The sequence below is a fragment of the Athene cunicularia genome (assembly GCF_003259725.1).
Source record: "Athene cunicularia isolate RWA chromosome 17 unlocalized genomic scaffold, athCun1 chr17_part1, whole genome shotgun sequence".
Classification (NCBI taxonomy): Eukaryota; Metazoa; Chordata; class Aves; order Strigiformes; family Strigidae; genus Athene; species Athene cunicularia.
In genome coordinates, this window is record NW_020799122.1 from 2979977 (window position 1) to 3031189 (window position 51213).

The following is a 51213-nucleotide window of genomic DNA, read 5'->3' on the forward strand; positions in this document are numbered from 1 at the left end:
GTGTATAAGAGACAGTCCCCAGGGCGTTGCCAAACGCTGGTGACAGGGACACACCACAAATAAACCCCTTGCCGCTGCGTTTTGAGCTGCGTTTCACTCAGGGGGACTGTCTAAGAAAAAAAAAAAAAAGTAAAATTAATGAGGTTAAAGCTTGGCCGCTGATTTTACAGAAGTTTCAACTTCATGAAGTTTCTCACTGAGAAGAGATTATAAAGGCCCAGCCTTTGGGTCGAGAACTGTTTGATCCCAAAGTATATCACTCGGCAGGAAAGAGTCGTTTCTCCTCAAAACCGAAGACGCGATAAGAGGCTGCGTGTCGGACGCTGTGAGCTCCGAGGTGGATGTCAGAAACTCTGCCCTTTTAGTAAATGCAGACTGGCGGTGCACTGGTAATGGATTGTAGCATCTTTTACAGCTGTAGCCACAGTACGAAAGTCTCATTTGTAAACACAGGCTCAAGAGTTTTCATTACATTAAGCGACGGAAAACCAACAATGTCCCCAGAGGGCGACTTCACAAGAGTTTAAAACTCAGATAATGAAAGGCAGGTCCCTGAAAAGATAATTCTTGTTTCTGTTACTCACAAATGCTGCTTTTAATCCTTCAAGAACAAGTAGGAAACTAATGTGTCCAAATTCTTACTTCAGGCACTTAGAATCTAGTCTATCATTGTTTCTGGCTGGTAATCCCCCATCAGTGCAAAGGCAGGGATCCTATTTACAGTAAAAATCCTCTTGAGAACTGAGTAACAGATTTATGCCACCTTTGCCTTTTCTTTTCCTGATCCTCTCTTCTCTTGACCATTAATACCTGAAGGAGTTCAGTCACGTATCTTTCACATCCATATCCACGACTATAAATTACGCAGTTGTATCACATCCCAGCTCAGGGGTTTTCTGTCTCTATTCTCTCTGGGTACTGTAAGTAACAGAATTAGGTGGTTACAGTAGTGGAGTCCAACTGCTTCAAAGAATTGAAAAAAATCTTGTGGCAGCTGCTAATTAGGATTTTAAAAAACTTCAGTGCCTAAGATATTTTAGAGTGCGTTTTATTCAGAAGAATTGTTAAATGTGTGAAGATGAAAGAGATGGATTACAAGAAAATTAAATGTAAGGTTTAACTGAGAAATAATCATTTTCTATGAAAGATAATGACTCCTCTTGAGGCTAGTATCAAGATTTATTGACCCAGGAGGTTAATATTGATCAAAACCAAGGCAAACAAAATCTTAGACCTTGAAGGAGAGTAATCTTGATATTGAAGTCTTGCCACTGACTGAACAGGTCAATATATCTGGGTGCCAGAATCTAAGGTTTTGAACACAGGATGGTGGGAGATATTAAATATGTCTGACATGCTCTGTATACACTTTTATTCTCATCAGCAGTAGTTACTTTATAGCTATGTCCTTCTGTATATAGCATCTTGCAAGGGTTCAGGCTTCACTCACAAACCTAATTGCAAATATAACGGTTACCTTCCTCAAGTGTAACATATAGCGTGGCGTGAGGCACTAGTTGAAATAAGAGTCCTTCAACTATTCATTTACACGTGTAGGACATATTTGTAATAGCTTTCAATTCAAACACGGGGATCCTGCTGTTGCTGCAGAACCCATAGTGACAATAAAACTGAAAAACTGTAGTGCTTCAATATATAGATTTGTCATTGTATCCAACAATTTGTCTGTGAGTCCGGAAAAAAAAAAAAAGAGTTAAATTCTACTATAAACTGACAAGAAAAAACCATTACTCTTAGAACAAATAACTTATCTGGATTAATTAATCAATGAGGATAAAAGTCCGAGACTTAAGAAAATGTACCACTAGGGACATGAAAATAGCTTATAGGATAAAATCAGCAGTTAATGCGCTTGGGGCAGAAGTTGCCTTTTTATTTCTGTTCATATGGCAACTAGCAGGACAGGGCATTTTAAGGTCCCCAGGGGCTGTCTGCAAAACAATAAAGCTACTCCCATTCACTAATGAGAACAGCAATGTATAAAATATGATCTGCAATTCTAATCGATTTCAGTAAAAATAAATAAGAATTACATACTTAAGGTTTATTTTGTTTATTCAGAAAACAAGTTAAGGCATCAGTATTTTAAAATAGAAACATAAACTCTATTTCTGTTTTTCCCCACCAAAACCAGATTGTAAAAACCCTGAATGAGATTTGAATAAGTCAGATCTACTTACATTCAACTATTCAATAATGAACAGTTTCTGATTTCCAGTAAGAAATAGTTCCTCAATATTTATTTTTAAAAACTAACAAATAAAAATTTATCATTAGTTTTCTCCATGCAAAATCGGTGGGACCACAGCAATCTACATAGTGAACAGTTACCATGCTCAGGGAATGCTTATTTTTCTTGTTAAATATCTTGTTTTTTCCAATTTTGCCAATGCAAAAGAATAGAATTATTTATTTCCTCTGTTTTACCAATTAAAATTCAGAGCCAGCACCCTATGTTTAGATGTTGTGAGAATTCAAAGGGCTCATGTGAATTGCATGATAAATAACCTAATTGCATGCACATACTAAATTTTCAGAAATTGGAGTTGCCAACATAAAAGCATCCTATTTAAAGTGCATTACATCAGTATGTGTCTCATTTGTAAACGTTAAAACTGAATATCTGTCTCTAGATCCTGCCAGGGCAAGATCATTCCATAGGACATGTCTCTTGAAGACATCTCCAGGCTACTTTTAACCAGTTCCACAGCATATTAAAAAAAAAAAAAAAAAAAAAAAAAGGAAAGGTGCACAGACACCTTTAACTCTGCTGTGCCCTTGAGGAAAAGTTTTAGAGTTGTTCCAGTTAGAGGGGTTTATTCCAAACTACAGAGGTGCACAGCAATTCCGTTTCCAAGAGATTTAATTCTATCTTCACACTTATATTCTTAAGACAGTCACCTATGATTTTCTGAATGTTATTTTCAAAATATAATGCACATGTCATCATTCACAACCTGAACATGATAACAAAGAGCATTCCCAAAGCATAAAACACAAGGAAAATATTTTGTGTAATATTTTTCTATCTGCTTAAGTCTCTACTTGCATCCTTTAAACATGAACATAAAAATTGTATCAGGTACCAGTTCAGAATTACAATTGTTAAATCATGCTTTTCTCGTCTAAAGAAGTCAGGGATTAAAATTCCTCCATTAGGGCCTTTTAGGGAAATACTTCTAAGCACAGGCTTTTCTCAGATAAATCTTATTAAGAACTTTGATTGTATCAAGGATCAAGCTATCAAATATGTCTTCAGTCATTCTCATCTTCACAGTTAATTCATCATCACCATAGTAAGTCCACTGAGATTCTTCTTTGCAGAGCTCCTGAATCTAAAACATAAAAATTGATATGAATGTTTACTACAAGAATAAGAGCATGATCAGTTCTGAAGGGTACTGAGGCACTGCACCTAATCTAACAACTTTATATATGCATTGTTCATTTATTTAACTTAAACTACTCACAAGAACTGGAAATACTGGATTATTATTGCAAGTGTACTGAAAAGGAAGGCAATAACTTGAAGTTCTGAATTTATTTTAAGTAAACTTGATTCTCACAAAAGCACGAGAAGAGAAAGTAAACTAATCTCCATCTGGGAGTCTGCTTACCAGAATAAGGTCCACTCTGTCTCTCTTACAGTTTCCATACTTGATCATATTAAGGAATTTTCTTTTTGTGTCTAAATCATTCTTTTCCAGGTTCATTATTTTAATAATTTCACCCTGAACAAACATCTACAAAATTAAAAAGGCTGAAAAGAATTCTTCTCATAGGAATTCTGACTCTGTGAAGGTTGCAAATGAGTGACAGGTGCCACTGTGATCATCCAGCTTTAAATCTAGAAACCACCCAAAGTTTAGGGAGCTGTTCTAGAAGCAGCTGATCGATACTGGCCAACCAACACATTTTAAACCTCAGATCACTTTAGAGGTTACACCCACGATAGTTATAACCAGGGAGATTTAGAAGCCCAATTTCTATTCCTCTACACAATTCCATGCTCTTGAAGTATTTAAACTAATCAGCTCAGTCTGTATTTCAGAGCAATTCTGTTTTCTTCCCCAATGACCTCAGTTACACTGCCATAATCCTCCCAAATTTCACATTTTCGTCCTTTTGCCACTGCAACATCTGCTCTCTTCACTGACTCTTGTTATTGTACACTTCACATTTCCAGAATGTACCTTGACATCATTGACATCTGTTCTTCTGCAAAGACTGCTGGAACAGCGAGATCCCAAATTTTCTTTCATCCATGGAAACATATTTGGATTTGCAGTCACCTGATATTCTGCACACAGCAACTCATGGGTCAAATCAAATATAACCTGTGACAACAGACGTACAGCACCAACACAAACTGAATCTCTCACTGGTGCCCTTTCAAAAGTTTTCTCGGTTCTTTTGAAGGATGGTAGGTTGGTGACAGCAGAGGTTTGCATCTCGGGGCAAAATTTCCTAACATCACCTACATCCCTGGTGTTTCCTATAGCTGATGTCACGGTGACCACTGCCTCGAGAGCCTGTAAACCTGCGCAGCAGAAGATATTGGACAGTCACCCGTGAACACTAAGCGTGGGTGGCTTGTACAAGAGGCCTTGATGGGACCCTTTGACCTCCTCGTGTAGGCAGAGGTCCACAAAACTCAATAGTTCCAGGGTTCTGAGGAACATGAAGATCTGTCCAAACTCAGAAGGACATCTAAGGCAGGAGACTTGGACTTTTTAGTCTGCAGCTTTCCAAGAAACTTGACTTTTTCTGAACAGACACGACAGACACTGGGCTAGATGTCCAGGGTCGTATGACTGACGAGCTTTAGCAAACAGCTTGTATCACAGCAAGGACATCATTATTCTAGTAAAATTATCTTGCAGTAGATTACCAGAAGCAGTATTTTGCAACACCTCTTCCAGTGTTCCTTTAGCTATACTGAGTGTTAGCAGCTAAAATAATGCTAAGTACTTGCTAATAGGAGTCAGCCTACAGAACACTAGAGAGGTTTAATAATAGTGCTTTAAAAATACCTGATTATACATCCTCTTGCTTTCTGTTTCCAAATCATTCCCTGGGAGATCATTACATTCAAAGTGCTTTGGCACACTGAAATTTGAATATATGTTTTCTGGGATCCATAATTCTTCTACAGCATATGCAGACAATTTTTTAACATATGAACTGTAATGTGGTATCACAAGAGGAACTTCCACAGTTTTCTTCCAAGGAGCTGAGTGCCACTGATCTAATTTGTACAAGTATTGCTTTTGTGTTTGCCTTGCCAGCATATGTTGGTCAGAATTAGGCTGATCAAAATCTTCAGAGCTTCCAAAAACACCAGCATCAAGGATTTTTAAAAGGAACTTCAGTAGAGAGAAAAAGAAAAGCCAGGTGACGTACTCCGTATTTTCCCACAATTTTTACAGGTATTGAGATTATTAGCAAGTGATTAGGGTTACACTTTAAAGCCATCTTCATACTCATGTGATGAAAGAAAGGCTTACTGATGTGTCATTTAAAAATACCTATTTTAACTGTATTTGGCAGAATTCAGAATTAGAAAGAATTCCAAATTTGGAGTTCTATACAAGTTTTTGACATTTTGAAGCATTTTTGTTCCAAAAGTGAACTACTCTCCCCACTCCCCCCAGAGCAAAACCTTTAACTTTTTGTGGTAATATTTCCTGATGGACTATTTAAGTATAAATTAGACACTGTGGGATTGGAAGCAGCAGGCATCAAAAGCTTCCATTTCATTTGGAGTTCAAGTCTCCCAAGGGGCTGAACAAAAAGGGAGAGTCTGGCAGCTCTGAGGGTCTTGACTTTGCTAGAAGCTGCCTGCAGAGCTAATACCAAATTAGAAAGCTGCAGGTCTCACAGTCAGGAGCTGCAGAGGAGGCAGGCAGATGATCTGACAGGTGTCCAGGTTTGCTCTGAAATTAATCAGAATTGAAGTTTGTGCAGATTTATCAGTTTTCACTAACTGACAAATTCCCACAAAAAAGTTGTGTTTGCTTTGTTTGGACTAGCTGTAGTCATGATTCCCCTGCTCAGCTCATCCTTGTCCCCCCATACACTTGCTGTCCACTGGCTGCAGGATAATTCCTTAAATGTGCAATCAGTCAGATTAAGTGAGCAATCTGGTTCCAAATGTTGACATGATGTAATTTTTATGGATAATAAAAAACAACTGGGCAATATAATGCATAGACCCAATTTCAGGTCCAATGCTTTAGACAAAAACTTTCTCACTGTACTTACTGGCAGAGTAGTTGGAGAAGTCTCTGAAGATGAATAAAATATCTTGTCTGCTTTTGATCCGTGTTTTCTTTTAATCTTCTTATATTCTTTAACTGCATCATCTACAAATTTAGTTACAATTCTCTCTGCTACCGTGTGACAACTACGAATGCTAAGCATATCAAAACCACACAGTAAAACATCAGAAACATTTGCTGATTGTTCAGGTAAGATAGCAACTGAATTTTCTTTGAGGAGAAACAGTTTCTGATTGTCTTCTTGTCTTAGGCCTTTGCCATAATTCATTGTGTCTTTTTCAAAGGCACTTTTATATTTGTGTTGAGCCGTTTCAGAAACTGCAATTAAAGTGTCAAACAGAAGCTTTGTACCGAGTTCACTTGCAATGTCATCAGCAAGTTTATTTCTTTTCTGATCTTCTACCAAGCAACAAATATTTTTGCTTGTGTTTACCTCATCTCTGTTGGTTTTCATTAGAAGCACATCTGCAAATATCCTTTGTTTTATTTGTGCCAGTTCTGTTTTTTCTTTATCTGATCCCAAGCATATTAAGTTATTTGGACAGAGGAACTCATTACACTTACACGGGTCAGAATGTGGAAACTTTTGCCCTTTTCCAGACTGCAAGGCAGTATGTAACCTAGACTGGTTTTCTTTCACTTCTGATTCTCCTGCACTTTTTGTGTCTTCTGCTTTCTCCTCTGTAAACCCTGCTCTCTGCTCACCGTCTTCAGAATATTTGCAGTCTCCATTGAAGGATTCCTCATCACAGGAGTCAGAGTCTTCATCCCCAGTGTAATCGGAACCATTTTCATTAGCCCCCAAGAGATGTGAAATCTCATCAGGTCTGACAAAGATGCCACAGTGCTGAGCACACTCAAAATACTTCACCCCTTGATAAGTTCCAGCGTTATCACCTTCAGCTTTGTCAAGTGCAACACCAGCCCAATGGCCACTATCAAAAGAAGTCCGTCCTTTGAACATCAGGGTTCCAGGCTGGGTCTGCTTTACTAACACCCTGTCCCCAATTTCAAAAGATAATAGTGGGTCATCACTGTCCTCCTCATCTTTGGGCAGTGTTAAGGATGTTTTGCATTGTTTCATCATGAAGTCGGGACTTTTACTGGCCTGATCAGAAGAAACAGTGTTTGACACAGGCAGAAACTCCAAATGCTGCAAAGCTGCCTCCTGTTCTCTTTGTTGGTATTCTGAACCCTCTTTTGCACTGGAAATAGTTTTAACTAAAGATTGTTCCAAGAGACTACCGTCCTGAGTTGAAAAAGCATCAGTTTTCTCTCGATTGAGCAGGGGAAATTCTTTAGGCAGAGTGTTATCGGGTAATGGGGGTAATGCATCCATTTTCAGTGATACATCTTCATCCATACACTGTCTAGTCTCTGAGACTGTCATTTGTTCTGGTGGAGATGGGAAGTCATCCATACTGAAGGTAGAATCATCATTTTTCATTGCATCTGCACCTAAAGGGGGAGGAGGAAGATCTTCACTGGGAAATGACAAATCCTTTTTATTAGGGGATGGCAAGTCAGCACTTCCATAGGACAATACTTCATCAGCAGGAGACAGGATTTCTGACAACGTATCCTCATCAGTTGGAGGGACACCCTCGTCACTAATAAAAATGGTGTCACCTTCACCTTTGGAAGAGCAGTTCTCAGCTTGAAACAATTGCCTTTTTGAGGAGAAAGGAGAAAACAGTCCCCTCCTTGCTTCCTTTATGGTTTGTCTTTCACTTGTTGAGTTGTTTTGATTTCCTGTGGCCACCTTTTGCAAAGACTCCAGTGAATTGGTCTCTGGGTGGACTTCCTCAGAAATTCCTGGCACGGATGTGGGCAGAGATACAACCTTACTGAGTTTACTGGGTGTGAGTCTCTCATTCAAAAGCTGTGCATGATTATTTTTGCCTCCTGAAACTGATAAGTTTCTTGAAGATAGACATGTTATTAATTTGTTATTTGTAGTATCTTTGTCAGGAACACTGTCTCCTTGCCACCTAAGTTGGTCAGTAACCAAATCTAGATGTTTCAAAGAACCTGTCAGTGGAAACCCCATTAGGTCTTTATTTTGATCTACAAATAATCTGTTAATTCCACCATCCTTTTTCACTCTGCTAGTTGTAGAACTAAGTTTCGTTGTGTTCATTTTAGGTGAGTAAATATCATCACTGCTTGAAGAGCTGGCAACAGCATCTTTACCCTGTTTTATGATCTGCTGAGAACAGGTTTTGTTTCTATTGTAATTTTCCGAGGTACCCAGGTGTTTCTCATCCATTCCCTTGGCAGGGTTATCAGGTTGGGAGAAATCTGCTGACTTTGGTTTGGAGGCATTTATTTTGCCTGATGGAATGAAAGCAAGCAAATCATCCGTGCAGACACGATCTGAAACATCTCCAGGGTATTTCTGGGAGTGTGATGAAGTCTCAGTGCTGTCATCGTCAGGCACTTCATGATCATCATGTTTGTCACTCGGTAATGTCTCCTTTCCATTACTTATTGCTATTAGCATCTCTTTTGAAACATTAGGAAACACATCAGCGTTGTCAGAGACAAACTCTTCTGGGATGCTAACATCTGTGTCCTGTCCGTTTTTCAGCTCTAACTCAGAGTCTGAAATGGAGCTTTCTGAGATATCAATCCAAATTGCAGACACCTTCTGAAACTCTGGGAGTGAAGAGTCTGATTTGGCACTTTCACATCTCGGAGAGAAGTTGTTTGACTTGGACGATGATTCAGTAGAAGCTAATCCTTCAGAAAAAGCTTTTAAATTCAGTTCTTCATCAGAAGCTTCATGAGAAATATGGTCCAAATGCTTCAAACACTGACTAGCATCCACCTGATGGATCTCATGAGGAACAGGCATTTCCACTTCTTTAACTGAAACATTTAAAAGAAATTAAAAAAAAAAAAATAAAAAATCAGCATTTCAGAAAAAAAAATGTTTAATAGAAGAGGTTGCCAACAGGTAGTTTAGGATGCAAATCCAGTAATCCTGAGCTGTAAAGTACATTCAGAAGACAGTAGCATTAAATACATAGCCAAGATTAGGACTGATTTTAATATTACTGTACCAAAAAAAAAATTTAAAAAATCAGACATCAAATAAAGATGAGGAACTCAGTAATGTAGCAAATACAATAGTGTCCAGTGTAGCTGATGAGAAGAGTTTGAGTGCAGGATTTTTATAAAGATCTGTATTATTTTAGCCCTATAAGTAGCTTCACTCCCTGATACAAGTAGGAGGCTATTATCCTCTATGGACAAACTCCAGGAAGAGCCATTACTCAGGCCGTACATTAAATAACAACAGAAACCCTACTGGGAAAAGGTATTTCTTACCTTCTGACAAAGAGATTTCAGAAGGTGCTTTTTCATCTATACGTGCGATTTCCAGTTTTCTCTCAGAGTTTGTGCTAAATCTGAAAACATAACGTTATAGTTGAATTACATTGAAGTTACAAAGTGTATGGTACGCACGGTCATTCAAGAATGTTGAGTAGAACATTAAATATCTTTGGGTGTATTTGCTACCTACAGACAGCATAATGCAAAGTGGTTTACCTGTTACTTCAGATGCTTTCTGTCTAGCCCACAGCCTTCTGAAGACAATTCCACCCCTGCCCAAAACACCCCTTTGACTGTCTCCATAGAATTAGATCGTCTGGTAAAGCTTGGCAGAGAGTGCTTGATGAATGTGACAAGAATTATATCAAACTCCTTTTACAAAAGGATTTTTGGTGTTGGATTTTTTTTGTTTGTTTGGTTTGGCCTCTGTGTGTTGGGGTTTTGTGTTTGGTTTTGTTGGGGGGTTTTAAGCTATACAAGACCAAAAAAAATGTCTTTCAGGTCTGCCTCTGCTTTCCAGAAGAGGACCACAGCCATGGGTATAAAACAAGCAAGGCAAGGTTTGACATGTCAGTAAGAGAACTGGAAGGTAGGACTGAGAGTTTCAGCCTTGACAGGTACAGTACCTCTGTTCTTCTGATGACCTTTCTTTTCTTAACTGGGTTTTCACTAATGTAACTCCATTTGAAATCAACGTTGATCTTCTTTCCTCATCTTCATCATCAGAGGAAGGATCCTTCTTCTTTTTCCCAGCCTGCAGAGAGTAGGATCAAGAATCACTGAATATACAGCAAACCTAAAGAATACCAGTGAATTGCTACTGGACTTGCCCAAAACCCAAGAGCACTATTTGAACACGATACAACAAAACCTCAGTACAACTTCAGCTTCTCTGTCTGCAAGCTGAGTACCAAGCACAATATCTCCATGACAGCCAATACTAAGGATTTCTTCTGCCAAAAGTTTATGTGAGAAAAACCCAGATGAATTATAATCTTGCCACATGCCTGAAATGGGCTGCAAGGGTCCTGCTTTTCTCTTAGACTTTTATGACTGCTTTGATCCTCATGTGCTTTCTCTACTTCTTCTAAGGATGATGTAGCAACACCTGAAATACACAGATTATTGGCACAGAAGGCAAATACAGGGTGATTCTTTATCTCAGCTACACAAAGCAGCCATGACTACAAGGATCTAAGGCTTGCTGCTGGAGTTTATGGCAGCCCATGGAAAGATTTCTCTTTGCCTGAGGTACAGGATTTCTTTCAGGCAATTTGATGTCCACATGCTCAAAGCTAGGCTTAAGAATCTAGTTAACATGCAGCCTATACCAGACTTCTGTCATTAAGACCGCTGTTTTTAAGTCTAAATTGCACAATTCTATAGTCTCCCTCACTGAGGTATCTAGGAGTAAATACAGAAAGATAGTTCATTGAAAGAATAACACAAATACAAAATATTGCCACAATATGTAAATATTTATAATACAGAGATTATGCATATCCAGAACTATGTAAATGATATAACTGACTCATATATAAACAGCCAGTTTTATTTGTATATGTCCTACTGAGAGGAAGAAATATGAACTGGAGATAAAACCTGGAAATAAAAATAACTCCAGCGTGTCCTGTCGAAGTCTATCTTCGACTGATCTATGTTCTTTTAAAAAGAACACCCTTAAATTATTTTTAAAATGCCTCAAAAGAGAGTAAATTGTTAATGACACAATCAGAATAAGTTATGATTTTGTTCTAAGGAAACAGCGTAATCATATCTCATAATAAACCTTTGAGATATCTCCACCATCTTGCCTAGCAATGATTTATATATTGGGTCTAGTGAGCAAGACACTTAGGTAATAAATGAGAAGATTGTCTCTCCTTCTGTCTGGATTAAAGTTTGATGGAAGTGGTTGAAACAGATTGGACATAATAGCATTAAATATGATTTACCAGTTCCTTGAAGAGTATTTTCTGCCTGAACCAGGCATAAGTTACACAAAGTAGAAAGCATCCCCAAGCCTTTCACTGTGAACTTGCTGTCACATGGATTAATATCTTCATTGTCTTCAGGATCTATCTTTGGGTTTGAAATAAGCACCTCTTCCTCCAGCACAGATTCCTACAATGTAAATATTTAAGTGACAGAGTTAATGTCTTAAGGGAAAAGGACTTTGCTGGCAGAAAGAATAATTAAGAGATCAGAAATTAAATCTGCATGTCCACGCTGAGATATATAAGCACGTATGGACCCCTGGGCATACATACCCACACTGGGGCTGTGTCACTGGTGTAGGAAATAGGAAAGGGACTAGTCTGTGCAGCTGCTATGGGTAAATAATAGTTTACTGCACTTTTGGTTTAGTTTCTCCCGAAGCAGCACAGCACGTACCCACAGATGTCTTAAACACATTGTCACCAGTTAGCCACATGGAGAAAATGTAAGGGGCAGGGAAGTTGTGGTAAATCAGCCTGTGTCAAAATTTAGTCTTTAGCTGAAGAGCACATCATCAACACACAAGTCTGATTTCTACTTGATCTTCGTAACTGCCACATGAGTCTTGTGCTGGTCCTATCTTAAGGAAAATCTAACCTGGGGCACCATTTCTTCAGGCAGAACTGGAGTTCCAGAGGTGATCCTTACTGGAAACAGACACTTTCTGCCTGCTCCTGTAATGGGGGTAGATGCAGGTTCATCCATTCTAGCTGAATTTGCATGTTCCAGAGGTAATAAAACATGATCCTGAGCATCAAGCTCTGAAAGGTACAAAATTAAGTTACAATGTGTCCAATGCTGCATTTTTTTCCCCCACTAATAAATTTATTGTCGTTTTGTGTTTAGCTCTGTCAAAAAAGGCTTAAACGTATATTTATAGTTTGAGTAACTTGGTTTTACTCTACATGTTCCTTGTCACACCAGCAGAAGCCAAAAGGACCTTATTTATCCTGTCATCACCTTACGTATCATCCAGTTACATGGGAGCATCTGTAAAGCCCACTTCCAGAAACTTCTCCACTCTTTCTCTCTTTCTTCATCTATGCATAGCCATTACCTCAACAAAACAATTTACACCTTTGTTACACCTTCTTCTTGTTAATCCTGAACAGATCCTGGTACCAAAACCCAACCTGGTGGTAACCAAGGAACAGATCAACATCACAAGTTGCCTCTGGTGGGCAGATTAGCTCCAACAGTCCTCTTCTGAGCTGTTCTTTGGAGCAGTTCAGATGATCTTTCAGACTTCAACTTTTGCCCCAAGTCATTCAGTCTGACTGAGTAGTCACAAACATGGTTTGCTACAGGAGTCTTCTTTATTGGGTACCTGTGTTTTTGCAGTCTTCAAACAAAAAGACCGAGCCTGTGGTTTGACTAGTAGCACCACACACTTTCTTGGCCGTCATTTCAGATGCATCAGGACCTCGTAAACCAAGGGTCTGCTCCAAACCTGGGGACTCCTCTGCCTGTTTCTGGTACTGTACCAGTGTTTTCTTGTTGTCAGTAGAAAAGCTGTAAACAGTTAGACAAGGAATTAATGATTGGGAGTTGGTTTTGTGTTCCCAAGTTAATCATGACCGATCTATATGAAGTCAATAAGGGTATGAATTAAATTCTTCTGGTATGCTTGATAGTACTAGTAGAGTGCTCACATACACATATGTTTATAAACCAGCAAATTAGTAGAGCCAGAAGCACTCTGAATAGTGTATTTATTTCTCCATTACCCTCCCTCTCACTTGATACTGTATTTTTATGTAGTCAGGTTTCTAATCTTTACAGGCAAGAATAGGAGAAGACTGAAGAAATCATCAGCATTGAAAAGGCAAAACCAGAGTCAAACTTTGAACCTGTGTGCCTCCCACATTTCCAGTCGATGATACCATATCAGATTCCAACAGATCTCATTAAATTTTCCACTTTAAATACAGCATCACAACTTTATGGACATCAGCTACTGATTGTGATGGTGACTTTGAACTTTCTAAGCAGTCTCCTTACTGCAGAAGCACAAGGCAACACAATTCATAGCACAGACTTTTCCGTTAGTGGTACAAGTTCTAGAATACACAGGTGAGTAAGTTACTCTGTCCAGAAAAAACAGCAGTCTACATGTGGGCTTTTTGTTTTGGTTCTTTGATTTTTACTACAAGCATACTTTAAAGAGCTAAACATGTTCTTGAATAGATTATAATTAACAATATAATAGGGTCTAGAAGCTAAAACCCTATTCGTTTTTCTTTAATGTGAAAAAGACAGGCCTATGTACTATTCAACACCACTAATGTTTAATAACTTCAAAATAAGTATCCCAATTCAGAAGATATATTCCCAATTCTTAGCTAAAAACCTGTCCATCTACTATAATCACAAGTTTCTATATTCCTTCTTGCTAGTATTTAACATCCATTAACAAAAACCCCAAACCAGCAGCTTTTTCTGTGTATTGGTAATCTATTATTTCAATTTGCTTTCATTTTTAATGTTATTTCCCTAACGCTTTCAGCCCTGATCATTAACTGTTCTCCTGATCCGTGTATGATAGGAGCATACCTGCGCTGATGGATGGACAGTGTCATTACCACCCCGCACTCTTACACGGGAAAGATCTACCCACAATCACAGTGCAGCCAGAGTCTGGGTGCATTGTGAGTTCCACCAGGCCCCGTCTGCTCTAGACTGACGCCAATATTCACTGTTCTCCTATGAGCAGCCTTGTCAGTAATAAGAAGTGAAAGCACAGCCAAGAAACCTTTTAAAGATTCCTGTGACTTGTAATCAATAACACCATGAATTATAGATCGGTTCCATGCAGGGATTTATTTGAAAGCCTTTCCCTGTGGGGACTTAAGTAAATGCACAAACCTGACTCACCAGTCTGCTAAAGGTCTGGCTAACACTGAATGAAAGGGTTTTTTAAATTCATATAGATATATATTTGTCTTTAACTGACTTTTTTTTTTTTCTGAAACAAAATAGACTTTTTTTTTTTTTTTTTTTTTTTTAAAAAAGGAAGACTGCTGTTATGAGCAGTGTGGCTGCTGCTGGGTCCTCACCTGCACTGCCCAGCTCCTCCAGCTCAGCGGGAAGCAAATGGGGACGCAGGGGACACAGCACTTTCTCAGAGCAGTCTGACCGAGCTCCTGAATTACCTCTGACTGGAGCAGTTTACATGACACCTCCACGCTTCAGTTTAAGCATAAAATTAAGCCCTGTGTAGTACAAAAAGCCTTCCATGGTTAAATCCTAAGTGAAACACAAACCTGCTCTGAGGGGTTAAGTGATACATAGGCTTAGAGCCAGAGGATGACAAAGGAGCCAATTTCACCAATTAAATCAATACATTGCTACTCATTCCTTATGGGTATTTTGAAGTCTAATTAATATATAGTTGCAAAGTGTTTTGAGTTTGTACTTAAAAGCCACCGTGAAAATGTGAACTATCATTAGCAGTTATGTGGCATCATTAAACAACATCCTGGTTATTAATGCTATGTAAATTAGCTTGCCTAGACCTGATGTCAAAGTTACACTTGTTCCTAACATGGCAGCGGCAGTCCCCAGCCCCACAGACAGGTAACAGTGCTTAACGTTTTACAGGGGAGATATTTGCAGTGAAATGTGTTTACCTGCTTGCACAAAAATGCAAGGTTTAAAATTATTCTATAAAGCCTGCAAGGATTAGCTTTCTTAAAGCATGGAGGATTGTGACACTGAATGCAAGAGCAAGGAGCCAGCCTAATGAAATCGCAGCTGCCTGGGGAACAAATATTACTCCACCTTTTGCACTCAGGATTAAATAGTTTGTTACCCTGTGTAGCCCCCTTCCAGGGGCAATAAGCTTATGATGGCAGACCAACATGGCTTTTTTCAGCATGAATCAGACTTGAAATGATGAATGTATTCTACCTGAAGAATTTACCAAGTGATATGGAAAGGATCTCCAGCTATGGAGCCAGCCAGACACCTTAATTTACTCGATGCTGTTCACATACCTTGCAACAAGCTGGTCCTTGCCCTGAGGAGTTAACCATTTTGGATACCAGCTGGTAGGTTGGACATATGGAGGACACAAATAAATAATGAGACAATATTGGTCAGAATGGTAAGCAGTGATCTTGACGCATCAACTGCTTGAACACAGAGGTTTTAAAAATTTATCATTATAAAACTCTCTCTTGGGAACATTTATGTACGACACAGTTATCTAGGGCATAACTGCTTCCATCTTCTCCACTGGATTGGTTATCTTCAGCTATTGCTATTGTTTTTACTTACCCCTCCCATTTCTTGCTTTGTTCACTCTTTAGCTGGACACAGCTCATGCTATTCCCTGAGAGATCAGGCCTTCCTGGGTGGATTGTAGACTCTGCTGAAGAGGAGTGTAACTTTGGACTAGAAATAAGTCTCATTGTCTTCAGATTTATTGCTTCTTCAGTTGCTGGGGTCCTTGCAAGCTAAAAGGAAAAGATAATACATAAGGTTTCAGATGGGTTCCTTGGCTGTTGTGTCAGCTCTGACTTCAGCCATCATCCACTCAAAAAACCCACCGAGACATCTAGTGACTGTGACTTAAACTCTTGCTTCTCAGCCAAATTATGCATCTTTTCCTGGAGTTGTGCTGTTGAATCCTTCATCATCAAGATTTCTCTTTGCTGCTTTAGTAAGAGTTTTCTTTCTTGATGGGCTGCCCTGTACATGTTTTGCAGGTGCTGGATTTCTGCCTAAAGAAAGTAGAAAAAGAAAGGCGGATAAGAGAGCTAAGATAAAAAGAGACCTACTTAAAAATGTGTATAGTATTTCTTAATGTAAGGCCATACTACTCATAAAATATCCTGAAAATTCAAACTGCAGGTTTTGATCTTTTTTTTTTGTAAACACTTTTTGCAGTTTTATTTTTCACTAATGCTGACTAGGGGTTACTTGTGAAAACTGATGACAGGTAAGGGGATATTTCACTGCCTGAGAGATGGGGTGTCTGAGAGCTGAGACCTTTGGAAATGAATATTATGAATTCAGGTCATCCAAAACTACAAGATGCTTGTGGTTTGCACTATGTTTCCATAGGAATTCCCTGAAGTAAAGGAGAGGCTTGTACTACATAAGGAGTAGGACAAATTTTCTGACTGCAAATTGTAATTACGACCTCAGCATTCCCCTCAGTAGCAGGAGAACTGAGACTATAAAATTAGCTGTCAGATTTATTTAATATATTTCAACATCAGAAGCATAAATCTGCATAAATCAGTGGAAGCCTACATTATATGACCTGTTTGTTATGGCACAAATAGAAAAATCCACAATAACAGTGGAGTAGCAGAAAAGAAAAAAAAAAAAAGCTGTTTTCATGTTGCCTTTTCTCTAAGATTTACAGTGCTGACTTTGGCACAAAACCCACCTCTCTGAATGTAGGAAGCAAAGCAGAATAACACATGTGAAATCACACCAGCGAGTTTTTGTTTTTGTTTTGTTTTTTTTTTAAAAAAAAAACACAAACTCCACTTGCTCCAGCAGCTCCAGACACCTCCTGTGTTGCATCCTCCTGCTGTTTAGAAGATGAAATCCAGCTCCTCTGGCTGCAGCATTACCTGCTCCTGTCTCAGCTCCATCAGGACTCTGCGCTGTCTTGCGGCCATGGCAGAGGCTCCCTTACGATCTTGCAGGTTTTCCAGACAGCTGGAGACCAGACAAGGATGGGGATCACAATCAGATAATTAAACGCCATGAATTTTATGCCCTTCAGAAGACAATGCCAGGGATAGGAGCAAAGCTCTTCTCGGAGCAGCAATCGCTACGGAAGGCTCTGCAGGAAGTTCTGCTGGACTCGGAGGACATCTCACCCCCCTGGCGCCATGTCACCCCGACCTCTGCCAAGGCCGCCGCCCTTCCCTGAGCACTCGGGACACAGCACCAACCCCTCAGGGACACCATGAGCTGGGGGGGCTCAAACTGTACCTCACGGTGCCCCAGCCCACCGCGGCCGCCTCACACGAGGGGCCCTCAGCCCAGTCAGCGCTGGGGAGGGGCTCACACCCCACCTGAGGGAGGCTGCACAGGGAACTCAGCTGTGCCCTGAGAGAATAAAACTGTGCAGACTCCTCTCCTGCTTCACCTGCATTTACTCCGTAAGAAAAGGATTTTATATTTGCTCTCTTCCCCCGAGCCGGGACAGTTTTTTTTTCCTCTAAGCAGTCAGCGACACCCCCTCCTCCTGCTGGAGGACTCGTCCCGTGAGGGCAGGCCTGTGGTGTCCTGCCCACGCGTCTCCCCCTCACCGTTTCTGGTGGCTCAGCCAGGCCAGCTCAGCTCTGGCTTTCTCCCGGAGAGCTTTTTTGCGGAGTTTGAGGAGGGCGGCCTGGTGTCGAGCTCGCAGCTCTTCTCCCCTCAGGCACTGCTCCGCCAGGGCCAAGCTGAAATGGCGGAAGCTGCTGGAGCCTCCATAGTGCCGGCCGACTTCGCTCCGCTGGGGACAGAGCAGAGCCTCGTGATTACCACAGAAATGCTGCGCAGATGACAAGAGGGGACTAGAAGCCAAAAAATCCCCCCAAAACTAATCCAAAGGCTTGGTGTTACCTGGCTGTTGGAGCTGGCCTGCTCGCTGCTCCCTCCAGAGGCGTCCCTACAGGGCAGATTCACTGGAGGTGGCAACAGATTCAAGGTTTGATGATCGGTCAGCGGCTTCCCATCTTCTGCTGGCAGGGTCCCTAAGGAGAAGATTTAAAGTCACATTTCTCTGTAACAAGGAAAAAAAGACCCCCAAATTGGTTCCCATAGTACATGAGTTAAGCTCGCATCCATCGGTGGATTCAAGGCGCCGTTGCAGGTACTTGGCAGCCAGGTCTGTGCATTGCCCTCAGCAAGAGCCTGAGGGGAGTCACCCCACAGCTGTTCACTTACAGGAGACAATTATGAACACCAACCTCGCCTTCAAGTAATGGTTATGGTAAACAGGTAAAAAGAAAAAAAAAAAAAAGGGGGGGGACCTATAAATAGGGTAAATAACTCCCAACTCCCAAGATTATTTTCTGTAGGAGGGTTAGGAGTACAAAGGGAGAGTGCTACAGTTTAAATCTGCATAATGAATATAAGTATTTAGGTGACAATTTTAAAAAAAATCAGTTAACAAATTAGTGAAATTTGCCGTTATGTGTTCCAGCCCCTGGATGCCGTGCTGTTTCTCATGCTGTGCTAGGAAGTGGTGTTTGCCCAATACCACCAAGTTCTTTAACTTAGCGTTCACCTTCTTGAAGCGCCGAGCAGTAAAAAACGTCTGGGACAAGGAGGTTGATTTCTCCCCCTATTTTGGGATCCACTGGGCTGCCATCTCTTTTCATCTTCAGTGCAGATTTTTTCAGTGAATGCATCTCTTGATTGCTGAGGTAAAAAAGAAAGGAAGCATTTTCTTGTTTCGGTCAGATATACTATTTCTATTCCTAGCTTTCATAGCAAAGTGCTCCATGGAGGCTGACTCTTTTTCAGACTAACATGGTGCTCATTTTTATGCAATATTGAGAGTTTTACCTGTGCAAAAGTGCCTTTCTGGTAATTGTATCTGTAAGACTCTAGAAGTAGTTCTCAGGTCTTTAATCTATGTCACTTTAAATGAGTGTTAAAATGTGCATAGGCCAAGGTATATTATGGTAAAGCGAAATGAGGAAAATCATGTTGTCCCATAAATTTCAAAGGGGCTTCTAACTTTTAAAGAATGCAAAATCTCCCACAACATTAGAAAAATGTTGATACTATGGTTTGTGCATAAATCAGAGTAGACTGTATCGCAAAGATGGATACCTCACAGCAGAGATCTCAATGAATAAAACAGTTAGGCCATAGTCTTAAAGACAACTTGACAGCCATGTAAACTGTTCTTAAATGGCTTGAAATGAACATCTATTTTAGAAACACAGTGCAAAGGCTTTAGTGCCCCAAGACATTCCTATAGTCAAGCCACAGGCTAAACCATCAGTGCCTCCTTGTATACTGCCTTCTGTACCTGCCAGCTGTGTTGTCACCTCCCAGTTGGCGTCCTCTCCGCGTTTGCTCCGCACAGTCCAGTCTTGGCGCAGAAGGATAACTGCCTCTGGAGCTACTGCGCTCCTGCAAACACAGAAATTGTCAGTAGACCTGAATGATTTATTTGAAAGGCAGAATTTTTAAGCCTTCTTTTAAGCCTTCTTCCCTCATCCTCTTGGGAAAGCCCTTTGTAGTAGAGAATGCTTTTCACATGCCAATAATTCTTTAAGAGTTGGATACTACTCACAGTGAAATAACTGTGGGCATATGGAAGTAAGGTAGTATAACAGCTCACAAACTGTTGCGTGTTTAGAGCTGCTTTCATGGGAGTCAGGCTGTGTTCATCCTAAGAGCTTTAAAAAAAGAAGACTTCTGTCTGAGGTGTTCAAACATACCGATGATATTAATTGAGCTAAAATATCCTCCAAAGCAAATACTCAATGGTGTATCAAGAACTTGGAATTACAGATGAGGTCCGAGCTTGTGCTTATGCATGTGGGGCTAAATTCTTACTCTAACAAATAGGCACTGAAGTCCATCATTTCCTAGCTGACTTCAGAATCTGAGGTTGGAAAGTAAATCACAAATCAACAGCATGCTAAAGAAGTCTTTTTTTTTTTTTTTTTTAAACGTACTTTTTGGTCAAGATTAGCATCTCACTAGGCTCTTGTGTCTGGGCAAGTATCACAGTAATTATCTCTTGAGGGCTTAAGAGCCTTTCGAGATTTGATAGACACCAAAAGCTGCAGTACCTGAGTGATTTCACATCAACAGTCCAAATGACAGCCTAAGAGACCTGGGCACTCCCAAAAGGTTACCCTGATCTACAGCTTTTATCAGTCAAAACCCCCCTTTTGATTAAGTTACTCTGAATGAGAACAAAAAAAATTCTGAATGAGAAGAAAAAAAAAAAAAAGTTCTTCTGAATGGAAGAATGGAAGAATATTTGCTTAATCCAGAAGCAGTAACACAGGATCTGAAATGATAACTTACCTGGGAATTGTGCTGAAGCAAGTCACTCAAAAACCTCTGGCTTTCTTGAACCTCTAGCTTTGCTTTCTCCCTCAAGACTGTAAGCTGCTGTTTCTGCTGGAGCTGATAGACCTGTGTTGGGAAATGACAGACTACAAATGATATTTTTAATATCCAAATAACAAACTAAGGCTGGTACTTCTCCTTTACAGCTACAGGGGGTTTATAAACCTGATGCAGAGGCAGCGGGTGCCAACTGATTGTAGTCTACGCACACCTGAGTCGGGGGACAGCTAGCACCTTTTGACCTGGGAAGCAGAACTTGAAATGCTCTTTGCTTGTTCTGTGGGTTGCTTACTGTACCTTCAGCTTGTGAGCCAGGAGTAGGGAGGTTTGCCTCAAATTGTCCAGGTGGCTTCTGTATTTCTCTTCCAGTTCTGTGCAGCTAGGGTCTCCCTCACCTGTAGAAGCTTAGGAAATAGATGGTAACAGTCACCATTTCTTAATTTTTAAAAATTGTGCTCTGTTTAGTAGGTGCCAGCTGAAGAAAGTACCAAAGTTAACCAGAGGGAGTCAGTGGCAGTAGATTCCAGTTGCTGCCCCAAAAGCGTGTTTTTAGACTGCCAAAGTTCTTTGGGATTTCAGCATTTGCTGAGTGTTTTGCCAGTAGGGCTGACTTGCTGGATCACCCCTGGACCAGTGTACCTTGTATTTTCAATGGGGTGCCTGGACATCTGCTTCTTGGCTGCATTTCAGACCTGACTCCTCAAAGCATGCCCTAGTCCTAACGCACAGGGATCACCGAAAGGGGAAGAAGGTATGTGTACATTGTTCCGAACTGCATTTGCCTTTTGAATCCTCCCTGGGCCTGTCTTTGGAAGCCTCCCAAATCTGACATCTGCCTTGATTCCTGGAATAACTTCCCTGCATAAATTTACTTGTTCTACCATATCTGAAGAAGGAAAATGTCACTACCTACATCCTGTCAATCTGTTAGCATGAAATCCTGCAAGTATTGGGAGAGGGAAAGAGGCAGGACTCAAGACGGCCTGTGCCAGGAAGGAGAAGGACTGGCGAGCAATTCCCATTCCAAGCCAAGTTCAGAGCGTGGGTTGTGGTCACTTGTTCCCGCTGCTCCTTCGTCACTCCAACAGGATCAAACCCACTAGTTCCAAAAGAAGAAAAGCTTCCCAACCTGGTCACCTCTTTGGGAACTCTGGCAGCATTGCGTCTGCCCCCTCCATCTTGCAGCTTCTCTCTGTACGGGGGTGCAGGCTTGAGTTCTCTCTTTTGTCACAGGAGGAGACAAACCCGTGTAAAAAAGCTTTTGCTTTTAAATGGGGAAAACAACTCTTGTTCGAGAGGCACCTGTTTCACTGCTACTTCCTTATTGTAACTCTCCTGTCTGTCTTTTACAGTATAGGTGATGTAATGTTTACCCGTGATATGTTCTTGGCTGCTCTGAGCTTCTCAGATGAATTGCTAAGCTTATGCAAACAGGTTGTGTGTTTACTCTGTGCTGTGCCACTGTCACAGCAACCAGAGTCATAAATGATTTGAAGTGTGGGTCATAAATAGAAATAGGTTTGACTTGGAAACTTGAGAGAAAAATCTGTATCCCTATCCAGATTGTCTGAATCCAAATTACCCCGTGCCTCAGGATAAGCCCACGACATGCAAAGTTTGTTTTTTGCTTTAAATACTGAAGGATATTTAACATGGAAGGAGCAGAGGCATGGGCTTCTTTGCATGCCAGGATGCTTTTTGTGTTTATGTGGATGTGAGTGAAATAAAATGTTAATGCTTCAAGCCTGATGCAGATTTTCTATTAGAACGCTGCTGTTTTTATAAACAGCTTGACTGCAAATTTCACTTACCTCTTACAGCGTTACTATAGGAGGCTTTTCTTAAACCCCCAGTTTTCAGAATCAAGAGACTAGATGAAAACCTCATCTTTTATTTCAGTAATGTGTATCTTCTGGTTCTGGAGGGTTGTTTGAAAGGGCTTAATCATACTGAATTACCTAAAAATCACATGCCCAATAAAGAGTTCACCCTTTTAAAAAGATTTTTTTAATCCCCAATCTTTCTAATTTTAAGGACTGATTCAGACTCTTCGATGTTTACAGTTACCAGAGATGATTTGGTGAAATGGTATATTTAGGGAAAATCCTGTGGGGAAAAGAGCTGTTATTTCTACAGGGAAGTTTTACTACTGGTTTTAAGCAATGTAATAGAAAAAAGACAAGTGAATGGTTCTTCAGCAGGTATACAGAGAGCTCATCACTTTCAAAAGCCATCAATAGTAAGAAATATGGTAATTTTATTTTTCAAGTTTACAAGCTAAATTTATTGATGCTAAGTTATCTGAGTAGCTTTTAATACTAATATCTGGGCCGTTCTGAAGTATGGCAGTCTATTAGGAAATAGTTTAAAACTGGCAAGTATTTTCAATTTATGCCTCAAACTGAACAATGTTATTGTTCTGCTCAAAGCCTAACCAATGATATTGATCTCAAAGTGAATAAAAAGTTTTCTGATCTGTTTTCACTCCTTTTGAAAATAATTTTCCTAATTGTGGCTATTTCCATATGCATTTCTTGTGTTGCAACATCCTGCATTAAAGAAAATACCATCTGGCTAAACTTCATGTCCTCTTACGTTATGATGAATGGCATTTTACTGCATACCCAGATAGCTTCAATGCACACACACTCAGTCTTTTTTTTAAAAAAATGCTATTTATTAAATCACTTTCCGCTGCACCTGCAGAATCTCAGTAAACCCTGTAGAATCTCTGTGACATATAATTAAAAAAGCCAGGCTAAAAGTCTCATTTTTCTAATCACTTGAAGCTAGGCAGAAGCACTTACTGCTGCTTTACTCAAGGACAGCTTTTTCTCTTTCTGCCCACATCAGCAATCAGTCCAAAGCAGTTATTACAAAAATACGTACTTGCAGCTTTAGACATAAGCACAACTTTGACTACATTATTGCCTAGAGGTGTATGAAGATGGGGTGTAGAGCCTTGAAATGCTGCTGTGGAATGGGGCAACCCCATTTGATACCCAGGTCAGGGCAATCCTTCCCCTCTCCAAAATTACTGTGTTAGCTCAACTGCTTTATTATTGTAGGATGCTCTTCAGAGAAGGGGAGGCATGGGTGAGATACCACCAGCACTTCAGTACTTCATTAGCGTGCAGGAACTGAGCTATAGTGATGGCAGGTGAATGGAGATACAGAAAAGAGGTTTGCTAGCTCCTAGTCACAGCTGAGATACGCAGCACACGTGAACAGGACGGCTGTTTGGCCCTTCTTTAGCAAGACCGGTGAGCCAAGAGCGATCCCTAAGCAAGAGACTCTAAACTTGAAGGCTATACTTGTTTACTCAGGAAAATCAATAGGCTGATCTGCATTCCTGAGTACCTTGGGGAATCTGTATTTCCACGCCTGCTGAATCAGTTTCTTCTCTATAAATACGTCTGTATCCCACTTGTCATTAAGGAGTAGCTGCTTGCTAAACAAGGGGATTAATGTGGCCTGTGCTGCTCCTGTCCTCCACATATTTTGTGTCTATATCTAAATCCCCTCGTGCAAAGGGTTGGCTAGAATTCAGCTTCCAGCCAGATGTTGCAGCACATGGCAATACCTCACCCTGCTGCTGCCCCTTCCACATGTGGCGTGGCACATAGAGAGCAGCTGAGCAGCTCTTGCCACAGGCTAGCAGGAGAGAGCTGGGCCTGAATCTGGACCTAACCAGAACCCTGAATCTCCATGGGGTGTTATACTACATTCCCTCAGCCCGCTACACTTGCAGTATGGATACCAAAGCCCCAACCTGCGGCAAAGCATCACTAGACCACAGAGAGCAAGAAATGCACATGTGTGTCCACAGGCTTTGCAGTGGCGTTTTACAAGGAGCAGCACCCTGAGGGGTAGCAGCATGGAGAGGGACAAAATCCTGACTTCTTGTGCACACGCAGGCTTTAGGGTGATTTATCAGCCAGCTAATAAGCAGTGCAAATACAGGCTCTGTGGGTATGGAAAGAAACTAGTTCAGAGAGAGAAAACCGGTATCAAAGGAAGTGAGAGGAATTCTCAAGAGCAGTTCTTGTGTTGCCTGTCACAGAGTCGAGAAGCATGCTATGCTTCAACACTGCCATCATTGCAGACTAGAGATGTTTGAAGGCTGATGATGGAGCTCACTGAAGCTTCACCAGGCAGAAGCTTTGTAAAATACAAAAGACAGTGTAGGATTTTGAAGCGAAACACAAAGAGCTGTCTTATCTCAAAACTATCAATCAGAAGACAATTAGCTGAAACCATGCTGTTAGACTTCTTTGCTGATTCCACTGATTTAATAATCTCTTACTGCTAGAAGCAAGAAGGCAGCTCCCTCTAGTGACATGAGAAAATATGTCAATCAGCAGTTAAGGGGAAAGATGTTACCTATAAATACATTTTCTTTGTAATCCAGGTTAAAATTCTGCCTTTTAAGAATACTGGAGAACATTCAATTTGCTTTCCTAATGCAAATCACTTCAAACTAGTAGCTATACTTAAGCTTCAACATTTAGAAAATATTTTTTTTAACAGTACATTGCAGCTTAATCCTTGTTATCTCATATACAAAAACGAAGACAAAAGCCTGGCCCGATGAAATGAGATTATGCCTCATTTAGTCCAGTCTGGCTCATAGTCCAATCACAAGGAAGGGGCACAGGCAAAATGTTGTTTGTTTTGTTTTTTTTTAAACCACCCAGTTCCCTTATTTAATAGCAATACAGAAACTTGGGTGCTGTGGGCTGTATTCAGAGAGTGTGCTGCAGTAGCAAGGCAAGTATAGCTCATCTTCTCAGCTCCCTGTGGAAGAGACCTGGTTCTCTGCCAGGAGTGATGGAAAGATTTTATGTAGATAAGTAGAATGTGCAAACCACTTCCTCATCAGCTCACTTGGTTATACCAAGTTTTGTGCCTAAACTGATTAGAGATGCATGTAAGAGCTATGTAAAATACTTTCCAGTCATGCCTCTGAGATGATTTGTGTTCATCACAGCATGTGCTTACAGCATTTGCAATTCTGGATGTTATACTGGCTGCGTTTAAAAAGAAAATTCGACAGTTCAGGACGAGTTCACTGTCTTACTCCAGGCAGTAAATAGTTACAAATATTTGGTGAATACCTGCTTTATTATGTGCTTTATTATGTTTGAAAATGAAATTTGTTATTTTGCCAAGTAGGTTTACTACAGAAAATTTTTCATGTCTTTGGCATAGCAATTAGTGGTTAGGTGATGCATGTATCTTTTAAAGGTAAATAGTTCTGGTTTGCAGCAGTTGTGGATAATTGCACATTATTATGCTGCATGTGCACGGTGACTTCTGTGTTCTGTGAAAGGGAACAGACTCAACGGCGGGTGTGATGCGTTACGGCAGACAATACAGCCTTGTGTCTGAATGCCCTTTTCCTGATAAGTGGTGAACAGATCCACTTGTGACCCATATTTCAAAACCACATTGTCTTCAGAATGACAGTTCTGTGCCTCATCTGCGGCAACATGGCTGGAACTGCTGGCTTATAGTCAAACCTTGGGCTTGAGCTCTCTCAAACGCTGTCAGCCCCTGCAAACGCTCAGAGAAGGTAAAGGTTTCTCCTGGCATAGACATGAGGCAGCAGTTGCTATCGTTCATGTGATGAACAGTGGATGGCAGGGTCTTTTTGCTAGATAGCCTTCAGAATTCGGGCCCTTAGTTATTAATATTAACTAAATACAATGTCTTTCTCTTATGGTAAACACTTCAGACAACAGACTCACTGTCCCACCCTGTAAGATGCCCTCCTAGTCCCTGGGGTGGGTAGGGAGAAGCATAGTAAACAATGCTGGCTTCTCCACCACCTCAAAATCCAATATTGCATATAAAATTTTGTGGGGAAAACAATGAAGAATCCTTAATAAAAGCAAAGGCTTTTTGTAAGTACCCTCTTTGAGGAAAGGTTATCTCATCTTGTTCTTTTGTCTCAGGAAAGCCCTTAAAACAATGCACCATCTGCTACTGTTTGGTGGAAGCAAGCAGAGATCTCCAGGCAGATCCGCCTGCATGCTACTGTTTGCCATTTAACCCCTTCGGCCACAAACTTGCCCCCGTCTCTCCGCAAACACGAGCTCTGAGCAGAAGTGGCGGTGCCACGCTCCCTGCCCTTGCCTTGGCCAGCCCTGCAGCATCCTTGAGCAGATCTCTCCGTTCAGCCTGCTGCATCCTTTGTCAACCCCTGCAAATGTTCTGTGCCTTGATGTCTCTTGCTGTACAAATAGGATAATACCTGACACTTATCTGATGTGGCAATTATGAAGAGCTAGGTGAAGCTGCAAGATGCTGAAAGTGTCTGTGAGCTGAGCTATTTCAGAGACAAACAGCGGGGTTTGTTCCACCGGGCCGTGTGGAGCTGTCGCTGTGTAACTCCGCACAGGAGCAACCTGTGAGGTGACGCTCTGCTGAATTCACACCTGTGAGACAGCACAGCGCTGCATGGAACAGGCAAAGCCTTCCGATTGCCTTCTTTAGTGGGGTGTGTCTGTTAAATTGGGGACATCTTGGCATATAGTCATTCTTCATCTTTGAAATGCGGAATACGAACCAGCTATTTGAAATTCCCCCTCACCCTCAAATGTTTTTCAGTCCTAGCCAGAATGGTTAGCAAGAATTCTCTGGCAACGACGGACTGTACTTTCTTCTCCAATAGCATAAGAAGAACCTTGGGAAGCGCACCAAGTAACCACTATGCCCTGACACTTTAGGAAATGCCACCTTACCAAAGACCTTCTTGAAGCCATCGTGAGCCTTGGCTCCAGTGCTCGGAGTGCCAGAGGGCTGTAATCTGAGGCTGTCCGGTGTCTCCAGGCTCTCTCTGGGCGACTGGTTGGAAATTTCCTCTTGGTTCTGAACTTTTGAAATAGTCTCGCACCGGTAGTGATTCTTCTGAGCTGTGAGTTCTCTCTGTGGGCTGTGTCAAGGTAACAATAACAATTACTCAGAGAGTTTTTGCGATCATACATGTGTATAAGCAATCTTTTAAACTAAGAAATGGTTCATTTTAAAAAAAAAGCTATCATTTATTACATTTTATTAAATGGAAACCAAAGACTCACTGAGAAGTCCTACCTGTCAATGTGCACAATTCTTTCTTGTACCTTGATGTTGTCAGGAAAGCTAACACCACTTGTCTGCCTACTCTAAAAACTGCTCTAAAAGATCTGGATATTTTTCAGCCTGGTGGCAAATAGGAACAACAACCTTGCAGTTTTGAAGCTTGATTTATGAGGGCTGCATGGACAATCTGTGCCATTGTTAGGACTTGGTTGCACAATCCAAGCTCTGAACCTTGGCAAAGGTATCTGAAATCTTTTTAGAAACACAAAGTACCGATCTCTGTTCCAGTGTTTCTGGGACTTGTGCTGAGCATGGCTGTGGCCCAACTAAGATTTGCTATTGATAAATATACTTTAATATTTCAAAACAATGTCAGCACCAAGACCTGCAGTCCTGATGAAGATCTCAGATAACTGGTTTTACTTTGTTTTGATCTGTAACCATCTGAGCCTAACTAAAAAGATTAGGAAGGAAGGTGTGAAAATGGGCATTTATTGATCAAGCCTCAGCTGAAACACAAGCAGGGACCCTGAGACACAATGAAATGGTGACAGATGTTTTCTTTTTATACAGAAAAATGAACGTGAAATTTATTTTTTTTTATCGGCAATCAGCTTAGGGAAATCTTATTTCATTTTTCTCGTTAATAAGCTTTTCTTTGTTTTTCATGACCCAGAAACTGCTAAAATGATTAGAACAGCTTCCACTAACACGTCTTAGAAAGTGGGAGCAAAGGTGTATGAGAAAGAGAAGAGGTAACAGAGATTTCTTAAAAAGCAGTTCTAATAGTTGGTGGGCAAATGAGCTGAGCATTTTCTCTGCATTTGTGTTGCGACAATTTTTTGGTCAAAGCCACTGTTTCCTTTGGCTCTTGAGAAATGCCTACTTCTCTTTGGAGAGACTGATGCCAAGGTCCAAATCCAACCCTTGTTTCCTGAGAAAGCAACTGCCAGCATCAGTGGAAGTCAATGCAGATTCTACAGAAAATACTGGCATTACACAGGAGTGGCCAGCAACGCCTCTTCTCCAGACACAGCCAGCTCTGCAGTGGGCATAAACCATCGCAATTCCCAGATGAGGCTCTTTGGATTTGCACTGGCTAAAGAGAAAGCATTATTGGGCCCGCGGCAGGAGGCAGGGCTGTGATCTAACAGCTCACTGTCTCGGGATGTCAGGCCTCCGCCTGGCTGCTTGCTCTGCCCCAGCCCCTCAGGCTGCCCGCTGCACTTAACTTATGGCACGAGCGGGATGATCTTTTTGATTCTCAAGAATGTAACGCAAAGCTACTTATATAGGTAACTGCAGCAAAATAAGGATGACATTGCATACACATTTTCTGGCGCTTTGGAGGATTCCCATCAGTGAGTCATCTGCATTAACAACAAATCTCCGTCAGCCGCCCCTGCGGACTGCAGAGCAGCCGTGCATGAAATGGGAACATTTCTTATGGAGATGCACCTGCGGGATTTCTTGCATGAACATGAGTCACTGTTTTGGCAGCTATAATTAAACATGTAAACACAAAACTGTGCTGTAGAAACTGGCCGTGGAGAAGATTGTGTTCAAGAGCGCTCATTTTGTAACACTGCCTGGTTTGTATTTGTGAATGAGGCCGGCAAACAGTCAGTTTTTAACAGGTGGCTTTGTTTAGATGAACTCTTGAGGAGAGTATCTGTTATAGCCAACTGTGGCCTCATAACTCATTATCATCGGTAGCAACAGTGGAAGTCAGAGCATAATCCCAGTTCAGCTGCTTTTACTACCACATTCTCTAACCTAGCTCGAGCTACACTGGTGATGGGCTGTACAGGCACGTGTTTACCAAGGGCTAAGAACACAGCGCTACCCCTGCCCGTCAGCACAGTCCTGTAACGTTTTGTATGCTAGCCAAGAGACAGGCTTCCTTCCCTCCCCACTAACACTTCCCCATACGGAGCTCATGCACTCACAGTGCAAACGTGTCTGGAGCAGGAGAAATTATGACCCTGGAAAGTGTGTTCCTCAGTCACCCCCTCAGCACGCTGGTACTCCTTTACCATGGGGTCTGATCAGATTGTAGATGTATGCACTCAGCAGGCGTGTGAAAGGGTTGATACCCAAGCGGCTTCAGGAATAGCTTGATCATGGGGCGCTGCCGTTGTCCTTAACTGGCATGTGCTGCCCACTAGTGTGTACAGAAGGACTCTCACTCACTTTTGCTTCCCGTGAGTGAGTGTGCAGTCTTCAGGACTAGGTGCTAAATTAGAATCATGTGCAAATGAAAGCTGAGGACGATTCAAAGACAGGCTGTTACTCTGAACCTTTGTATTATCTACTTTACCAGTAGCTAAGAAAGGGTTAGACATAGGGTGGTCTTTCCTTTATATTGTCCCCTTACTGTCACTACTGCTCATCAGAGGGAGCCCTCAACCCACAAGGAGATGAGTCGGGAGTCATTCACAAAATAGCAACACTTTCCACTTCTAATCTCTAAATACGGTGATATTTTATCTGCAAGTAGCTCTCCTCATCTTTTGAAACAGCACGTGCAACAGGGTTGTGATTTATTGTTTGAGAGGTTTTATTGGTGTTTTTTTTTTCTGTGATGCTCTGAGGAGTTTGCCTGACTCCGCTGCTCAAACACACGGGAGCTTTGCTTTCTCAGTAATTGCATTGTTCAGGAGATCAGTGCAATCTGTCTTATTTCTACTTTGTCTGATGCTTGTCCATTACAGCTGAGGGTGTATTTCCTCCGGGGCCCACGGGGGTTCTGCACCTACCTTCCATTACTGTGAATTAGAGTTGCATATAAACACACACGCATCAAGACAAGAGTGATGGATCCCACCATTTCCTGCAGACTGGTGGGCTGCGCTCTCTGAGGTGCAGGGCATACACAGCTCTGACTCTCTTCACCGCACACACTGAGTGCTCATGTTTTATACATTTGCCATCTTCTGCAACAGAACAGCTCCATAATCCTTGCAGCTGATCTTTCGGAGCAGAAATCAGACCAACCTTTGTGAATGTGGTAGTTGTGCACAAAGAACAGGGGTTTAACTCTCAGTAATTCCAGGAATAACTTTGGTAAGCTGAGCTGTCTGGATTTATCTCTCCAATTTTCATTTTCCTCTTGGTTACTTTGCACTGTAAAGCTGTAAACAATTTTCTTAAAAAGAATGCTGTGCCTTATGTCCCACCTTCAGTTAAAAAAAACCTGCTCTTCTTCTCACTAGAGCTTTCTGCAGTTTAACTGCAAGTAGGCTGGCACAGCCAGTTGGATCCTGGGCTGCTATTAAGGAGCCTCATCCATCCCCACCTGGGCAGGGATCCCACAGCCCCGGCACCTCATCCTTCACTCCGAACAGGAAGCTGGGGACACAGTGGCCAGTTTGCTGCACATATGTCCTTTCTTTGGCATTGCCTGGCCAGGTCATATTTAATTTTCTAGGGCTCAGGGGATTTATTCTCTAAGGGAAGACCCCTCTGCAGAGATGTGTGTCCCCTATGGGGACTCTGGCGTGTCCTCCACGGCTGGACAGGGGCACTCTCTGATCTGCAGATCGTCCCTCTGTGGTCCGTCCTGTCACCAGAGATGACCCACCTGGGGCAGTGAGACTAATCTGTCTTTGCTCTCTAAGATACAGGCTAAACACAGAGGGTTTTCTGTTGACTGCCATCTACATTAAACATTTAATTAATGTAGGCTGACTGAAAACAAGCTGTGTTAATCCTTTTTTTCAAAATTTCCTCCTTCAAAACCTATTTTCCATAATAATCACCACGCTCCGACATGTGCTCTGTTCAAACAAACTCAGTATTTGTGAGTAGGTGTTGCTCCACAGATGCGCAACCTGTAAAGCTGCAGCAATCAGATTTTTTCACCCACTTTTAGAGCAAAGTGAGTGCAAACAATCACTAAAAATGAATTATAGTATTCGGTGGATTAAATCACTCTTTAATCTCCTGCAAAAAGGAGATCAGTGGAGATTTAACTAGGTACTCATAAAGATAATAAATTTTTTCTTCTGCCAATGCCACGTGGTAAAATACCGAGGGGTGTATTTGGCCGGGGTGGGGAGGGAGGCACGAGCTATGTGTTACTTCTCAGACCTGGAGGTCTGACCTCTGGGGACGCTGGGCCCCTCCATGCTCCTGGAGCCCTGTGGTCAGCAGCAGGCAGAGCCGGGGGGGACCCACCTCCTCCTGGGGGCTGCCCCTGCTCCCAAGAGGGGTGGAAAGCCAGAGCTCCCTCGGAAAGAAATCTCCCATGGGCTCCCAGTCTCCTCACACTGCTGGGAGATTGCATCTAGGGCAAAACTCCTGTAGGGGAGATCCATCTCTCCAAAAAAAACCCCAGCTGAACCTTTCCTATTGATCTTCCAGCTCTCTACAAATAGGTGGTTCCCTCTTTCAGTATATCTTGTGTCAAAATCTGCTGACTTGGCAATTTGCTGGGTGAGGAGTAAAGCGTGGTCTGCCTCCATGCTGAATTGGTGCTATTTATTTTAACTACGTGTGTGCATGGCGCATTTAGCAGAGAATAATATATCCAAATTTGTTTACCTTCTAGTGAGGAATCTGTGAGATGGAGAGGCTGGGCTGGTTATTGGCTTTTCATGCAATAGGCTTATGTCCACTTCAGAGTCCTTATTCACAGGAAAACCTTTTAAAAAGACAAATGAGGGCATTTAATAAATATGCTCTTTGTAGAAATGAAATGGCCCAAGATTTGGCATCTATTCTCTACCTACTTATGTTTGAGCACTTAACTTCCATATAGGTCTTCTTATGCAGAGATTTCTAAGTACATGGGGTTAGGTTTATAATTTCTTTCTTCTGGGAAAACCTAGGCACCAGGGAGTGAAGTGATGTGTCTGAAATCAGTAGCAAAGCCACAGATAAAATTAAGAGATGTAGTTTCACAGGTGCAATGAGTGGAGAAGAAAGTAATTAGATCATAGACTCACAGATTGGTTTGGGTTGGGAGGGACCTTAAAGATCATCCAGTCCCACCCTCCTGCCATGGGCAGGGCTACCTTCCACCAGCCCAGGTTGCCCAAAGCCCCGTCCAACCTGGCCTTGAACCCTGCCAGGGAGGGGGCAGCCACAGCTGCTCTGGGCAACCTGTGCCAGGGCCTCGCCCCCCTCACAGGGAAGAATTTCTTCCCTATATCTAATCTAAATCTGCCCTCTTTCAGTTTAAAGCCATTACTGCTTGTCCTGTCCCTACACCCCCTGATAAAGAGCCCCTCCCCACCTTTCCTGTAGCCCCCTTTATTTACTGGGAGGCTGCTCTAAGATCTCCCTGCAGCCTTCTCTTTTCTAGGTCTAATAATCTCTAGATCATTACCCCAGTTAGCTCATTAGTTCTTAATGTGATAAGTTCTACTTCAGTCCCATCTCTCCTTTCACAGGGGGGACTGACAGACTTTTCAGTGCTAACCAAACAGACAAATAAGTAAAATCAGTCACTGCTAACACTCTGGCAACCTTCTGATCTGAGGAGATTTGCTGCAATTTCATGGTTCTGCCCTACTGATCTAAACATACTGAACAACATATGGAGTGGCACTCATACTTGCTGCTGCCAGCGGGTCCCTAGGCTGCCTGTGCTGCTTGCTGAGGGCACCTGTGACCCTTCTCGGCATTAGATTTGTGAGCTGTGCAGAGAGCAAGCCTGCAAACACTGAAGGCTCCAGCAGCTGCTCCCTCTGAGCAGACAGATACAGCCTAGGTGACCCACTGCTCATGGATTTCCCAAGACACAATACTTCAATAGCCAAGGGGAGATGAGGCTTAAACGGCTTTGTAGCTTTGAAAGGCTTGGGCTACAGCATCTGAGTCTCGCTGCTGCATCGTGTCAATATGATCTTCCCCGGTGTTGAGATGCCTCTGTCCTGTGCTATGAGTGATCCATGGTAATTCTTTGCTTGCAGCATTCCTACCACTGGGTATTTCCTTCTGTCTGTCCAGGGCCGTTGCTCCCTCAGTGCTACCCACAAGGCTAATCCTGCCCAGTCGGTGAAATCTCCTACCTGATGACACATGTAAAGCATCTGGGGTGTCCAGAAGCATTTGTATAGTCATTGTCTTGTCTTGCTCATCCTTGGATGTCTCAGGTTCTGGGACAGAAGAAGACTCATTGTAAAGGTCCAAAGTTGTCCCTGTCAATGTTTTGTCAGCGGAGTCTTTAACCCAGCTTGCTGCATTCAGTCTCTTAGTTGCCACCTCAATCTTTTCTGCCAGTTCTCTGGATAGGTTATGTATGGCTTTCACTCGATCCTGTTTACTTTTGTATGGAGAAAGACCAGAAATCAAGTCCTTGGAGTAAGGTTTTGCATCTTTCTGAGGAAGGGAAAAGCTCAGAGGGGGTGTATACAGAGCTGGGGAAGAGAAATCTTCACATTTCAGAGGACTGAGAAACCAGCATTCAGATTCCAGATGTGCTGGAGAAGCTAATACCTCTCTTTTTCTGGATGGTTGAACTGTTTCTAGAAGTTGATTCCTGTTTAAATAAAAAGAAGAAAGACCATGTTATAAAGACAAAGTAACAGTAGCTTTCTGCATAGTCCAGTATCCTCAACTAAAGTGCTTCACAAAAGAAAGGAAAAAAAAAAAAAACAACAAACCAGATTTCCCTGTCTATAGGTACATTTGTCAAATGATGGATTCAGGATGGAGCACGAACTGCTAACAGATGTGGAGAAGAATCAGCCTGGGGCTAGCAAGGAATAATTATTATTTTAAAATACAAAGCATAAAAGTAGGCTGAAAAGTTTGCCTCAAGCTGGGGAGCCAGAGCATCAGTGTCCTTCCATGCTCAAAAGCACTCCCAGGTGCTCCCAGGTTCCGTAATCCCTCTGGACTGGGTGCAGTGTGGCTTTTAAGGTGATTTTAAGGGTGGACATCAATCCCTTGCTCTACTTTTTAGAGTTTATAACAGAATATTCTGAAAAGTCTTCAGTGTGTGCTGAGAAAGAGGCTTTCTAGGATGCTTTTTATGCCTGAGTACCTGTCTCTGTGATCTTCACTTAAGGGAGTACAGGATGTTTTATCCACCCAGGCCATGAAACTCCTCTCCAGGGTTCCACCACTGGTTTGCTCCTGAAACAGAAGTGGCTGTTAGTGCAAGCACTAAATAGCTAGGCAACATGAGGGTAATACTTGGCTTTTGTTCCAGTTAATAATTGGTTTATGGAACTGAAAAACTGCACGCACCAAACAACAAACCTAATCTTTTAGCTCAAGCAGTGGAGACTTGCAGGCTTTTGGCCCTGAAATTAAGGGTTCCAGCCTTATTAATGAGACCAGCAGTTCTTGCTGTAATTAGAAGTTAATTGCTCTATTTTTCCAGATAAAACTTTTTCTCCCTGACACTTCAGAGCATGTGTATGAAGTCTTTCATCTCCTATGTAGTGCTGTCCGGATCAAGACCGAAGGGTTTTCAATCTGCCACTCCTTCATGACTTACTTGCTCAGTTTTACACTGAGGACTTTCTTTTGCAGAAGCCGTTTCCCTGATGAGCTTGTGCATCTGGTCAGAACGCCTTTTTTTCCCAATAGCTTCTTTCTGTTTCCTGTATACTTCTTGCAATCTCTTATTTCTCATCTCCATGGCTTGCACCAAAGACTTTTTCTCTTCTATGCTTTTTTTCTTTCTTTCTGCATTCTTTCGATACATAAATTCCTGAACAATTTCAGGGCTGTAGAGGTGAGGTTTTTTAACGTTTACCCTCCTCTTTGAAGGGTGCTTAAGGTTTTCTTTCTCAGATCCTTTCTGTGCAGGGCTGCTTGAGCCTTTCTGTCTCTGAGGGGATGTGCTTTTTCCTCTGCTGCGGCTTCCTGAGCTGCTGGGCTTGGCTCCAGCTTTCTTTAATGAAGATTGTATCTCTTCCCCACTGAAGGCAGAGTGAGTTCTGTCCCGAGGTCCAGGTGAAGGAGAATGGATCCCTAGGTATCGCTGCAAAACTTGTACCTTTCCTTTTGCAGCATCTTTTGGGAGCCTGCTATCTCTGTGTTCATCATGATACTGGCTTTGCAGATGTAGGTTCCTGAGTATTTGTTTTTTATCCTCGGTTGGTGCATTGCTGCCCCTTCCAATAGTTTTGCTGGGGGGAATCACGCAGCTTTTGAATTCCAGGCTTTTCCCCACAGGTTCATTTCCCTTTTCTCTGGAGCTGTTTTCCATCGCTGGCATTGCTACAAATCCTCTATCAGGTTCTGGGAAAAGCATTTGGAAACAAGATTGGTGTTATTACTTCGGAGATGTAGCAGTTCCTGTATCTATTACGTGCATCTTAAAACCTGCTTCCTACTATAGGTCTGAGGAGTCTCTGTATGTGTAGCCCAGGCTTGTATGTCTGTTGTAAAATCTGCAACGTTCTAGGGAGAAGATAAATCTGTAAGGGTGAAATTTGAAGTTGAAGTGGCCAATTGTACAAATGACGTGTAGTTTGTGGCCCTTCAGTGTAAATAAAATGTAATATACATAGGCATTGAAACCCTTTAGATCATAAACCTCTTACGCTTGTCAGTGTGGCACAATGAGAACTCAGTGGCCAGCCTCAGCTACTGGTAGACCCAGGGAAGCTCTACAGCCATGTCTGGCAAACCAGCCCAGCTAAACAGCAGTGTGCTGGTATGTGCAGGACGTGGAGCTGATGCTGTATTGCTGCGGGATCACGTAACCCGTGTCGCAATCCAGACAAGTCTCATTTTAAGGACACAGTGCATTTGCACTGTCTCTTCAAAACCACAGTGGATTCAGTGTGCCAGCTGACCACGGACAACAGCTTTAGTAAGTCTTTTGGGTGGCTGTTAACCTGACAAGTGAGTTATTGCCAGAGTCATTAAAAATAGATGCTTAGAAGGGCCTTGAAACCTTTTGTTGCAACTAGTTTTAATAAACCACTTTTTTGTTTGGGTGCCAAAGCAGCTCGTGTGGTAGAGAAGCAACTGTACCAACGGTATTTGCTGTGGTCTGCTCTTCAGCTGTGCTCCTCAGATTTGGAAATGTAGGGGGTCGACCAAGCAACTTTCTAGCTAACTTCTGACCTTCTCTCCATGCAGAAACCCCAGGTAGCTTCGCACCTGAAACAGAGGATTTGTATTTAGTTATTAAACCCTCACATGTTCTTTGAAAGAAAATTGTAACTCTATTCTAATTAATGGTGACTTCCAGGAACCACACTCAAGGTGTGGGGAGATCTAAAATGTCTCAGTCAGAACGGGTTTAGAAAGAAAGTTGATGCTACTTTGATAACAAAAAGGTTTTAAAACACTCAAACTTTGGAGGCTGTCACTCTGTTAGGGTCTATTCGCTGACTGACAGAGAGCCAGTTCATGAATCAGATGAGGGCAACAAATGAAGGTTCGGTGATTTCCTAAGGCTTTACCACTAGCATTTATATAATTTAACACTTGTAGCATGTTCACACAGTTCTTACAAGTTTTACTTAGAAACCATTGACTCCCAGAGTCCTCAAGAACACTAAGAAGAAGTCTGAGAGCATCTGAGACCATTTCTATGATGGGAACTGCAGATGGCTGGTACTTACTGGGTACCAGCAGATTTGAGAACTTGAGAGGGAGGGGGGTAATGAAAATATTATTTTCCTTGTGATTACTTCAAACTCACTAGAGTAAATTAATTCATTTTTAAACTGGTGAGAATCAGCAGGATACAGTGTGGAAGAATCAATGAACGATACAGGATGAGGGACAATGTATAATGCAAAAATAAATGATCCAGTATGCAGCACAAACAAATTATTCTTTCCTAATAGGCGGTGTCACATAATAGACAACATTTATCACTGTTTTACTTCATAATTTCAGACTGCATTCACAGCATGCCGATACTTGCACAGGCATAATTATGTATTTATTGCAAACACTTCTCCAGCAGAAGGTGACTAAACAGGTACTTACTTGGGTTTTACATGGAAATCCTCCCAACTAAATTCTCTCCCAATTAAAATATTCAAGGGGTTTTTTTAAAGAGAAGGTTTTACTCTTAAGTCAGTACCAGCATCTGCTCAAAGATGTGGTTCAGTACTCGGTCAGCTGGCTGAGTTAGGCTTTTCTAGCTTCTGTTGACTGAACTTGTCTGTGCTGAGCTGACTGGGCAGCACCACTGAGAATCATCCTTTGGACACGAAGCACTTTCCGAGACTGACTGGTTAACGGCATTGTCCTGAGATTCTCCTTGGCTTTGTGAACAACAGCTGTAAGGCAACACCTCAGCGAACAGCCCTGGGCTCTGAGGTGGCCACTGATGGACTCACAGCCACTTACATTGAATTGGCAGCAGACTCTGAGGTGCTCTGGAGGCTTATCCTAATCGTGCGGTTTAGGTCATGTCGTAAGTGGAAAGTTTTTTTCAGACGAGGAAGAGCTTCACTCTCTGTGGGGCTGAAATCACTTCCTATAATCACGTGGACTTACTTGGGAGGCCTTCGGAGGAACTATTCACTAGGTCTATGCACTCTGGTGTCTGACAGCAGGAACCACAGATGGAATTGCCAGAATCTGCTTGGCTCAGGAGAGCTGAGATCCATCAGTGTCTTTAATGAAACACCTTGCTGTATTACTTTGTTTTCTACTTTAGCAGTATTAAAAATGCAGGATGCATTTATTTTGTATGCTGTGTTAGTTTCTCTGAATGCAGCTGACAAATTAATATGTAGATCTAACAATCTTTGCTTCACCATGTTGTCTGATTTCAATTAAATCTTTTTTTTATCTACACAGTCTTTATTAACTAAACTATTATGCTAAAGTTCAAGAGCAGCCTGCATTTCTGATGAAAACAGTTGCTAGAAGAAAATCTGTTGATTTAAATATTCTTCTGGTTTTTTTCTACCTATGAACAGATGAATATTTTATAGCTGTTGTGACTTAATTTTTTGTTAACTACAGCAAATTTATAATTCATCAAATTCCTGAGTACTCTGGCTCTGACCCCTGCCCCTCATTCATCTCTTCGTAGCCCTGCCTTGGCTCTTTCACTGACAGAAACTAATAGCCAATAAAGACACCATGACACTGGCAGTTACAATGATGAATGCTTCATGTGGCATGGTCTTATTATGACCCACTCTCAGAGGAAGATCAAGCCATTTTTCAAACAATCCATTAAAACAAAAAAAAAAAAACAACCCACACAAAAAAAAAAAAGAGGGAGAAGGAAATTATTATATATTTCATGCATTTTAAATAGTACTTAGGTAGTAGAGCACATGATTCCACTGTGCTCATAATTTCATCTGCATGGTGTTAGCTAGCTTGGGGTTTTTTTTCTTTCTGTTTCACACGAGTTGCACCCCTAGTACCTTGGCTAGTGTAAAACCCAGCTTTGAGTGAGCAGTGCCCATGGCACTTTCACTGTGTGCCTTGTTCCCCACAAAGTCTGAACGCAACCGTTTCCTATGCAAAGTAATAGCATTAAATGGGTAAAATTACTGCGATAATTCAAATCTGCACTTAGCCATACCGGTAAAGACAACTGAGAACTAGTGATTGGGACTCCTGATCCTGTTGCTGACTTTGTAGTAAGCCTGTGGGTAATTTATCTGACTTCTCACTACTTTGATTCGGTCCCAAAATCCCTGCCTTGCGGTGGCACTCTTAATTCGTTAGGGAACACAGATCCGAATAGGTGACAGACAGTTTTTCGCACCTAGGATGTATGGATTATTTTTCATTTCTGATGATTTTCAGTCCTGCCAGATCTGGAATTCAGCTTCTGCAGGCAATGGTGTGACAACCTGTGAAGGGTAACAAAGGCTGGTTCTTGGGTAATGCCTGTAGGCACAGGCAAATCCCTTGCACATGAAGGGCCTGGGGGGGTGTGTGGGTGTGTGTGTGCCTGTGGAAGGGACCGGCCAAACTTCACCCCAAAATTCAGTGACAGACAGTGGTATCAGGTGGCCAGTCTGATACCCCATCCTGGGGGCCTCAGCACGATTCACCTGCAACTAACCCAGAAATAAAGCCTTGTGTTCCTGAGCTGCCAGCGGCCATCTTCCACCTCCTTGAACAAATGTGGATTTTGTCTGTTCTCCCAGTGGGTTTCTTTGTTACCTGCTTGGTATAACTAAGCTGTGGTCCTTGACCATGGTTCCTAGGATTTGCTGTTTTAATAACACGCTCAAGATTTTGGCAAGTGAGTGCCCAGATGCCACTGACCTCCTGTAGTTTTGTCCATCAGCCTGTGGAATTTCTCATGATTTTCATCCTTACCTTTACCTGTCACTGCTCTCTCCAGACCAGAGGACTTGGGTGAAGGCTGCCTCTGGCTTTCCGCTTGAATTCTCCATGCTGAGCTTCTCTCTCTTTGGTCTTTAGTCAGGAGGAAAAAAAAAAAAACACAGGAAATAATTAGTGTGCAGCTAAAATCAAACTTTAGACACGTCTACTGTTACCAGCAAACCCAACCCAGTCCCATTCACTTGGAACACAAAAGCAGGAGTCTTTTTAATGACGCTGGTCGCTGAACAAGCAGGACTCCTTTTTTTGTGGTGCTGGAGATGTCCCAGCAAAGCAAGCATGGGCCTGAATCTCTGGGGTCATGTCTGTGACCCCATCTACCCACACAACAGTGTATCACGCAAACGGCCCTGACCCAACTGGCACATCCAGGGGGTGCAGGGGGTCACCCTCCCCTTGGTGTCCCTCTGGAGATCCAGACTCACCTTCCTCTGCAGAAACACTGCATTCTTGGGCAAGTTGTAAAAGGCTGTTATGATACGGCATTGCTAACCTGGGATCTTGGGGGCTTTTTTATAATTCTTCCCTTGTCCAGGGATGGTAAATTCTTCTCTGCCTCGTATTCTGTGCTCTTCATCAGACAAGGAAAGAGCAGACCTCGGGTTCACAGCACTAAAACCTAGACAAACAGACATTTGAAACCTGTTAGGCTACAACGAGCTGTGTAAATGCTGGTACCCGATAGTGCTGAAATTCTGTACGTGTGAAAAGCAGAATCAGGTTCCCTAGGCCAGACTGCAGATATCTGACAGAGGTCATACCTAGCACAGCAGCTGTGACACACTTTTTTTCACGTTGTAGAGTACAGTCAGACAAACTGAACAAGCTGCATCCGAACCAAGCGTTTGGAGCTGTTCATCTTCAGAAGCTGCCTCTGTTCTGCAAGTTGAACTGTTTGTCTGGTAGTTCCCTAGCTCCGTTATGTAAAATGATCTGGGTTAAAACCAAACTAAACTAGCCTTCCCCCTGAGAATGTTCAAAAGAGGCCCAGCAGGGATTGTGGCTTTGGCTTCTGGGTGTTAGGAGGGGTAACGCTGTGCAGCGCTGACTGAAAGCACTGCCTGGTTCAGCTGAAAGGGGGAGATGGCAGCACAGACATGTGCTCCCGTGGACCCAAGGGGAGCACTGTGACAAAATCAAATCTAAGGGAAATGCCCGTGGAAGCTGGTGGTGTGTAGCCGGGATTGTAGCGCCCAACGAATTAACGCTAATGCTATTATAGCAATAAGATATATTATGTACAGCTTTTCAGCTCGCCTCCTCTAGTCCCATACACCCTCAGTAATCCCCCACTGCCTGAAGGGATTGGCAAGCGGGCAGGCTAACGGGGCTAGCCGCAGGCAGTCCTTGCTCCGAGTCCATGCATTACACACAGCAGCCTGAGATCTTCAATCACACTGAACTGAAGTGACAGCTGTAGATGAATGATACTTCAGGTCCAAATTTAGCAGCAAAGCAGGATAAGGCAGTCTAACAATACTCGCGTTCAGATCTACACTAGTTTCACTGAATGAACTGCTAAATCCCTTGTAATGCCTCTGAACTACACAATTTCTGCTTTAAATACCTGTGATGTCTATCCACCCTACTGTGCTGCTATTTCCCACTTCATGCTTTATATCTGGCAAAAAACATACAATGTGGGAAGAGAGGGGAGAAAGGAATATATTTGTAGAAAATTCTTTACTATTACATGGAAAGAAATGTATCCATATGTGCCTGCTGGGGAGTAAATCCAGCAGAGAAGTGAACTCAGTGAGCAGGTGGATATGTACAGCGCAGGGAGGTTTATAGTTCCCCAAGGGCTGCAGCAGTAAATGAATTCATCACACGAACACGGACGGTTTCTGCCCAACATACACCGAAGCGCGGGGTGGAAGCTTTGCGGCTGGCTATTCAGCTGTGCCAAAGCACGGCCAGGTAACGCACAGTTTCAGCCTTTCTCTGTAGATGCCAGACTACTACTGACCTCTGTAAACTGGAGCAGGAGGAACGGATGCCATTTTGCACACCTTTCTCTTCAAGGGTCTTTTTTGCAGTGGTTCTTCAGCATAGGCAGAAATCAGGCACTTCAGCTCCTGAGATGCTGCTTGCTGCTTTTGCTTCTGCTCTTGGATTCTCTTCTTGAGTTGCTCTAACTTTTTTGGGGGTGATTTTCTCCACAAGTCTTCCCGTTTCTGATCCCTGGGCCTGCTGGCTGATGAGCAGTGGTACGTAGGGAGCAGGACAGCTGAGAATGGACCACTCCCTGCAAGGGAGTGAGGTGAGTGACGCAGAGAGCAAGGAGATTTTTCCTTTTGTACTGTGCAACCTCTTGATTCTGCCTGCTCCCTTCTTGATCTGTACAGACTCTCTGCAGGAGATGGTGTCCCAGGTGTGCCTTTGCCATCCACAGCCTCCCCCCTGGCAGGGCTGCAAGGGGCTGAGCGTGACTCTCCCCCGAGGGACAGAGGGACCATTCTGGAGGGGCCAGAGCTCACAGCAGGGCTTTCGAGGAAACAGGTCTGTGACCAAGCAGGGGAGAGAGCAGCACAGTTTCTTAAAAAAAAAAAAAAATAAAGACAGACAAGACTGAATATGCAGGGTGTATTATTAAATTATTCAATAGACTGCTAATGTGAATGAATGCAGAGTTTCTACAACATGCTCCGATGATGATCTCAGTGTCTCCACATATCAGCATTTTGCCAGTTACCAGCAGTTTGGCAAACTCAGATAATATTAGGAAAGTGCAAAACTGTGGTCTGATAAGAGTTATTACAAGCATGGGCAGATAGACTAACACGGAATTGATGGCTTGTTCCACTGGCTTGTTGGTCAGTGTTTCTGAGAGTGAAATTATTTGGTGACTTTTTCTTTTTTTGTAATAAATAGTAAGGTGCTAAACTTTTTCTGAAGTCCTGCTTCCCAGAATTTTAAATCCTTTCATGCATGCCCTTGTCTCTTCATCCACCGAGTGCTGCACATTAAGGTTATTATTTACCTGCAGGCTGAAGGACTCTCATTGCTCTTTTTCTCATTCAAAGCTGTTTCATCTTTGTTCCTCTCACCATCTACAGCGTAGCAAAATTAAGTCAGTGTCAAAATGTCAAAAAATATTCCTTAACCATTAGATTAAACCAGTTCCTTTTACTGTAGACTATTCCCCAACCAAATCCGGCCCTTTGGACACCCGGATGCAATTGCAGTCAAAGTTGGTAGGGAGCCTGCCAGCATTGCAGTCCTGGGATGGAAAAGTGAGTTTGTTCTTTGGTGTAAAACTCTGTGTATGCTGTCTCCATGTCACCCAGGTCTGCAGGGCAGACTGAGTATTTGGTTACAAGCTTCCACAGAAACTCTTGCTGCCTTTAGTACCGTGTCCCAGCTACCTGAGTGCCGTAGTGTACGGTATGAAAATGTGCTCCAGCAGGTCACATCATGCCCCTGTCATTTGAACCCAATGACAAACATTCTTCTCATCTTTCCTTCCTTGTTCAACTAGCTTGGGAGAAAGTAAAAAGATTCACATGCAAAACCACAAGGTCGACCAAAGCTTCTAACAGATCGACTCAACACACCTCTCTTGCTGTCCTTGTTACTGGGGTCCAGGCAGTGAGCCATCTGCACGAGCACAGCGCAGAGCCCTACGGCTTGGGGAGGAAAAAGCAGCCCTAAATACTAAAGGCTGGCAGCTTAAACTGTTCCCAGACAATAAGCCATCTCAAAAACAAATACCCAGCAGATGCAAAAATAATAAGTGAGGTCTGCTCTTGTCATTAGTAGAGTCTAATGGAATTTGGTTAAGTTTCCTGCTTTTTTCCTATCCCACTTTGTCTTTTAGGGATTATTTTCAACACATTAAGCATTTCCTGCAAAACGAAACAAACAAAATGCTGTATTTATATCACTTCAGCTATCTCCAGGAAAAAAACCCTCAGAGGACAAGCACAAGTAGCTTTTACTTTGCTGTAGCTAGTGGGTATTAATGCTGCATCTTTTGCCTGAGCTCTCTCCAGCAAGGTGTGACTCCTTGTGCATTGTGATACTCTTCTGGGAACATTAGTAGAAAGCTGATGAAAACACACACTTTCATCAGTAAAAAGGTCCTTTCACTTCTATCATTCACCTACCTTTCCCTCCAGCACCAAAGCAGTTCCCCTCATCTCAGCAGTTTCCCAGTAACTCAGAACTCACCGAAGCTTTTTTCATGCCAAAGATTTCTTCTGGCTGCCTGTGATTTGGCACAACTCCATGTTTGATGATAAAATTTGTTTTCAATCCTTTGTAGCTGTGAAAAGGCAGATTTTTCTTTTGAAGGGAGACATATGTGGTTTTTTTTTTTTTACGTGGTAGCCTTTTGCTGGCACACACTGCTTCTTTGATTAATTTTGCAGCTCCTAGCTACTCTGTAAATACTGGCACGTCTGAGCACGTTCCGTGTGGTATTTCCTACAGTTGGAAAGAATGCCGTTGACTGGAAAGATAAGAGATGAAATCACCTCTCTCCATTATTTAACTTTGTATGTATGCGTGCCTCAAATTTTAGCAGAGCTAACTCTTTCTAAAAACGGTGTAAACTGGAAGTAACCCCAGCCAACAGCAACTCCACCAGTGTGATACTGGTGTCAGGCCTTGAGTGCGCGAGCAGCGCTGCGTGCGTTTGGATACCATTATGCATTCATCCGAGCAATTTCACTGCTCTCATTGCAGATGTTGTGCCTGGTAGAAACATTATTATCTTTTCTACTAAGCGGACAGTAAGACAGGGGGATTTCAGAGGATGTCCCAGCTCAGTGAGTATCAGCTATTACTCTGCTCAGGGTTGCAACCACATGCAAGTCAAACCTTTATCTGTTTGTGTCATTAATTCTGAAGAGTGTTGTGGAATTTGGTAAGATTCCTTACTTTTCTCCTTATCCTTTTTTTTTTTTTTTGGTCATTTAGCAAATGTTTAAAGATATTATATGTTCGTTGCAAAAGAACAAACAAAATGGCAGTTTTACATTGCTTTCTGTTACATTATTTCCATGAAGGAAAACTCTGTGGAGGTGATGCACAGGTAGCTGATAAAGGCATGTGACAGCAAGTGTTCCCTGAACTGCACGTACCACTGCTTTGGCTTTCTGAAGACTCTTCCAAGCCGAGGCCACATCTGCAGAAGCAAGAGATAAAAGACATGTTTTAGCATCTCTTCACACGTGTCTTCACTATAGACAATTTCCCCTCGTGCCCAAGACAGAACAGATTATAGAGCTGGTGGCTGAAACACAGAACTGCTCCTGAAAAATTGTGTCTGGACTGCTTTTATATGTGGCTTTTTTTTCAATATGTGCTTGATTCCATCAGAGCTAATGTTCTTTGAGCTATGTTAATGCTTATTCAGCAAAATTCTCATTGATACTAGCTGCTTGTTTTGAATGTGTTTAAGAAAGACTGAACTGAATTTCCCAGTTCAGTCCTATTCGGTAGTAGTTATTTACAAAAGAACTGTACAGGATTACTTGTGATGGCTCGTGTCTTTTTACAGAAGAAACAAAGCCACACGTCAGATAGAGGGAAGCTCCTAGAGTTACTTACTGCATACATTCAACAGTAATTGAGTCTGGATGACTTCAGGCTGAGGAAGATTCATAGAGCAGTTTTCTATTCAAAAGCAGCACGAAATGGGGAGTTTTGGTGTTGCTGTAAGAGCTACAAGCACAGTTATGAAACTGTCCAACACTATCTAGGCTTCAAAATATTTGCTCCATTATGTCTGAAGTCATGCAATACAGATTAAACTAAGCACTAAAGTCTTTCAATAAGTGATAAAAATCCTTGGTTTAAAATAAAGTTATCCAAGTCTCTGCTATGACCGTACAGAGGAAAATGGAAGCTCATTACCCAGACACCAGATAGAGAATCTAATTCTTCAGATGCAAAACTGTTATCCATCTTTCAGCTATGCTAGAGCTCTGCTTACTTGATATCCATGTCTGAAATAACCGTGCAAAAGGACTAGTCATTGCTGCCCTTTGAGAACAGCCTAGTTCATTTTTATGCCTATTTTTTTTTCTCATCTATAATTGCTGACTGCCCAGAAAGACCCTCATCATTTACATATCTGTGGTGTTTGCAAATGTTACCTGTTATCATTAGTTTTCTCAGCCTTATGAGAAGAGGCAGGGATATAACACTACTGGTAAAAGTCCAGCTCTGGGTCAGTACACCCCAAGGAGCTGCCTTGGGAGTTCAGGAGTCTAGCACTCTCACCTGAGGCAATGACTGTATGATCAGAGAGTCAAGAAAGTCAGCGCCTGCCCATGTTCCCCTGTTACTGCCTGGTGAACACTTACCTTTTGAAGCCTCATCCATGCATGGAACAGTCTCCACTTCGGAGCTGTGCAAAAGCGCCTAGCAAAGCCCTTTAGAGGTGATCTGTGGGAGGGCTGCAGTCTTGCTACGGGGGCTAATCCCAGAAGCCACTTCCAAAGGGAGATGTGAGCAAGATCTCAGCCCTGAGCATCCCACTCGCTGCTCCTTCCCTGGGCTGAGCCATCCGCTGGCACCAGCTCCCTGGCACCAGCTGGGAATGCAAAGTTCCTCTGAGACAAGCACCAGGGCAGTCCCTGCCCTGCCCATGAGCACTGGGAGGTGCGGGAGGACATCAAGAGGAGTCTCAGCAGCCCAGCCAGCCATCAACCATCGCCACACCTTTGTTTGAGCCCCTCTGTGCAGGGCGACGGTAGCGACAGGACCAGGAGAGGCTGTTAGGAACAGAGCAGACAAACAGCAACAAGAGGAGCCTGAAGGCTGATCTCAGCTTGAAAACACGTGGCAGGATGCCAGCAGCTTTCTTGACAAGCCCTTGCGTCCTTTCCAGGGTGTCTGGCATCCGGGCAATGACCGCTCCCAGGGCTGGATGGCTGCAGAGGAGAGGGCAGGGAGCAGAGGAGCAGGGTGACCAACCTGGGTCACCCAGGGAGTGCTTCACCTGCGCGTGGAAGCGGCTCCACAGCTCTGGGATGGAGAGAGGATATAGTGCCAGAGCAGGGGGAGAAAGCAGACCTATCTGAGTCCTCATCACAGGACACCTTTCCTCACTGCAGAGCACCTCTTGTCATCCCAGGGCACCTCTCCTCACACCTTCCGCTGTCATCTCACCCAGCCTTTGGTCCTGCTCTCAGCTGCGCTCTCTGCCACACCTGAATCCCTTGTCTCAAGAGAGCAGTGGGCTTAATTCTGAATATTGGCAATTATTTAGCAGGAAATGGAAAAAAACGTTTCTGGTCTCTGTGGTTATAAAGAAAAGCTTGAGAAAATAAAGTGTCTGCTAAAGTCACAGATAAAGATATTCCCCTTTTGTGGGTGTCACTTTTATTAAGTGTCACAATTTTTAAACTTAAGTATCTGAGATCTGGGGGTAACCATTCTGGTTCTTCAGTTCTTGGTGTTCTTACCCTCCCTTTCTGGATTAACCAGAGGGAACAGTTTATCCAGCAAACAGCAGAGGGCAAACTCAGCTCGCAGACAGGAGATGAAGCACTCAGTGCTGGGAGGCTCCGGGCCCCAGTTTCTGCCAGGACAACCCAGGAGAACAGCAGTTGCCACCTTGGTCAAAGACAACCTGGAATGGGTAGCAGCAGAAAATACTCTTGCTATAGCAGTGATTCATTCGCTTCTTCGTTTTCATACTATTCACAGAGCATCTTTTCTGATGGATTTCAGCAGACAGTGATATCCTGGAGTGAGGCCTGCCCGTGCATTTCTCAAACCTGCCTGAGATTATGGCAGATGGCTAAGCACCCCTTAAGGCATTGCTCAGTGGTGAATTTGCCTTCTGTTTGCATGCTGCCCGTGCGTTGCTTTGGCAGACTTGGTGTCTGTGGCTCTTTGCGCCAGTTACTCGCAGCTAATTCCTGGATTTGTGGTTACAACCAAAACATGAAATTTTTCCATTTCTGAATTGTAAATCTGCTTCCCGCAAACAGCCTCTTGGAGACGCTGAAGTGCTGCAGGTCCCAAGGCTCTGTTTGCCGTTGGCTCAGATATTCATGGAAGCCATGTGAATATGAGAAAGACAAACAAATAGGTACAAAACTCATTTGTTGTTACCTTACAGCAGTGGTTGCCGCTTACTGCTGTCACGGGTTGAATTTCAGTCAGTACCCTAAGAAGAGGCTCTGTCTCCTCTTCTAGGTCCCACCTCACTGCAGAGCAGAGGACACTGATGTACTGTTTCATCAGCATTTTGGTTTATATTGAATCTGGCTCTTTTTTTCTGGTTTATGTCCTCCGTTATTTGTTCGTGCATTATAATTCTACAGATTTGCTTTAAGCAGCGATGTCAGCATTGTAAGTGTTCGTTACTGTTGGAAAGCACTCAGATGGTGAGGCAAGGCACCAACGCCACATCCTTTCATGTACATGGGTCCCTGTGGTCTCTAGAGAAGTTCTCTTGAAGGAACAAACTCGGACTGCTAATCTAACAGATTAACTCAGCTATCCCCAGCATTTCAGCTTTTCAAGTCTAACCAAACAAGGAATTGCTGAGCTGCAGACTAGAGTCACAGAGTTCCCATTTCAAGCTGTTCCAAGCCAGTGTTTTGGCCTGATTAGAGGTTTCAGTGTGAGGAATGCAGAGATGGTCCAGAGGGGAGCCGCTTATATTCAGGGTGCACAAGTGCTAAGAGCCCTAATTGCAGTCTTGGGGGTTCACAAGCAGCCAGTGTGCCAAGTGAGCTGGTCCACCAAAGAGAGAGTAGTGTGAAGCCTCAGCAGTGGGAGGGCAACTTGCCATGAAGATTTGATAAGTTGAGAAGCTTCGACAGTAACCAGGAAAGCCCAGGGCTGGTCCCAGCCTGCTGGGTTGATGGAGGAGCCAAGTGGAGCAGGAATGCACGTGCTGTGACAGGCACAGCTTTCGGCTGCGCGCAGGCAAGGCTTCCCAAGTCCCTCAGGTCGGACTGGCATCTATTTTAGCACTGTTTTCTCTCAGCAAGCTGTTGGAGTTGACAAGAGCCAGGAGAGTGACAGATTGCCAGCGTGTTATGCTGCACATCTTGGAGTGTTAGACCACAAATCTGCTGAGAGATGAAATGAAACCTATCATTGGGCCAAATCCCACTTCTGCAGTGTGTGAAACTCCCAAGTCAGGGAGCCAAGTGTGAGGCGAGGCAGATAGGAGCAAATCCATTTGGATTTGTATTTTAGATCCATATGAGCAAAAGGAGCCAGTCATGTACGGCTCTGGCCTGCTGACTCCACAGCTCCTGTCACATGGAGCTAAGACAGAATTAGGGCCCAATGTTTTCACTCATATGGCATTTACGATGCATCAGCCCTCAAACGCTGAGTTTCCCCTAGAGAGGGACTCAGACTACCACCTACTTGTTTTAGCACATGAGACTCCAGGCTATCGCATACCCAGTGGAGGTTTTACAAAAGCCATTTGAGGCTTTTTTTTTCTGGAAAGGATATTGTGCAAAGTTTCTTGCAGCTAAGAATCTGCTAAGGGAGATGCTGCTAATCCATCGCATGGGATTATCCCATGGAGAGCACGTTGCCTAGATCCGAGTCTCTGCTTTTTCCCAACCAGCAGTTTCAACTGTTGTTACGCTTGCACACACGGTGATGAAGTGGGACAAGAAGCGCCCAGCTCTGCCACGCTGTGGCACTTGGTGGTTTTCTGGTGGTTTTGCAAGGCAAAGGCCAGTGGGTTTGGTAAACGCTCAGCCCTGCACAAGGCTGTTTGGAGCCTGGAGGTTTGTTTGACATCATTCAGGCTGCAGGCTCACCTCCCAGAGGCTTCACTTTCCACTATTTTGCACTGTCACTGTTTAGGAAATACTTAAACCAATAACCCACAAGGCCTAGAAAAATTCAGGAAGTGCAGATGTATGTGAACCAAACCCAGAAATTCCTCCCGAGTCTCTGTGTTTTGAAACAGCTGCATATCATACAGCTATGCTTTTGCACCCACCAGATATACTCCGAGGATCTTATAAGATTATAAGTAATAATTTGCAGCTCTGGCAAACACACTCCTTTCTTTTGCTGGTTTGCTCTCTGTGCCTACCTCTGTGAGTGACGGGAGTTCCCTCACTTCGGGAAATATGTCCAGCTAAAAGGAAATGAAATGGTACTTGTTTGTTGATTTTTTTTTAGTGTCTGACTAAGCAATTTACATTGTAAACCACTTTTCACAGCAATTCTCAGTTAGCAAACAATCAAAGCACAAATCTAGACTTCCATTGCAAGCTGGATGTGACATGAATTTTATAGTAAGCATATGGTGGGAAGAGGCAGTTGATTTAAAAAAAAAAAAAAAAAGCGTACTGCTCTGAAGTCTGACAGCCAAGGGCCTGATCCTGCACCCACTGAAATCCGTGACAAAACTTGAGCTGAAATTAAGAGGGACGAAGATAACAGCACTAAATAAATTAGGATTTGATTTGAACCCGCAACAAGCATAGGGTTGACTACCACACATTGAAGTCGTTCTTGAGGGTACTTCCCATCTCTCAAATCAGCAGCAAAATAAGACTGAGATAAATGGGCTGCCCCAAGAATGATGCCTTGTCACAGTTCCTGAGATAATTTCTTCCTCCACAGGTAACGTTGTAAAATAGCTGTATTCATGTAAAACACTCAGATATACAGATGGAGGGGTCTGACCCTGGCTGCAGAATTTTTGCTGATATCACTGATCTTATTTCCTCTTTTTATAATCTCAGTAGCTCATGCTGTTTCCCATGTTGTTGGGAATAAGCAGATACTTTTCCCGTGGTCTGTGCCATCCACTCCGTGACTGAGGCGCACTGAGTGCTGTACAGAGAACGGCTCAAATGCAGATGGGAGGGGACCGTGAGGCTGCCCCAAGCCTTGGGAGAGACATGCTGCAATACAGAGATACATTTCTCTTGCAGTGATTACAGTCCGAAACACAAGGAAATGTTAAGCTTCTATTTTCCTATTGATGTCCTGAAATAACAAGAGTAATGTGTGTCAGAAAAGAAGTAAACCTTCAGAATACCTGGATGTTATGCTACATGCTGAATGATGTCTGGAGAAGGGCAAGTGTTCTCTTTATGTGCTAAAATACATATATATCATCCACTTATTCGGAGAAAGTGTGTTAAGATAGGAAATAGCTATCCATGGCCCATTTGTGAGGTTTTTTCCTATCAATAGGAGACTATGTGAATGGAATCTGAAGTGAAGAAGTGGG

At 42.7% G+C, this 51213-nt stretch overlaps 1 protein-coding gene across 1 annotated transcript; it reads right to left on the minus strand.

The window, feature by feature from the left end:
* Positions 1–2087: 2087 nt before the first annotated feature.
* LOC113486552 (centrosome-associated protein 350-like) lies at positions 2088–45158 on the minus strand. The gene is made up of 32 exons (XM_026860606.1): positions 45113–45158; positions 44199–44292; positions 43009–43078; positions 41995–42273; positions 40519–40644; positions 39999–40097; positions 36717–36845; positions 35227–35975; positions 34768–34859; positions 33791–34260; positions 32319–32418; positions 27437–27627; positions 20988–21094; positions 20646–20756; positions 19633–19736; positions 18880–19013; positions 18213–18343; positions 17915–18102; positions 17228–17315; positions 16190–16363; positions 15918–16096; positions 12967–13151; positions 12288–12400; positions 11597–11765; positions 10649–10749; positions 10268–10395; positions 9636–9715; positions 6286–9173; positions 5055–5387; positions 4215–4358; positions 3639–3764; positions 2088–3356 (listed from the first exon to the last, which is right to left on the minus strand). The coding sequence occupies exons 3-32, from the start codon at positions 43043–43045 to the stop codon at positions 3201–3203; spliced, it is 7911 nt and encodes a 2636-aa protein (XP_026716407.1). The 5' UTR covers positions 43046–43078; positions 44199–44292; positions 45113–45158; the 3' UTR covers positions 2088–3200.
* Between the last annotated feature and the right edge of the window lie 6055 nt (positions 45159–51213).

Bases quoted from the DNA above. Each gene is read 5' to 3' on its own strand.
- LOC113486552 (XM_026860606.1), bottom strand. From the start codon at position 43,045: ATGAGAAAAAGAGCAATGAGAGTCCTTCAGCCTGCAG. The intron at 18,103-18,212 runs GTAACACCAAGC...CTCTGTCCCCAG, and splicing joins AGGCCAGCTCCAACAGCCAG to CGGAGCGAAGTCGGCCGGCA. The intron at 4,359-5,054 runs GTATTTTTAAAG...CTGTTGTCACAG, and splicing joins GCAAGAGGATGTATAATCAG to GTTATATTTGATTTGACCCA.